This window comes from Botryllus schlosseri, chromosome 4 (assembly GCF_051294905.1).
Source record: "Botryllus schlosseri isolate E-star chromosome 4, Bs_hap1, whole genome shotgun sequence".
NCBI classification, from domain to species: Eukaryota; Metazoa; Chordata; class Ascidiacea; order Stolidobranchia; family Styelidae; genus Botryllus; species Botryllus schlosseri.
In genome coordinates, this window is record NC_137239.1 from 11,768,989 (window position 1) to 11,841,077 (window position 72,089).

Genomic DNA, 72,089 nt, shown 5'->3' on the forward strand with positions numbered 1-72,089 from the left:
GTAGCAACTGTTACTAAAAACATCAGCTATATTGTATCTTGTTAATGTTCATCCTTCATGGTCGGAAATTTTTGCTCGCAAAGACCTGAAAGTGTCTGTGGGCCGCTCAAAATCCCATCGTGGGACTGAACCAGCCCGTGGGCCAAATGTTGCCCGTCCCTGCGCTAGAACGTCCGTATTACCGATTTCACGTCATTTATGCCGATTTTCAGTTGACCCTGACCGTTACTCTAGCTGTAAAAGAGCACAAATTGCCAAAAAGCAGGACCTTTAGGCGTCCTCAGAGGACAAATCCTACCAAACGATGACGTATGGTAACCCCATGTTATAGGGAGTACGATTTTGCGATAAGGGACTCCATTGACGGACTAAATGGCATAAAATTATGCGTTTCACAATATGCAACCACAAAATTTGAGTGGCAGGATGTTTTCGCCTCTTGACTACTACACCGAATGTGCCCCTTTGCTACTAGCATTGTGTAAGTTGTATTCAAGACCTTCAACATACGATCGCACATTGTCAAATGTTAAGCTGAATGCAGGTGAATTTTCTCTTCAAGTGGCTTACGTCCGTATTTTCTGACTACACAATAGATGTCCTATCCAGCAAGGGCGGCATGGCGGTAGAATTCAGACTTTTCGGTCGTTCACTTCCGGAGCGAATGCGGTATATTGGACAGTGACAGCCTAATATCCTTGATGCAATCGCAACTCATAAAGCACAATTATGTAACATCTTTGTAAACTTTATTGTATAATTTCTACGAAGCACAGTCAGAAAATATGATTCAAATCAAGTAAATATTTGTCAAAGTTCAGTGGCCCATTAATGGCAGTCTTGCAGAAGTTGATTTACCTTCGATTTTATGATTCCCGAAATTTCTGCAACAACCCGTATTCCTGTGTAAAGTAGCGTCGGTAACACTTATATGATCAGTCTATGGTTCTAGAACATTACATCAAACGTACCTTTCATAAACATGTCCTTCAGAGCATCGAATTGATCCAGAGTGTCAACCCCGATTACAAAAACGAAGTCATGTTTTTGAGGAATTGCTTTGCGTATAGTGGCCGCCAAATTTGATTCATTGCACTGTATACGCATGACGCTTCCCAGGCTGCAATGCGGAGAAGCATCACAACCGGATAGCTGCAAATACACTAAATCGTTATGTATATGTATGCCTTAGTTACACTACAAAATTCGCATCGCTAAAACATATTAGAATGAAGTAATGACAGTGCCATTGTAATTCCTCAATCAAGTATGCTCTACAGTGCTCAGTGGTTCTCAACCAGGGATCCGCGAAAGTGGGAGTAGTTAAGTCAAGTGGGGTGACTTCGAAATGTTTGCAAAAATCCATTTTCTTCTGTGATGTAAATAACCACTAAACCTGAGTAGCTTCAAGTTGAGCTGCTAGATAGAAATGACTAGGCTGGACGTTATATGTTTATTAAAATATCTGTTTCTCAATTTTGGTGCCGTAATGTTGTGATCATACCAAAAGGTGTCGTCGGAAGGCGTTATTAATACATTCAAAATGGATTTTTGGCGCTCGTTCATATCAAATCAAAGGCGCGAATTTTTGAGACACGAAGGCGTATTTCAAGAAATGCTTTAAAATGATTAAAGTCAACCCCAATTTTAACATAAATAGTATGATGTGAATTTAAAGAAAAGACATTTTGTTGTTGCTTATAATATAACTAGCCAATAACGGTAGTTATATTTGCACCAGACAAATTACTGTTTAACAATAATTGAGATAAATTTCAACAAAAACTCTGGAGAGTCTGCGGGGCTCCGTGAAGGTGCAAAAAGGGGGCCGCAAAGACAAAAAGGTTGAGAACCACTGTTCTAGAGTCTACAATACACCTTCCATTGATTTCAACTAGTAGGCCTAGTTTAGGGTTACCATATTTTTGTGAAGCAAATTCCGGACACTCTTTAGCGCCCAATAGCGGATTTAAAAATGAGGTGACACATTGTCTGTCAATATGACGTCACACCAGCAAAGCATTGCCCATCGACTGTATACAGCAGTGGTAATGGTACGCGAAGGTCTTCCAGGTGGTACGCGAGTAGATTCTGTTTTTTCGACCGAAGGAAGTTATTAGTTCAGGAGGGGTTGATTTTAAGTTTTTGAAACCGCCGTCGTTGGAGGGGCTATCCCACCAGTGACGGCCTACGGGGAGGAGATCTAGTCGTAAAGCATTGGGATTCTTACCTAACCAAATTCCGTCTTAATATATTTGACCACAATAATTTTAAATGGATCCACTACAGAATCATATACTGCGCCTTAAAATGCACCTCAATATGGTGGAAACATCTTGACCGCATTCGGCGCGCTTATCTTATGTCGGTGATACGCGAGCACTGCATAAAACCTCAAAATGGTACTTGGGTGAAAAAAGGTTGAGAACCACGAACCACTGCTATACAAGAAGGGAGTGGAACATGGGTCATGAATTGGGCGATCTGTAATGTGGGCTCTGGTGATTGCTTTGCTAGGGTTTGCAATAGACTTCTTCACGGTCCGGATGAAATCGTCTGGCGGGCCGTGTCTGGCCTGTCGGGATTGTGTAGCCCTGCTATACTGTTTGGTCGGTGCGGGTGTATGGTTATGTGTTTTAATCAGGTCCGAAACAAAATTTTTTCTGCCCCCTTCCGCCGAAAAACACACTGATCTTGGGCCCACCATAGGGTAGTCGATGTAACTTCCTGGCACTTACAATATGCATTTAGCTTTTAAATTTTTTGAATGACTTCTGTCAATATTATTGATTCTTCCATATATTAGGCTACTATAAAATGCACCAGCAGGTAGCACATCCGGTGATTTCCAACTTTTTATGGTCGCGACCTCATTTCCAACTTCAAAATGTTTTGTGGCCCAGCTCCAAACTTGATAAGCTGATTACTAAAAAATTCCAGCTTGCCCGCACCTATGGCATAGGAAGCTGATTATACGTCCAACATCATCGCGATCCCCAGATAAAGGAAAACGACCTCAAGATTCGGAACCACTGTCTGTGACAGAAGCATCCAATCGGCCTTAACCAACTCTAATAATATACCGTTAGCTTATAATTGCGATTACAATCAGACTTATTTCAGTATATGATGGTTATTTATATTTATTTTCATAGCTAATTTGGCGAGGGTGGTACCTGCTGTCCATAGTAATATCAATATACGTTGCATTAACTCGCGCATCGAATTTTGAGTAGCATAAATCTGCTTAAAAATAATATTGTTTGTTTATTTACGAAATAATTTTAAGCCTACTTCAAGCTTTCAAAATTCCGGACATTTCGGCATATTTTTGAAATTCCTCCCGGACGCAGATTTTTCAGTGAAATTCCGGACATGTCCGGGAAATTCCGGACGTATGGCAACCCTAGCCTAGTTAGTTAGTTCAACCAATAGATCTAAATACTTGAGTGTCACCCAAAGCATTCATTCGTACAAATTATTCATTCGCCTCGGGGCCCGTCCAATGATATATATTTTATTCGGTAAATCTGATTGACCATTCAAGGATCCCTAGAAAGAGTGGAATGGCATGGCCACTGTATGTTTTTTTTCTAACTTAGCATTATAAATCACATGTGCTTATATTGTGTGCATTTAAACTGCAGTTCAGCTAGTACTGCAAGAATGAACCACGCTCACATGTATTGGGAATTACTAGACACCTCATTCGAAGCTAGTTATATGTTGACCTAGGTTTACAAATGCGTAAAATGACCTGACTCGAGTCAATTTTTGAATTGACTCTACTTCTACTCGAGTCATTGTGCACGACTCGAACCAAGACACATGACTCGAGACTAGGACGGCCAAGACAGACATTTCATTATAACTTTGAAGAATGGTGGAGTCACCACATTATTAGTATTTCGTCTATCAGTCCTGATACTTGGAAAACAGGGCCAGAAACTGTTAGGACTGAGGAAAATTACGATATTAGGAATACAAGTCATTCTATGTCACTCGAGCAGAGTTGAAAAAAGTGGGTTGAACCGGATTGAACTCAAAATCAAACAGTAAACGCAATGACTTGGACTCGACCCTCTACTCACTGACTTTGACTTGACTCGATGATGAATCAAAAATGAATCGACTTGACACGAGTCAAACTATAAAAGTGGGATTACCTTGTGACTCAGAACCTTGCGACTTGGTCACAGCCCTGATGTGAGCATGTGACCTAATGAAGCTTGAACGCTTGGTGAAATTGGTACCAAGTAAAATATCGACTATATTTCAGCTAGCAGTCAGTGAGAGAAGTCTACCTTGCGCATATGCAACTAGTGAGATGGACTGGGAAAACATTGAATAACGGATGCATAACAAATTTAGGAGGTCGCAGAAAGTATATGAATTTAACACTAAGTATTGCACATTATACTATGGAACTATTGAACGTTCAATTTGACAACTCAACATATGAGCTTATCTGTGATAAGAAGATACAGGGCATTCAAGTGTGAACCATGGATCGTGTTGTGTGACACGGTAAATGAATATTGCTGTTTTAATGTACAAAAATATTTTTGACTCTCGATAGTCTTTTATTACCTAGTTTGTTAAAATTCATAACGATCATCCATTAGTAATGAATCATTAGCGCACAATGCCTAACATGCCAAATGACATTTTCGCGAAATGGTTTCCTTCCCTGGACAATGGTAGGGCAATTAGGGCATATATGGCGTTGAAAAAGTGCCTTAATATTGAAATTTGGGACAGCGCATATATGATGTACCTCATTATTGAAATTTTACTAAAATAAACTTGATCGTGAGTAAAAAAAGTTCAGGAAGAACCGATTCGCATAATATGCTACCCACCTTTCCTTTCAAGTCTAGGACAAGAATATCTTTGCCATTCGAGAGCTCCGCACATCTGCATCTCAAGTAGTTATAAATCAAACCGTCTGGGTAATCTCCAGCAAACACAAATTCATAGAAGCCTCCTTTCACAATGTTCAATTCCAGCCCGTCCGAATGTTCGTGTATTTGGAAGAACATGGTGACGTCACAAATTTCGTTAAGTTGTTCCATGACACTGCAATATCGTGACTCAAATTTCGGTAATGGTGAAATCAAAAGATATAATGAATGTTATACTTGATCGTGTGCAGTGTTCCTTTAATGCCATAATGACGCCCACGTTCAATTTCCTTAATATTCTCCGACCGCATCAGTCTGTTCAAGTCCAACATATCGATTGGTTTTGTCCCAAGTGTAATATTCTCATATTCTTTTGCGTCTTTGTTCCTGAGAATTGAACAGATTGTGAATTTCAGGAAACATAAAATAAATGAACACGTAGGATTTGTACAATATTGCAATTGCATAGCTGTTGCCACTGCGGAGTAAGCCTGTACCTACAGTTTTACAGAATCTCTGCGGAATAATTCTTTCCCTGAAATCTGGCTATCATCTTAAGGAATAGGCCAAGATTATTTTAATTCACCATCAAAATATGTAAGTAGATAGGCTATAGACAGCGCATACTCTAGATATCATTGATGTCTGATATTGCAAAAAGTGAACCTATAGATAGCCGGTGCTTCTTCGATATGCGCCCCACATCGAAACAGTGTTTCAAATCTCAATATGTGACTCAGCAAAATATCTCGGCGTCACCATTGATTCCAAATTGTCTTGGAAGCAGCATATTGAATGCACAATATCAAAACTAGCTCGGTGTGTGGGAATAATGACCCGACTCCAATCTTTAGTTTCCAGATCAGTACTACGAACCATCTACTTCTCTCTTTTTCACTCTCATCTGCAATATGGAATCGTAGTATGGGGAAATGCATGCACAACATTTTTGTGCAGAATTCGAACCCTGCAAAACCGTGCGATACGGCTGATCTCATCTGTACCTTTACGTACCAATTTGTCGCCTTACTACCGTAAGCATCGAATTTTGCGAGTTGATGAACTATATCGCTTCGAAGTATCAAAAGTTGTTCACAAATATTTTTCCAATGGTCTGCCACCTGTGTTTGATGACTTTTTCATACCTGCTAAACATGTCCATTCCCATTACACGAGATCCTCGTCTAAAGGAAACATCTACTTACCCCCACCCAATAGCAACCTAACTAAGAGATCTATCGACTACTCGGGACCTATCATCTGGAATGCATTACCACCACATATCCGTGAATTGCCTTATAATAGATTCAAAAAAGCCCTACTTGATCACCTCTTGTCGTTACACTAACACTGTTGCCCTACCTCGCCCAGACATTGCTTCATTGATCATTTGCCACCATTGTTTAATTTTTTTTCTATTTTCCTTCAACTAAACATTTCTTTACAGCCAGACTGTTCAGAGTCAAGTGTACCTGTTTGATGCTGGTGTGATCAGACTAGATGACCTTCACGGTCTTATCGATCATTCCTATCTAATACCGAATACTGTGCAGTGTGCACGCATATTTTCTGTACCACCATCACTGTCGTTTGTTATGTATTTTGGTTCGATGAAAATAAAGACTCTCTCTCTCTCTCACATGACACCAGCAAGTGTTTCGCATGAACACGATAAAATTTTATAAACGTCAAAATAAATTGTTTGTTTTTTGCCTTTGGAGAGACGGATATTAGGGTTGGATGTGGGTTAGGGTATCTCAAGATTTACGGTTGGGGAGGGGGGTATTAGGGTTGGAGGAGAGGGGTATATTAGGGTTGGGGGAGGGGGATATTAGGGTTGCAGGCTGGTTAGGATCAAAGTTGGGGTTAGTGTATCCCAAGATTAGGGTTGGAGGATATTATGGTCGGGAGAGTGTGGGATATTAGGGTTGGGTATATATTGGGGTTGGATATCGTGTCCCTCACCATAAACGGAATCTTGGGAGACCCTAACCCACATCCAACCCTAATACCCCCATTCCCCAAGCCCTAATATCCGTCTCTCCATGGCAATAAACAATTTATTTTGACGTTTATAAAATTTTATCGTGTTCACGGCAAACATTTTCTGGTGTCATGGGGAACACTATTTCAATCTGGGGCGTATATCAAAGAAGCGCCAGATAGCCGACATCCAAAATATGAAGTTTATTTGAAAAAAATGTTAAAAACAATGTAGTGTCAATGGATGATATCACACTGTGGAATTTCATCGGGAAGGGGGCAGTCAAACCACCTGACTGAGACATGAAACATAACTGTAATATATAGCGCTTCAATAAAACAATCACAACTTCATAAACAGTGAGAAAACCATGCAAATTGTAAAAGAAAGGAATACTTCACCAGAATCTTGCTCTTAATGGCTGTCCTAGGTGTAGTCTCAATAGTACAAGAATATTCCTGTCGTTTCGCTGGGAAAGTTGGTACTCCAATACGCAGCACATATCTTCCCCAAGTACCGTTCTGAGCACCTCATAGGGCCCTGCATAAAATATGCTGTAATTATGCTATAGCCTATTGAAGAGAGCATTATATTTCTACCTAAACCAGTTCCATCAAGCGGTTCTGTTCTGTCATCTCCAGCACAATGTGATATGTGTGAAGAAGGAGGCTCTTGATTATCTTCCATAAATGCACGCGATTCTTGAATAGAATATAGTGGCTCTGCTTCATTGTCATGTGCAGGTGGTCCGCCGTTTAGTTCCGCGATTGTGGTAATGGTAACATCATTCAAATCATTACCAGATTGATCATTTTTGCTAGATTCTTGTTCAGAAATTACAGTTTGAGGTTTTGGGTCTATCCAATGGTAGCTGATTGATTTTATGCAGCGGTTATGATTTTTTGTGATTACAACACTCTCTTCAGTGACGTCGAAGAAAAAGTCGTTCTGGACTAGAAATTGAGTGAAGTCTTCAGATCGTGAATGTACCACACTTCTTATTTCTGCAGACGCTTGGGCATAATGCCCACGTACCGACACAATTGCAGTTGGCGAGTTGACTTTCATGAACTGCGCATAGTATTGAATCGCTTTCATTTCACTCTGAAAAAGTCGCAGTTTGGTGGAGTCTTCGAATAGCTTATCCCGTACAAAAATTTCGTGTTTCCAAAAGATTAACGATTCCGAATTTCTAGACACAAAATCGTATATCCCATCTTTTATCGGTCTGCGTGCCGATAGATACGTCTTTATACCACAATCATCCTCTATTTTCAATGCCAGTGCCGTTGCGGTCATGGGAGATGTCTGAAGTAAGAAGAGCATTTTCTGTAGGCACAAATTTTCCAACTCATTCAAGCACAAAAACTGACATTTCAATTTGAATGTGGAAGGGAATGTCTCAGTTAGTCGTTCAAAATCTTCATCACGGAGTACTTTCAGATAATCTGGCCAAAGTTCATCATTATTGGTGGCAATATCAGTACCTTCACGTAATTCCAGACAATCCAGAGCGCCGTGTTCCTTTATATATTGTTGTAACTGATTACAAATGTCTGTGTCATCTGTGAAGACTTTATGTGTTTTGGCTGGATTTATTGCTTTATTATCTGATAAGACATCATCGTTAAAGCAAGATGCATTTTCTTTGAAGCCATTGGTGGAAGCAAGTTGATGTGGAAAATATGCGTCCAGAGCACGCAACATATTTTGACGGCATAAGATATTGTCGTCTTGGTCGAGCTGAAAGAATAATGGATTTCTCTTGAGAAATGAACGAAACTCAGAATCTTTCGGTTTAACGGCTTGTTTTACTAATTCGTTTGCCTGAGAAAAATGACCACGCAGCATATTCACTGTGAGTTTGGAATTTCCAGCGAAGAATTGGGAGTAATATTGCACGGCAAGCATGTCGTTTTGAAATTGCAAACCATCTTCTGCATCCGACAACATTGATTTCGTCATCCATATGTAATCGTTCCAGTACACAAATGAAGAAGGATGCCTTGAAACAAACTCCTTCACATTGCCCGGACTCAAGTAATCCTTCATGTTTTTATTTTCGGACTTGATAGTTTCAATATCATCACACCCAATCTTCATCATGGTTTTCAGTATAGAGAGTAACTTAAGACGCACAGTTTCTTCAACAAGTACCAGACACAAGACACGTCCGTCATATATGTTGAACCAGTCAGGTCTTGAAAGAACGACGTTTTTAATATTGCTCATTTCATTTGACTTGAAAAATTTCGGACAGTTGTCCGACTGCTCCATCAAAACAGATGGTAGCAGATTGATATCTTGCGGTCCATTTTGTTCTAAAAATTTCTTCAAATATTGGTCCCCGCCTCGTATCAGCGAATTATCCTTCTCTACTAACATGACACAAATTGCTTTAATTTTATCATCTGTTGCGATGCTGTTAGCTTCTCTAAGCTTAGATTTTACTTTTTGTCCTTTTTCAAAGTATGAAGTAAGGTCATCCAGTGCATTTCCCACTGATTCAAGATCAAAGTATGCATTTTGATATGGTTGATCTTCTTCAAAGGATATCCTTCCGTAGGCGGATTCAACAGTCTCTATTATTCCAAAATGGAATGCAGAGCTATTCATACTCATTATGTGCTAATCTGGGAGAGAAATAAACATCATCGTAGATCAAACAGAAATGGTGCGCGAAACTCCGTATTTAACAGTCAATTTTTGCTATTCACAACAGCATTTCAACTACTTCTATAGCGTACAGTCCGCTGACCGTGGACAGCTTTTAAGGTACAACTGAACACCAAATTACCATGTTAAATTGACTATGGGGGACTTCGCGTCGCTGACATACCTTGTGGTGTTCTGTGCAATCACTGTTTTCTTATGAAATTAAAATACCTTGAGCATAAAAGTTTATAATTGTAAAAGCATACCGCCCATCTCACAAACAGGGCAGCACCTTTCTCTAAGGTTTCGGCCAACATGCGGTTTTACAGCGTCGTTCTTTCAAGTTTGGGTTCTTTTAACAGCACACTTAATGGCGTATAGTGTGTTGGTACTTAACTCGTCCTTGCGAAATCTCTGTGATCATGTGAAACCCCATTGCTGCGAACTCGGAATATTAACCCTCAACTCGTCGCAGGACAATATTCCACTATTCAATAATCACTCAATCAACGTGTCATCGGAAAGGTCGCAGTACTTGAAGTACTCAAAGTACTTGAAGAAAACTCACATTTCAGAGTGATTATCGTCCTTGTTTGCTGTTAAAACGACTAGCAGCTTTAGGTGACATTGCGCTATCCTACATACGCCGCAATTCCAAATGTACGACATTTTCCAAGGTATGCCAAATTCCAAGCCAAATTCAAGAATGTTTCGCCAATATATTTCACACAATCAACGTATTGTCGGAAATGTCTTTCAAAGTACTTTATTATTAGACTACTTTCGGAGTGATTATCGTCCCAGTTTGTTTTTAACACGACTAGCAACTTTAGGTGATATTGCGCTATAGGGTGTTGGCTGTTGGGATGGCGTCATATGTTCATGTCCCTTCATATGCAGCACTGCCCCTCTTGGATCAAAAATGAAGCTTTACCAACAACGCACATGTATACGAGTCCTGTTTGAGTTCTAAGGCAGGCTTAAATAGAGGTCAGCCTCTGTCTTGACTGTGCTTTGGCCAGAGTCTGAAGTAGACAACCCGATATCTCGATATCTCTTTCGCCCTCATTAATTATTTATTGTTGAATTGAATGGGATATTTGAGTTCAAACAGTGCCGAATTCACTGACAACTTCACCATACTACTCAACACGTCATTAGGTCAACATACTTGAATGCTTCGCTCCACGGACCAGACATGGGGTAATCGTGATTAGTAATCGTAATCGATTACGACGATTACAGCATTTCCAAGTAATCGTAATCGCAATCGATTACATTCGAAAAAAATCCGAAGTAATCGTAATCGTAATCGACTACTTCACATATCTAATCGATTTATTTGTGAAAGAACGATTACTTTTCATTTGTTCAATGCCCATGGCATAAACTGAACTATGAACATTCATGAGCAACGACAAGTGTGATTTAAAACAGGATTTGGATAGCAGAAATGTCGGGTTTTCAAACGCCTCTATACTCATTATTGCGTCACAAGTATTAGCTTGGTTCTTGATTGCGTAAGGAATTATCCGCACGTAGTAAATAGATATTCGATGTAAATAATGTAGTACTGTGATTGTAAGAACACCCGCTGTGGATTATGTCACTGCACTGATCATTACACTGCACACGCCACTACCTCGCAGCAGGATAATAATCACCACACAGCCTAGTTTCGAATAGTAACGTATATGTACAATTGTACATTGTACAATGTATAGATGTTTTGTTATGCTTAGGTAAACGCAATCTGACCGTAGCTGATTGGCAAGCGGTAGGCCTATTTACGTATACAATGGACAACGATTAGAAATTCTGTACCCGTCAAATTAAACATGACGATTTCTACATCGAAGCATTAAAAACCAGGCTGCTGATAAAAAAATCATAACCGTGCCGTTATTTTCCGTTACTCGTATAACGGCAAATCGAAATATATGTATTAAGTGGATTGCAGTCAGAAGTTGATGTTTACCTTATCATATTCTCATACGGCCCTACTTAAAACGGGCAACAATTGTTCTTTCGCAATTTTATACTCATCATTCGGATATGCCACTACTAGCCATCCGCTTACACACCATGTTAGCGTGGATTTCAGCTAGAATCAGTACCGAAACAGCACTTCGCCACCGCCATTCTCACAAATGGTGATCTTGTGCTCCCCATAAGGCGATCAATAAAGCTTGTGGCGGGCGAAGTCCCCCAGAACCCCTTTAAAGGCCGGGCTTTTCACAAGAACTGGAAACATGATTTGATGCGATGGATCCGCTGTGAATTTGCTGTCAAGTCGCGCCAGGCGCGAATATTTAGGCACATAATTTACGACTATAACTTTATTGTATGTTGTTAACTCGTGACCTCCTGTCTGCTGTATAGTCAGCAGATATTGGAGTCGCCCAAACGTAGCGGACGAAAAGAAAACTAAACGAAAAACTTTTGTGAGACGCACCAAAAATTGTCATTTATGCACGTGGTTCATCATTTTCCTCAGTGAGTCCCCCGGTGGCATTTGTATTGTGGGGCTGAGATTGAGCAGACTATTCTTCGCGACCATCCAGCGCGGCTATGGACAATGGACAAATACACAATGTTTCGGCCAATGTAGCATGTCTTGTTGTGTTGCGGCGCGGTATTGGCTGGCATCGAAATGCCTATTTCTGTGTGAATCATGTCATGGTATATTATGTCATACACAGGAAATGACGTCATTATATCTCATTTAAAAATAAAGACCTTCTCTCATGAGGCCTTTTCATCGCATTGTTGTCTTCCAAAGATAACTTCTCAGAAGCAAAATGAATGTAATCGTGAGTAATCGTGATTACTTTTCCAAAGTAATCGTAATCGTAATCGACTACTCGCGGATTTTGCTGTAATCGTAATCGTAATCGCGTGATTCATAAGTAATCGTAATCGCAATCGATTACATTCATGAAGTAATCACCCCATGTCTGCCACGGACTGGCACGGAGAACACACACATTCAGATTTCAATTCATATACCAGATACCGATATCTCCCAAACGGGAGTTCCCCGGAGACGTTTGGTCAACTGTATAATTATTTTTTGGCAATAATTTTTTTCATTCATTTCAATACAGAAAATTTTACAATTTGAAAAAATAAAATAAATACATCAAAGAAAGCATAACGGCATGAAATGAAAAAGCACAATTCACACAGAAAAGACGTCACCGATGATCAAACTTTCTCCACCCCTCCGTCACCGTCTTTACCGGGTTCTTTGTCATCTTCATCTCGTTCGCCTCCGTTTTTATTTCCTTTGTCGGTCTATAGATAACCAAGCTACGGTTAGTTATCTATAGTCGGTCGTCAGTTTTGTTTTCTTCGTTTATTACATCAGGCATGAATTCTTGTATTCTTTTTTCCATTAATCAATTTGTCATTTGTTGATTCTTCACTGATCGCGATTTATCTTATATGCATATTTTTTCGAGTAAAATCTTTTTATTATACTCATCTCTATCCATTTTTTCTCGAGACCTATCAATTTGTTGTTAATGTCTGCATGATGTTTGTGTCTCAATCACCCTTCTATAATTTAAGTCATCGTCGTTCGATTTGTTGTAACATAACATAACAACGTTGGGTTATATTTTTCGTCCGAACAAGTCACACACAATGTACAATGCGATGTCATGAACAGATAGGAGGATGTCGAGCGACACGCATCAGTAGCGATCCTTTACTCTAACATCCACCTCGGCCTAGAGTGCCCGATATCACAGTTCTTTCCGTTCCTTGTGATTGCTTTCTTCATCGGGTCTTTTTCTGGACTTTTTGTCGCCGTAACAACAGCAACGGCGGGGGAAGAGGAGCCCAGATAAACCTCCGACGGGAATCAAACCGGGTCCGTCATAGTGGTGGGCGCTTATTGTTAACACTACGCTATCTCCCCCCGTCATGTGTTGTTTAATATGCGAGTTATTCGTCGTCAATGTATTTTATTTTCAATAACTTGCTTACTCTATCTAATACACTTCTCGTAGTGTTACATGTAGAGAAAACGTGTTCTACAGTGTAATCCTTCACTTTGCAGTATTTAAACTTGCAGATTCCACGCACTCTCTTGACAGTTTAGCGATTCTCTTTTAAACTTCTTCCAACCAAACATGTATCCAGCATCCTTTGATAACAGGCCTAAATAATCACCTTTTCTCTGTTTTGTTATATCGCATTAATTTTTGTTTTGCTTGTTCTGTTTAAGTCACACCTGCAGCTTGCGTTTGACATCGTGTTGTCGTACACCGCTCTACAAGCTATGTTAGGTCGAGATATAGCATTCAAGGCTTTCTAATGGCCAATATTTTTGAACAGGGTATCGCCATTCCTCCTTTGTTTTCTTTTCTTTTTCATCAGTATTTTTATGTTATTCGTCTCGCCTTTTTGTAGATATTAAAGAGATCCGAAGTACAGTTTTTCGATTTCTTTGGTATGATTTCCTTCTTGAGGATTGTCGCAGTATGTATGTATAATATGTATATCAATTGTGAAGCGGCAATAAGACTCTTCAAGAATATTATTTTTCCCCACCCATGTTAGTTTTCTACACTTATTCATGTTGAAAATCGTTATTATTTTTCAATTTTTCTAACCCACATTTGTCTTACATTTTTCCCTAGTAAGTGTCCTGCTGTGATTTAAATTTAATCTTTAATATAAACTTTGTATTCTGTATCGCAATGCTCTAGTGTTTTGATTGGATAGAAAATAATAATAAAAAACTGAACATGAGCACCACGACGAATGTAAAGTAGCATAATATAGTATAAAATAAGGACAGGCGCTGAAAATAAAGTGGATTCGTGCTGACGATATACACGATAAGCGATGTCTACGATGTGTCAGATCGTCTAGGAAAGCAGATTGAGGCAAAGTGTCCGATAGTAATGTGACTGACGGTCTGGCCAACGTGTGACGTGTAAGTCCTCAATCAGTCATTTATTCCGTATAGCGAGGCGACCCAGCACAAATCAATTTTTTCTTGATCTAAAATAAGCGTTTGACTGCGTCGATCACATTATTATTCCCTCGAAATTGGCGCGCTACGTGTTCCGGGGTCCACAACTAGAGCTCATGAAAAGCTACCTGACTGGGAGACATCAAATGGTTTCGATATTCAACACCCTGCACCCCCCCCCCGTGTTACCCGCGGTGTTCCGCAAGGCCCAGTTCTTGGACCGGTCCTTTATACTTTATATGTCAATGATATCTTTGAAACCTCATCATTGAATACCACACTGTTCGCAGACGATACTCACCTCCTATCTGTCGCACCTACTACCGCAAGCTTGAATTCCGTCACCCGTGATCAAATGCCCGAAGTGCATGAGTGGACGTCCCATAATAGTAGGGTTACCATATTTTGGAAATCTGAAAAGAGGACACTTTTCAGAATTTTCAGACTTGTAAAACCGGAGGAGAATTCTCAAAAAACGGTAAATTTTTTCCACTTTGCGGTCGGTTGACTAAAAAAAAATAAGAAATAAAAAAAGATCAACTTACCGCCCAGCTCCCGAAATACCCGCCGGAGCTTCACTCCGGTGCTGATTTAGGGCATATCAGTCCAATTTTCAGTAAATATGACTTAAATTCTCAAAAAAGAGGACAAAATCTCAAAAACGTCAAAAAAGAGGACAAATCCTCTTAAAAGAGAACAAATCCTCTTAAAAGAGGACGTATGGTAACCCTATATAATAGCCTCCGGGTTAACGCTGCGAAATCCCAATTATTGTTCGTGAACTCCTGCAATAACCTTACCGTTGACATCGCTGATGACTAATCAATTTCCAACCCTAAAAATGCCAAATGCCTTGGCGATTTACTATATTCGGACATGTCGAGGAAGATGAGTCACATACAATCACGCAAACCATAACTATCGAAGGTATGTGGTGTGTTTCGCCGCCTTAGCTACACTCTGCCAATTAGGGTTCTGTTGATACTCTTCAACACTCCATTCCTATCAAACTTACCATACGGAATTCTTTGTTGGGGTGCTGCCTGCAAGAATGCGATTGACTCACTGCAAAAACTACAACATCGGATCATCCATATCATTGCCGAAGCCCCACGGGGTCCTGGATGTGCAACTGATAAATCGCTACTCAAAGTATTTGGTGTTCTAAACATGGAAGATATGAGGAAGCTGGAAATTGCCAAGTTTATGTATCAGTTCCATTGCGGTCAATGTCCCTCAAACTCAAACGACTACTTAACCTTGGAGTCAAAAGCGCACAAGTACGGCACGCGCGCGTCAACGAAGAACAACTACCATATGATCAGGACGGGCTACAAGAAAACGCATTGGTCTATCAAGTATACCGGACCCCAATTGCAGAACAGCATCTATCCGACAGTCGTCGAGCATGTCCGCATTCAAGTCGAAATACAAGCAATTTCAGCATGCCACCTCATTTTGTCGCTTGCCTTTTATATTCTCTGCTTTACTTTTCATTGAATGTCCATTAGGGCTGTTCAAAAATAACTTTTTTCTTCGGATTCCAGCCATTCACTGATTAAATTGTCAGGTTACCCTAAAAAACGCTGCACACCAAATTTGGTTCGATTCTAACAAGTATAGGACTCCGCAGATCCAATTAAAAATTTTAATTTATTATGGAAAATTAAAAAAAAAAATTCCCAATTTTCCTGCCAACCCCATGAAATTGTTGAGCTGTCTTCAAAGACGTTGCAAAACAAATTTGAGTCAATTCCGACCAACAGAAGCGGAGTTATGTGAGTTTTTCGTTGATAAATCGCGGATTATCCACCAATCAAGGATAATCCGAGAAATTTCAACGAAAAACTCCAATAACTCCGCTTCTACTGGTCGGAATTGACTCAAATTTGTTTTGCAACGTCTTTGAAGACAGCTCAACAATTTCATGGGGTTGGCAGAAAAATTTGGAATTTTTTTTTTTAATTTTCCATAATAAATTAAAAATTTTAATTGGATCTGCGGAGGCCTTTACTGCTTGGAATCGAGTGAAATTTGGTGAGCAAGGTTTTCTACTGCAACCTGACGATTTAATAGGTGACCGGCTTGAATCGGGAAAAAAAAGTTATTTTTGAACAGCCCTAATGTCCATGCCTCTTCTTCACTTCGCCTCGGCCAAGGTGGATGTCTGATCTCAAAGACTACTCCAAGTTGTTTCGACACCTTCCTATCTTTTCATTGCATCGCAGTTTTGTGGTGTTTTGAAACGATGAAAATATTAATAAAACTGATTGATTGATTGATTATCTTCTTTTACTTTTCTTTCAGTGTAGCCTACATGACTCCGTTTTACATCGCCTAGGCCAGGCGGGTGTCTGATTTAGAAGACTACTTCAAGTCGTTTCGACACATTCCTATCTTTCATTGTATCGCAGTCTTGTTGTGTATTGAAATGATGAAATTTTTAGCAATAAATTGAATTGAATTGAAATCACATGCGATATCCCCAGGTGTTGGTGGCGCCATAGAGCTACAACTACATGTCCATTTTCGGTAGAAGTGTGCACTTACAACCAACAGCAACATCATCACAGACCACAGCATGCATGGCATGAACACTATGAACAAAAAACGGAAATAAAGCAGTTAGCAGTAACACATAAAGCTGTGCTACAAAATTGCATTAGGCAATTGTCATGTCAGGTAAGCATAACTAATGCAATTGCAGAATTGCAGAATTGCAATACCGGAGGAAAATCCTGACAAATGGTGAATTTTTCCCACTTCGTGGTCGGTTGACTAAAAAAAGGGTCAACTTTACTACTCAACTCCACTTCCCGAAATACAGTTTTTCTTCCACATTATCCGTTGGTTGACTAAAAATAAAAAAGGTCAGCTTTCCGACTCAGCTACCGAAACAGTCGCCGGAGCGTTATTCCAGTGCTGATTTACTGTATCTCAGTCGTCATTTGCCGTATATTTAACCAAAATTCTCCAACAAGAGGACAAAATCTCAAAAAAGAGGACGTTTGGGCGTCCTTCGAGGACACTTTCGAAAACGTCAAAAAAGAGAACAAATCCTCTTTAACGAGAACGTATGGTAACCCTAATCTAGGGGGCTACGAGGTCATTTTTCGAGTACTGCAATTATACGTTCCTTGCCACTAAAGTTGACGTATTAACGAGAATCAGAGAGAGAAGGCTGCAAACCTCGATTAGTCGTATCGAAATTCGCATCATATTATATATATGTATACACGAAACATGCAGTAGAAAGATACACACGCTGGTGGATAATACGTATCTGTTAATTCGTAATCAATCCACTTTCTTACCGGTGTGAATTCATCAGGAGTTGTAGTCGAATGTACTAGACTAGACGCGAAGCGTCACACTCCATTCAGAATCAGATCACTCAGATATTTGGTATTGAAAGGCCCACTCACGGGATGACAATTCTGACAGAGTTGACATGCAATCTCCCCAATCGTTGTTTTCAGTAGGGCCGCGGAGTCTTTCTGCTTTACGACAGTGGTTTGCAACCTGGAGGAGTCGAAGATGCCGACCTTTATGGGAGAAGGTGCTAGCTCTTTTTATAATCAGATTAATTTAATGGTTGGTCGTTGAACATTTTCAAATTGCTTCAAAAAGGCTGGGATCCTATGGGATAATATGATACTGTACTATTAGTTATGTAGTGAAAACTGGCTGTGAGCAACGCATCTACCTTCGCGAGCCCCACAAAAACAACTCATGACATTGATCGAATGTTATTATTCGTTCGTATGGTAGGGCGCCACAAGTCCAAAAGGTTTAGGAACTAGTGGTCTGGGTAGCAGATAGAGATGGAACTGAACAAAAAGGGCTGCTAACCGCCCATCCGGTGTTTATACTTTTCAATATGACTTAATTCTCGGAAATTGACGTCTACCTGGCATACGATAGCAATATCCGACAACGACAGTAATCAAGTGCCTTTATCGAAACCCCGCAGTAAGGTGATATTACCTATCGAATTGAAAACACCCTCCTCGTACCTCCGTAATATAGACCACATACGGTATGCCTGTAATTATTAACAGTAGTCGTACACTTTTAGCGAAAAGAATGATGTATTCACAGTATACCCGAATAGGTACACCAAACAGGACCTAACTCAGAATTATATTGCGGTAATAATTCCTACGGGTCCACGTACACATGGTCCCTACTCAGAAGCATCATTTGGATAAAAAGGTTGTGTTAGATTTATACCATGGTGTCAAAATGAGGTATAGGGTCTGGTTTCATTTACTGCATGGGTGTATTTGTGTATTCACACCCGAATGTCACGGGTCGCACACTCAGGTTGTAGAATGAAGCGGCAGGCTGGTGATAAAAGATACTGCTATTGTAACAGGCAGAATTATCATCAACGCGAAATGAAAGTCGTGTCCAATCAGCACGGTATAGCGATGCATATTGAATATTGATCAGATACATTGCTCTGTAATGTTGTGTGCCTAATTCGTTGGTTGTCCGATTGTTGAGTGAAGCCATTACTTATGCGACAATCGTCATGATCATTATCGGAGATATTTTAGCGTAGGAATTTTACGCAGTGTCAAGTTGGTCCAGGTTTGCTAAATTAAAAATGTAACTCGATCAACTTGATGCGCTGCGACCAACCGGTTTCATTAATTCTGGGTTGGTAAATCCCGAAGAAGGAGATAATCCACTGTTTTAATCCAGTGGTTCTCAACCGGGGGTCCGCGAAACCTAGAAATTTGTTAATTGATTGATAACCTAATTTGTATTTTTTCAATTAGGGAAAGCATGAGATAGTTTCGCTTCACAATTGTTAAAACTTCAGGACTCACATCATTAAAATAGTCGTCCGAGATAAAACGTCCTACGGTGCAAACTCATTCTAATTACCAAATTGCAAAAATAGGCTACTGTAATTTCTGAATTTGTTTACTAATCTGTCCCAATTGAAACCTCGCCACGAAATCCATTTTCTCCCGGGATACGGCCTAAGCCTAGGCCTACTATACATATCACTATTTCAGAATAACTTCAAGATGAGATGCTGTACGTTATATGTTCATTAAATACTCTGTTTCTTAATTTCGGTGTCATATATGTTGCAATCATAGCCAAAACTGTCGTCGGGAGCGTTACGCGGTAATATTGCATTCGTCAGCACCTATCTTGGTGAAACTATTTTCGGCAGTCGTTCATATCAAATCGAAGACTGGGATTTTCAAGACAATAAATACAGCTGCAAAATTCGCCTCGAAATAATAAAAGACTACCCAATTTCAACATATAGTATGAAGTCATTTTGTAGAAAAGTCATTTTGTGACTGTTTCTCACGAGACTACAGTTAATATTTGCACTCGACAGAAGACGGTTGGACGATAATTTGGCTAATTTTGAACGAAAACTTGAGGTGATCCGCCGCGGTCCGTGAAGGTCCAAAAGGGGCCCGCTAAGACAAAAAAGGTTGAGAACCACTGCTTTAATCAATCCAGCTATATTACTAGAGTTTTTGGTGCATATATAGTAAGCCTGCGGAGATGTTCTGCTTCTACAATTAGAACTTCATGCGCAAGGCATATCTTAAAGATATTAGTGATGGCACAGAATAGGCTACCGCACGGGCTCTCTGCGGTGTAAATTTCCCAGTTTCCAATTTAACACGAGTATTAGTCTTCCAGATGGGCCATGACGACTAGCCGCTGGAATAGGAACGTATGCTACATATGTAACCGAAATGCGGCCGGGTATATCAAAAGGTGTTTTTGTGTGGTATTCATTGTGTTTGCCGATTGCTATGGTAATTTACATCATGACGATCTTCTTTATTTTTATTCCGTAACTGCCGACTTGTAGCACGGCCCATTTCTAGGCTTTTTGTAAGACACCACTTACGCGGATGAGATGGCGAGGAAAAGCCTAGATAAACCACCAACACTCAGGTATAGGAATTCTGAAGTGAACCTCGGTCGGAGTCGAACCCGCAACCCATTGGTGTTGCAGCCGCGTATTATACCACTGTGCTATCTGGCCACTGGCATGACAACAAAGTTGAACATCCCTGGATTAGGCATACTATGGAATCTGTTTATAGGCTAATATGTGGTCTGGGGTGTAAGAGTATTGAGAAAACGTTAAAATGGGTACCTAGGGTTGCATTTAAAACAAAATTCAACTTAAAAAAGCATGGTTAAAACAAGACCCTTGTTTAAAACATGTTTTTACTGTTTTTATGTTTTGATTTTAAGTCATGACGTCACCAATATTCACTTGTTACGTCATAGTGGTGACATTGACAATTGAAAATATACATTAACCATTAATAGTTATAATTTGAAAACGACAGAAGCGATGTGTGTCAAATCCAGCATGGGGACCACACAGCTGTTGGTGTCGATCATGGCGCAGTGTGGTCTCAATTGCTTCAGTACAACTAATGTGAGATATTTCACACGTACCGGATATAAATTACAGAGGCACTTAGGAGGCGTTGTCAATTCGATAGGTAATATCGCTTTACTGCGAAGTTCCGATAGTGGGTCATGATTATTATCGTCTTCGGATATTGCTATCGTATGAAACACAGTAATTTCCGATGTCAGATTGAAATGTAAACAATATATGGGCGCCTGGACGGCTTGCAGTAACTTCGCTGCACCCCACCATAGGGACGAATAGCTTGCGGCACCATGACATTACATCAATCACCTCAGTTTTATTTTGTGAGACCCAGGACGGTTATTTGCACGCCGATGTCGCCAGTTTCGTTCCTGATCTAGTGTGCCTGCCTCCTTTTTACATTGCCTAGGTCAGGTGGGTATCTGATTTCGAAGGCTACTTCAAGTCGTTTCGACACCTTCTTATCTTCCATTGTATGGAAGTCTTGTGGTGTATTGAAATACTCAAATTGTTGACAGTAAATTGAATTGAATTGAAACTAGTAGATCATTGTGTCAGCTGTGTTTACCACTCCGCAGTATATCAGTGACGTGACGTTATTATTGAAAGAATTTCCTCCTATACATCGGGTACGCTGAATACTCTTCATGTTCTCTATCTGGTCCCCCTCTCTTCATTCACATCTGCAATACTGTGCTAGTGTATGGGGGCACACCCACACAATTTGTTTGAGACCCATTATCATCCTCCAAAATAGTGCCATACGAGAAATGGATGGAGAATGGTGTCGGTTTTCGTCATAGACTTCAGCCAGAATACCCAAAACTTGCTATTCTGAGAGTGACAGACGTCATGAAATACGAAACTGCAAAAATTCTACATAATATATTTCAACTTAAACAACTATTTAACAGACATTTCACTACTTTTGCCTCGGTAAACTCACACCACACTCGTACGCTTCCAAAAAAGGGTTATGTCTGCCGCTTGTATCCAAATCATTCTCTCAAAAAAGTTTTTAGCGCTGTGACCTCGAACACGCTACCAATGGAATTCCGAAACTTACCTGACCATTTATTAAAATAACGTTATCGGAAGTATATCTTAGATAAATATTTAATCTTGATCCATATGTGTACCTTCATCAGCTGCATATATCTTGTGTTAGTATCCTGGTTGAATACCTTTTCGCTCATTGTTTGTAGTTTTTTATTTATTTACTTATTTATTTATCCTGATTGTAATCTGCAACTGACTCTAATGTGTATACACCTACAGGTGGTGGCTGTGTACTAAAGCCTCACTACGCCTCGTCGTCATTCTGGTCCGTACCGGGTCTTCACTCGTGGGACAAATAAATTAATCAATCTACCTTTACTATATGTATCCCTAAGACTCTAAAACCCAAGCAACTGTAATATACCGTGAGCAGGACTGGTATTCGAGTATCGATCATTATGATGTCATAATAGTATGAGAGATTTGCAAAGTTCAAATAAGAAGCCATTCGGGTACAGAACTGTAGAATAACACGAGAAGATATGTTGATATTGGTAATTTATTCACTTAACGCTTTTCGACTGTCTCTCATCACTAGCGGACATCGGGCGAGATGGTGTAATGGTTATGCGTCCGGCTTCTCGAGCGGTAGGTCGTGGGTTCGATCCCCGGCCGGGTCATACCAAAGACTCGAAAAATGGTATCCGCAGCTATCCTGCTAGGCGCTCAGCAATCAAGGATAGCATGGAGGAGAAAAAAAAAAACGGGGGCGCAGACTAGATGACCTCATGGGGCCGTATCGCAACATGGTGCAGGCGAGAAAGAATATCATATCTCTCTCTATCTCTCTCTCTCTCTCGGTAATATGGTGAATCCAATTCGAAATTTAGAAAATAGTACGCCTGTGTGACGTCATTTATGATAAATCAGTATTTTCGACCATGCCTATTTCATTGCACTTCGTGACAATGCTGTGGGTCTATCCCGACTTCGCAAAAATGTCCCTTCCATTAATGTCTAACGTCCATAGCGTTGTACTATATGTTTTGCAGATTGATAAACCTTGGTAGCAAGGAGAGGGTATGATTTCAGTACTCGAAAAATCATCTCTTACTACTCGACATTAGGATTAATGCTCGATTCAGATTCTGTTACAGGAATCATTGTGCCCATCCCTAATCGCAAGAAGCATTCTGTATCAGTACTTAATATACGAATTACGATACGGCATCGTTTCCACAGACCAATGTCTTTAACCACCCCAATGATATCTCTGCAAATGAGGCTATGGCGACCTATGGTAGACCTACCTATAATTGCCATGATGACGCAACGAATTTTGCTGATGGAACATAAATACAGGGTTAGATGCATAGTAATTTGCAGACCCGAGTAAGTAAGTGGAAGCATAGTTGTTAATGTAGCTAGCAATGAAACGGTTGATAGTACCGAGCCCATGTTAATGGAATACGGAAATGGGATTATTATCTCAGTTACACCCAGAGGTGGTCAGCAACGAAGTACTTCTACTTTTTGGAGGTACTCAAGTAGTTTCCCTCTACTTCTGGTACTTACTTAAGTAGATCTGATTTTCTCTACTTCGCACTATTTTGTGATCTACTTACTTACTTTTCGCTATTTTCAGTTTGTCCAGTAGAAGTAGTTTAATCCCCCAATACGAAAGATAGCCTGAGGAATTTCGGGGCTGTTTCCACGGAGTACCAACATTTTATATTCATAAAAGTCCAGTAAAGCCCAGAAATTTTGTTGCGCTTCGCGCACAGTAGTTATGGAGTCACAAATATTTTTTCACGAAAGTATCAGTGAATATAGTTCAGGTACCGGATTGCTTAGTGCCGCTCACACCGCATTGTCGCCCTTATCAAATACTTCATCACAGTAAATATGACCCACCATAACGTTTCAAGCTACCGTTTCGCAATCTAGCAATTACCTATCATATCGTAATCTAGCAGCCAATTACGTGTCTTGCTAATCTGGGAAACCCAGCTTTTTTAACGCTACACCTGTTTTAGCAGATCACCTTTGAAGCTTTATGGATAAAAGACATGAAATATATTTTCCGCTTTTTACAACTGGTATTTGTATTTCACTTTAAATTGCGAGTGCTATACTTTTAGTTCTAATTACTTTCAGTTCTTTTGTATGCAGAACATATGTGTTGAAGCATAAAAGCAAGTGTAGTAATGCCTCTGTCTTCCGAAAGTAAAGCTACACTAAATATAACTTTTACGATCCACAATATTTGTTATTAACGTATACTAATCGCGCAAAGTGATGAAACCGTATTCCATAGAAATTTTACGTATTGCGCTTCGCCTAAACTTGGGGCCTTATCATATGGGATAGAGCGCGATGCCATTATATTCCCGAAAACGGGGTCTTCTAGTAAACAAAGGATTAGTATCGCATTTTCATATCAATACTATAATTTGAATCCCATGATGCGAAAGAATGCTTAGTCTGTCGAAAATTGATACCTCCAGGGATGCATCAATGCGAATCAAGCTCTCCGCACCTTCCGCATAGCTCAATCCGCAGCTTTTGACAGTCCATGCGAACGAATTAAGATTGGTTTCAAAACTACTTACTTACTTGAGTAGATTTAAAGTCGGTCAATTCTACTTCTACTTCAAGTAGTTTTAGGTGGCTTATTGAAGAAGTACTTCTACTCGTACTTGAGTAGATTTTTTCGTCGCTACTTCTACTTCTACTTGAGTAGCTTTCCTGACTACTTTGACCACCTCTCGCTTACACATCAACCCCCCTTGACCCATAAATACTGCGAGATTCATCATTGTTGGCAATCATATAAAAAGCAGCGAAACATGGGTCTATGGATTGTGTCACTATCATGCGTCTAGTTGGGTTTGAGTGGTACTTCACCTTCACCATTCTTCAAAATGTACTACTGAACATGAAAATAATTCCTTATAGATTTCGGATATCTTCATTGAGAATATGGCAAAATTTTGTTCCATCTGTCCTTCGAAAGACTACATTCAGTTGGATGTTTGGAGTTTCATTTTGACCGAAAAACGTGAATTCATTTTGATAAATACCCTCATACACCGGAAATGCATGATTTGCAGTGAAGGCAATCGGATTCCTCAATAAATACAATCAAATCAATTACCAATGACATTGCAGAACCACATTCTCAAAGAAATTCTTGAAAGTGCCCAGATTATTTGAATCATACGCGGAATGACATAGTTTGTAACAGGCTAAAAAAAGCAAACCAAAACATCTTGTTATATTTTCTACAATATATGTGATATGCATTTATGGACAAGTTCCTTGAAATTATGAGGGTTTGAGATACTCGAACCGATATGTATCCAAGGCACTGTAGCAAAACTCAGTGTTGGCTACTTCAACAAACTCAATTACTTGAAAAATCGAAAAAGTTGCAAATAGTTTTATGAAAAAATGGACAAAATTTGCAGATATTGGCACTATATGATTCCTCCGAACAGTTTAAAACACTATAGGCCTACTACATAACTTCTGAGTATTTAGGAAGCTGTAAAAAAGTTGCAAAAGTTAAAAAACTTCTCCCAATGATGAAACTTCTACAAGATACGGTTATTTTGTTGTCGGGATCATTCGATGGATAAGACGGCAATCCAGCCATTGCCAGCAATGCCAGGTGCTGTATGCTTACACTCAACCAGCAAAAAATATTTCATTCAACTTTTGTTTCAACAGGAAGGTTGCAATACGGCGGCTAATTACGGTATTCATGCATCATGTCCAAATCGTTATTACCCTGAGTCAATGCCACAGGAACCGGGCCTTGTGGTCCCTATTTACCATGCACGTGATCTCTATATATTCGACAGTTTTGAACAATTTAGCACAGGTATTTCGAAAGATAGCCTACAGCAACAACTCAAGTAAGGACTGCATTTATACGTTTCAGCAACTGTATAATTTATAAAACCGGTCCTTTTTTACCTGAGAAGAATGCAGATCAGAACTCTGATGCTTTTACTCGTTGTGTTCGGACTCATCATGCAGTCCGAGGCAAGTTTCGACCACCGTCGGAGGCGCAATAACCACAGGCGCCGCAGCCATGTAGTCAGACGTCGCCGCACACCCGCCCGTCGCCGCCGTCGCTTGCATCGTTTTGATGAAGAAAACGAAGACGAAACCCCAGACTTTGAGGTACGCCATGGTCCCAGGTTATAATTAGCCCTAGCCTATGCTATTCGTTGAGCGAAAACGGGTAATTGAGTCATTCGAATTGAGTTTTTTCTTCTACCAAATTGCACGATCGATTACAAATGAACATAATCCATAACCATAAGTCTTTCAATACTCCGCACATCCAAGTGTATTATGTATTCTTTTTTTGTCAGGACATCGAAGAAATCCTGGAAGAGTAAGGTAAATATATTTGATGATGTCGTCATAAATGCACATGAAATCCCTATAGTTAGTTCACTCTACAATACAAGGGTTTCTCATGATCTATGTACGCAAACGTAATGTCTTTACGAATCGAATGGGACAGACATGACCCATTTGTATTGCATATCAGTAGGTATTGACAATTATAATCTTGAGAATGATGATAATAAACGCTTTAAAGAGGCCATCTACAGCAGTTTGAAATCTATGTTATAAATCTCCTCTATAGAGCTGCCTTTATTCGCACAAAGTGAAAGAAAATAAGTTTTTTATTAAGCGCCATTATCATTTCAGTCACGGACGAACAATATAAAGCTGCATCTCAAGTGCACCACGAACGCACTTAATATATCGAAAATAAATTACCTGATTCAAGTTGGCATTTGCGTTATATTCATTTAGTGGAGCTAGCAATGTTTTGCTTCAGTGGTTGGCCATCTAAGACCACAATGACAGGAATAGAAAAATTTCCCATTGAGTTATCGACTATAGAAGAGTGTGAATCAGGGCTTTGGCGCCGGCGGAAATGTTGCATTGCTCCAGCTCCGGAGCTCTCTAATATCATAAATGAGCTCCAGCTCCATCTCCGAAAGAACGTGTATTTTTTACGGCTCCGGCTCCAATCACGAAGGAACGTGTATTTACTCGTCTAATCCATAGAGGAGACGGTGCGCGCGTCCAAATCAACGAGTGCAACGAGGTCACTTTTTTATCCTTAGACGTTGCCTAGTATGTTTACCGACTAGTTTATTTTCTCACATAAACATCATCCCGTTTCGCGAAATATATAGTAATCAGTATTTTTCACACCACACAATTCGCCACCAAGGTTGTGCTGATGAATAATTTGCGGGTATGCCGATGCCGAATACCAACAATAAATTCAGAGCATGCACTTTAAAAGGCATATATTGCGTACCCAGGTTCGGTGCCTATGTATGAACGTATAACTTCACTACTGTAGAATTTCCATGAACATGGTTAGTTAGAAGAGGTGGCGAGAATTCTTGATTTTGTGAACGTTTGCCGTAAAATTATGTGAATTCAGCCAATAGTGGTACGATATCATCTTATGATATACAAAAAGCCGGAGCTACTTTACAAGCAACTCGCTCCATCCCCGGCTCCATTTGAATTTCAAGTAGAGCTCCGGCTACAGCTCCGTTGAAAATCCACGGCTCCTGGCTTCAAAGCCCTGGTTAGAATTCTGTCTAGAGTGTGAGTACAAAGACACCACCTGAGAGAATACACCGGTTAACGTATATTGAGGTGATAACAATATATTCAAATGACCGCTTTGTAGTCATGTTCTAAGCTAGGGTAGATCAATGAAGCAGTTTTGCTTTATAGCTGCTAAAGCTTGCGGATGCACATCAGTTAATGGACATTCAATATAAATATAAAAAATATAAATTAGAATGATAAAGTCAATCAAGATAACTACGCAATGTTAGCACAACATTTGAAATTTGAAGCTGTCAACCGAAGGAAATTCACAGTGGCCGAAGAAGAATTTCTGTGGCATTTTCCCCACTTGTCCCACGAGGTTGAAGTCTCTCCACGATGTACGATTCTTCTGTGATAAACATAATCATTATTTTAGCTAAAGGAACAGCAAACTGAAGTGGTTGATTGGCATGACAAGGATGGACTTGATATGCTCATTGAAAAATCCGTTTCTTAATTGTGGTGCCTCCGCGTCTTCATCGAGCTCAAAGGTGTCGTCGGAAATGTTACGCGTTATCATTTCATTACACTGGTCAACACGACTTTTGCGCCAGGATTCCACCGGGTCATTTTTACATAATTCGGGGGCGCTGAATCCGAATATGCCGTTATTTTAGTTCTATCACGTAACGCTTTGAAGATACTATGTATGGCGATTTTTACTAATTTTTGGGGGTACTCAAGATTTGACCTACTTGCAGTACTTACTGAAGTTGATATGTTTTCAGACTAATTCCAATCCTATTACTTTTGCAATCAGGATTTTGAAAAGTAGAAAGTAGTTTAAGGAAAATATTGCACCACTATCATGAGTTAATTATCATTCGAACTAGGCAACATAGACCCTGAAGCATGGTAACTGAATTTGTTTCCGAATAGATGCATTTTGCGAATTCGTATGTAGCCACCTCCAACTAACTGCTGAAAGTATGCCATCACCATCCCCCGACCAGATATACTTAGATTTACTGACTTTTAGTACTTCGGATACCGTTCGTTTCGACTTCCACTTGAAGTACTTTTGACGGGTCTTGGAAATTAGTACTTCTACTTGTGATTGAGTAGAAATGTAAGGCGTTACTTGTTATACTTGAGTAGCAACGCCGATCAACTGCTATATTCTGGTTCATAGAAATATAATACGGCAAATCAGAAACCGCTAAAATTAAATAAGCTTTTTACACTTAGAACTGGCGTTTATTCATGCAAAACAGAAACACAAAGCTTCGAAACCATTCAAAAATATCACTAGAAATTAACCAACGCTCATCTCTGGCTCTGTTCCAGAATATAAAGCATTCTATTTGGTGTAGGCCACAGTATGTCCGATGCAGGAACGTCACAGCACTTCTTCAGGCCCCTCCAAAAGTTTGAGAAACTCTCGGATTATGCGCTTTCTACCGCTGCTTTTGATCACTGGACTCTAGTTCACCGAAAATTCTTTCATCCTGTACTACAACCATTCAGGTTACATGATGGATAATTCCAATGACAGTATTTGATCTGTTTCTGCTGTACGCTAACCTAGGGGTACCATATTTCTGTTAACCAAATTCTGGACACTCTTTAGCGCACACTGGTGGATTTCAAAATGAGGTATGACGTCACACTAGCAAAGCTTTGCTCATACTCCAAGGGTGGTCACGATCCGGTTCAAGAGTATGTGTGTGTATGTGTGTGTTGTGTAACCGGGACCAAAACAACATTTTTCCAGCCCCTTCCCGCCCAAATAAAGACTGATTTTGAGTCCACCATGGGGTAATCGATGCATTTTCCGGGAGGCGGGCTTGCTATATACATCTGGTCGTTAAATGTTTCGAATGAATTGTGTCAATAATATTGGTTGTTCCATATATTACTATATAGTTACTACTCTACGCCCACATGATGAGAGTTAGCGGTATAGAGCTGGTGGAGGATGATGAGTTCGAAAATACAAGAAGCGTAATTGTACATCGTTAAGTCATATTCATGTCCCACCGATAAGATTGTTTATCATCCTTATGCCGGTGCGCGCCAGAGAGCTTCATAAACACCCCACATCCAGTGGTTTCTAACCTTCAATGGTCGTGACTCCATTTCCAATTTGAAAATGTGCCGTGGCCCAGATCAAAATTTGACGAGCTGATTGCTAGAAGTCAGCACCTTTGCCCACACTTACTAACGGGCTATTTTGAAAGCTGATTACGTTAAACATATTCGCGAACCCCAGAGTAAAGGCAAACGACCCGCACGTTTGGAACCACTATCTTTGAATAAAGCACATTTAAACGGCCTTAACGGTCTCTAGGAATATACCGTTCTCCTATAATTGCGATTACAATTAGGCTCATTCCAGTAAATTAAATTTTTTTTTATATATATTTTATTGCAGGTTTGCGAGGGTGGTAGTCCCCATATTAAAATCAAGAAATGTGATAGTAAATCGCGCGCAGCGCGAAGAAAAATATCATGCATCAGCATAAATATTCCCCAAAATAATGTTGTTATGTTGATTTACGAAATCATTATGAGCCTACGTCAGGTCTTCAAAATTCCGGACATTTGGCATATTTTAGAAATTCCTCCCGGACGCTAGTTTGAACAGTGAAATTCCGGACATGTCCGGGAATTCCGGACGTATGGCAACCCTACGCTAACCGTAATGTCACTGACGAAAACCGAAATTTGATTAATTTTTTGAAATGAAAAAATTCATGCCGATAAAATCTGACGTGATAGAGAAATTCTGAGCACAGAATTGGATTCAGCAACCTAAAATTAGCCTAATTCAATCATTAAAACTTTCCGCCGAATTTTTGTTCGAAATTTGTAGACCAATGACCGACCTTTGTGAAAGTGGATTTTCTACTCTAGGTCATATAAAATCATAGGCGCAGATTTCCAAAACACCATCGCGTATTCAGAGACTTGTTTCTCAAATGTAGCCGGAAATTCCATTATGTAAATTTGCTTTGATGCGAAAGTCGCATCACACATTCATGAAATCGTCGCTTTCGAATCAAAGTAGCATATGCCCATTTTTTCAAATTTAGAGATTCAATAACAGCAAGAAAAGAACATATAAGTCGAAGACAGGGATATATCCTGTAAATTACATTTTTGCCGGCACACAGCAAGAAAACTATTCAATGCGGGAATAATTTCCCCCGAATAGTCAAACCGCATCATGCTTGGCAGGGGAGTTAAACTTCATGCTTGCAAGCCATTGTGTCATTGATAACAGTGTGATGCAGCTAACCCACCATATAGCTCTTTAAGCAAATCAAGAGAATAGAAACATACTAAAATAGTTTACAGCATGATTTTAAATCACTCTTCTACATTTTCACGCAATATTTGATAAATGTTGCTGTAAAACAGTAAGAATTAGCATGAAAAATAGAGAAATGTTGCAAAAAGTTGCAATATAAAATCCCGCCAAACAGCTTAAAACGTCATGGTACAGGAGCGGGCAACATACGGCCCGCGACGAGATTTTGTGCGACCCGCAGAGAGTTTCTACCCTGAAAGTGAAATTGTAATCTGAAAGTATTGACAAAAGGTTGCCAACCTGAGAAATACGGTCATGAAACTATTTGTTCAGTTCAAATCTACATACATGATCGAGCAAACATTTTCGATCATGAACGTTAACAAGACAAGGCTGCGTTCCACTATAATTAACAGTTTCTACATCCGTCATTCCGCTAGGGTTCAAAGACCTTGTTGATAGCTTTGATCGACCCTAGATTTCTGATTGACCTCACCAACTATTGAAGTACATTAGGTCGAAAAATTCATGAAATACTGTTTTTGGTCACTATGCTTTAAACCTGAAGCTTACATTAAATACGATTATTCCTTGTATAGCTGGATAAATGCTACGCGATTAATGTATCGATTTTGTAATCCGGCCCGCCAAGTACTTTATTGTTCAATATCTGGCCCACCGCCCGGAGAGGTTGCCCGCCCCTAAAGTACGTAGATTCTGACTATCTAGGAAGCTGTCGGAAGCTGTGAAAAAAGTTGGAAAAGCTGCAAAAACTTGCCCCAGTGATAACACTTCTACAAGAAACAGTTATTGTTTGTTATTTTGCCGTGAATCATCCGTGACGCATTGATTCCAACGTGAAATTGTTGCACAGCTGAAGTAATTGTCAGATCGTACATTTGTAATAGATATAGCCACTGCAAAGGAGAGCCAATTGTGGACGAAACGCATTTGAAAACAACCTGAACACTTCGTTTACCTCTCGGAGAGCTTTGCCGTAGCACAAGTTAGGAACCACTACGTTAAGAAATGAAGGACCGCGTAACAGTTCGGATTGTTCGATAGGTAAGACGGTGCGATAATCCAGCCATGGCCAGCTGCTGTATTATTACACTCAAAGAAAAAAAAAATCATGCAACTTTCTTTTCAACAGGAAACTTGCAATACGGTGGCTTATTATGACATTCATACATCATGTCATAATCGTTATTACACTGAGTCAATGCAACAGGAACCGGGGCTTATGGTTCCTGTTTGCCATGCACTGGATCTCTATATATTCGACAGTTTTGAACGATTTAGCACAGGTATTTCGAAAGATAGCCTACAGCAACCACTCAAGTAAGGACTATACATTCACACAGTTCAGCAACTGTATAAGTTATACAACCGAGCTTCTTTTATTTGAGAAGAATGCAGATCAGAACTCTGATGCTCTTGCTCGTTGTGCTCGGACTCATCATGCAGTCCGAGGCACGTTGCCATCACCGTCGCAGGCGCCATCACCACAGGCGCCGCAGGCATGTTCACCGTCGTCGTCGCAGAGCCGCCCGCCGTCGCCGTCGCGCCCGCCGTTACGATGAAGAAAACGAAGACGAAACCCCAGACTTTGAGGTACAGTTATCTCCATTACGCAGCTGCTATTTATTCATGGCCCATTTGGTGTTCACAATAGTCAAGGTCTCACTCGGATATCAAGTAAAACGCGTTGGTCAGCTTTAGATTGGGTGTACGGTGATACGAAACACACTACCGTTTCATGGATAGCGGAAGTGGTTGATGGGGGATTCGAATAACTGAACAATAAACATTCATCCGTGTGATATCATGAAAGTCGTGATTCAAGAGAGAGAGATATAAAATAGAAAATGCATAAGCATTGTAACTAATGGAGTCATTTTTGATCCCCAACTCATCGTTCGTGTAATGATACCTCGTCTTTGAGATGGCGGGTAAATAGTTTTGCCAGTGTGCACCCCAGCATTGGATATCATGGTTGACTTAGATCTAGGCTTCCGACGCCTAATGGGTTGATGGCCCCAGGTTATAATAACCCTTACCTTATGCTATTCGTCGAGCGAAAACGCGAAATGAGTTTTTGCTTTTACCAAATTGCTCGATCGATTACAAATGAACATAATCCATATCAATAAGTCCTTCATTACTCCACACATCCAAGTGTAATATGTATTCTTTTTTTGTCAGGACATCGAAGAAATCCTGGAAGAATAAGGTAAATATATTTGATGATGTCGTCATAAATGCACATGAAATCCCTGTAGTTAGTTCACTCAACAATACTACGGTTTCTCATGATCTATATACCGAAACGTAATGACTTCGCGAATCACATGGGAAATATATAAGTCACCTGGATAGCTGGATTGCATATCAGTTGGTATTGGCAATTATATTCTTGATAATAATGACAATAAATGCTTTAAGGAACCTATCTACGGCAGTTTGAAATAATTGTTATAAATCTCCACAAGAGATGCCCTTTTCGCATAAAGTGAAAGAAAATCCGTTTTTAACAAACGCTATTGTCATTTCAGTCATGGACGAACAATATAAAGCTGCATTTTATGTGCACCACGATCGGACTTAATATATCGAAAATAAATTACTTGATTCAAGTTGACATCTGCGTTATTTTCATTTATTGGAGATAACAATGTATTGCTCTAGTGGAGAGCCATCTGAGACCACAATGACAGGAACAGAAAAATTTCGCATTGAGTTATCGACTAGAAGAGCTAGAATCAGGGCTCTGGAGCAGGAATAAATGTCAAATTGCTATAGCTCCGGAGCTCTCCACTATCATAAATGAGCTCCGGCTCCAGCTCATTTATACCACTGTTCCGGCTCCAGCTCCGGCTCCTATTTTTGCTCCGAAATATATCGAATGGGTCCGTCAGGTAGTCAGTAGCATCGGTTGCAGCAATCAGAACAAAGGTATCGTCGCGGGGAACTGTCATTTTGCGAGAGTATGCGAAGTCGTGTGACGTCATAATCACTCAGTGCCAACTTACGATGATATCATATTGGCGTACGCCCGCACTGTTTCGCATTGAGTTACCGACTGAAAGAGTTTGAATCGGGGCTTTGGAGCACGCATAAAAGTTGAAATGCTCAGCTCCGAAACTCTCTACCATCATAAATGAGTTCCGGCTCCAGCTCATTGATACCATTGTTCCGAAAGCTATCGAGTGGTTAGTCATGTAGTCAGTAGCATCGGGTGCAGCAATTAGCACAAAGGTGCCGTCACGGGAAACTGTCATTTTGCGAAGGTATGCAAAGTTATGTGGCATCATAATCACTCAGTGTCAACTTTCGATGACTTCATATTCGCGTAAGCCGACATTGTATTCCATGTCATTGCTTTGCACTCGGTGATATCAAGCTATAGCTGGACATAATCTTGAAAAGGTGTGAATATTCAAGTGTAGCGCATGTCGAGACCTTATCAGAAAACATCTGCTGTTTACCAATTACCCAATGTTTTGAAATTTGATATTGGTGCACCCGTTCGTTACCAGTCCATCTGTTGTTGATCATGTTTGTTGGAATATGGAAAGGTCTTGTACAAACGAATCGAATAAAATCAGCATTAGTGCCACTAAAAATCTGGAGGTACCTCAATATTTGTCAAGTTATAATGCAACGCCGCGCACTGTACAATGCAACGTATCAGTATCACACATGAAACTGTACGCTTGGAAATAACATTGCGCGACAATTCAGGAAGCGAGTGTATCAGGGGAGAGGAATGATTAGTTGATTACACGAAACAGATGATCACAAACTGGAAAGTGCGCATTCAAGAGCGAACGGTGTTTTTCTTGCGCGCGTCCAAATCGACAAGTGCAACGAGGTCACGTTTTTATAGTTGAGGCCGATGGACACCGGTTTACACTGAAGGCGAAAGCTCTGTTTGTTGATTATAATTTTGACCGCCCCATTACGCTTCATTACGCTTCTCCTCGCTACGCTCGAAAACGCTAAACTATAAGGCATTTTTGAGATCCGCCATATTTTTTTATTAACGTATACTATTCGCGAAAATGTTAACACGTCATCCGATACAACTTCTCGGTATTGCTCTTCGACTAAATCAAGGGCCTTATAATACGGCGGAGAGCGCCATGCCATGATATTTTCGGGGTGTTCGAGTAAGCAAAGGATTAGTATCGCCTTTCCATATCATTTCTATCATTTGCACCCCATACTGCGGACGAATGGGTATTCTGTCGAAAATCGATACCTCCTGGGATGCATCAATATGAATCAATTTCTCTGCGCCTTCTGCAGAGCTCAATTTGCAGGTTTTGACACTCCACGCAAACGAATTATGACCGTACCTACTTAATTATTAACTTAAGAAGATTTAAAGTCAGTCAGTTCTACTTCTACATCAAGCAATTTTAGGTTACTTTTCAAATTACTACTTCTACTTCTGCTTGAGTAGCATTCTTGACTACTTTGACCACATTTGGGATTAGGTGGGACTGTTTATTGTAAAGTCCGTTTCTCAATTGTGGTGCCCGAATGCTGCGATCGAACCCAACGGTGTCGTCGCGTTTTCATTCCATTATCGTCCACACACCGTTATTAAAGTTGATGTTCGGCTGTTGATCATATCGAATCAAAGACGCAGATTTCCGAAACATCATACATTCCTAATGGCGTTCGAATCAATATAGTTCATTTCCATTGTCCAATTTTTCAAATTTTGAGATTCGAATTTCAAATTTATGAAAACATCAATTTTTTGGACGTATTCATGTTTGTCACATTGTTTCAAAGGTAACAATCGCCAAGATATGGCCGAAAGAAAATGAAAAAAAAACGCAAAGTTGATTTTCTCGATGTGTGAAATTGACATAAGCTACATTGATTCCACTGCAGGCGTGGGCAACTAATTTTTTTCGCGGGCCAAATGAGAAGTAGAAAATACGTTGGCGGTCAAGTGAAAAATTTGAGCTATATTCTCCAGCGTATTTTAATTTTATTTCCTAATTACATTGGTAATAAACAATAAATGTTGCTCAGTGAATGTGTTGATTTTAAGTAATGAGAAAGTTACGGTTAATTAAAAAATATCTTTTTGCCGCCATGATTCGAAATGATGTTAAACATAATACATTTTCAACTTTCGGTAAAGCCATATTCACGTTCTTCTATTAACACTCCAAAGCAGTGGTTTTCAAACTTTTCTAGGCACTCCTCCCTTTATGATAGGAACGACTTCGTGCCTCCCTTATCATGATATCACAAAAAAATAAAAAGTGCGACCAGAATGCTAGCGATTCCCAACGGATAGTATGACATGGAAGATCATTGCTGTTGATGAGAGAATTCTGAAATATCAAAGTCGGAGCAATACACGGAGCAATAAATATAAGCTTGGAGTATATCGCGCCGAGCGCGAAAAATTTTTACAATAAACTTTGGCTTCGTGCCACCCTTCTGATGCTTTCACGCCCCTCACTTCGCAGTTCCGAAACCACTGCGCTGAAATGTATATGCAGTAGTACAAAACTTATTTTCTTGGTCGCTGCCTACCGAGCAGTGTGCAGCTTTAATAGCCTTTACGTTGAGCGACGCTTGCATTTTTCTGAACCTTGCCCTCCCTTGTGTCGTGTTTTTTGTCATAATACCGACTTTAATTAAAATCTTTAATCCCGGCGACATGCACGGCTAAAACTGAAATGACGGGTATACCCCTTACTCAAGTTTATAAATATTTAGTGCTCTAAATTCTAAACCTAAACCTTCTTTGAATTTCAGTTTTCGGCTTTCTTGTTTTGGATTGACCATTAATCCTTTATGGGTGATAGATATGATAGATATGATGAGTCATATAGTAATCGCGAGCACTGATCGACTTGTATTACGAATTAGGGCTTTTGAAACGTATCACGTACCGATTTGAAACACATACCGTATAAGCGTAATGTGAAAATGGCAACAAGGAAGGTTCGTACTAAACTATATGGAAAGAGTGATTTCTTGTGACTACTCATACTTTGTCGCATTGCCTTTATTTTGAATCTTGATTACACATGCCAGGTAAGTAGACAGCGTAATCGTGACATGTTAATGAACAGGCTTCAAAGTAAACGAATGTCCTGTTGATTTGATACAGCCTATGATTTTAGTCATTCAAAAAGCAAGTTTTATGTTTTGAATTCCAAGCAACCTTTGGCGGGCCGCACAGAATAGCTTCTCGGGCCGCACTTTGCCCAGGTCTGTTCCACTGCGACGGCATGATAGGCGGTGTTGGGATCAAGTCACTACCTTCGAGTCACGAGTCACTTCGAGTCATTGCACATTTTGACTCGAGTCAAGTCAAATCAATCGATTTTCGAAGGTGACTCGAGTCAAGTCAAGTCACTCGATTTTCGGGGGTGACTCGAGTCAAGTCGAGTCAAGTCAAGTCACGAGTCAAGTCACAATTCAAGTCATGTTGCTTTTTCGACGTAAAAGGCATGATTACGTCATTGCATTTTGCTAGCTGTCTGAAATACAGAATGAGTGGTCATTGATTCTGAACCGATGAATGAATATATAGTTAAATATACTAGCAACAAGCCGTTATATCGCTCACATGTAGGCCTACGTAGAACTGGTAAACTGCGTAAGTAATTGCATAGCCTCATTTTATAGTTACCAGCCAAAATAAAGAATTCAAAAACGAATTAATAAGATGCAATAAATTACGCATTTACAAATTGATATGATACAATTCGAGTCTGTGCCGATAGTTGAGAACTATATAAACTCTATCCAATTTCAATTTCAATAAAACAATAGGTTTGGGTAAAGTAAGAACAGATTACAAAAATATATAATTTGCTATCAAATTACTTTACTACTAGTTTACGACAACATAAGCTGTAAACTACGATCATTTCGTTTGATGTCAATTTATTTGGAAGATAACAATGGAGGCTCAGTAAAACGTACGGTCATTGAATGATTGGTCGTTGTCACGGGTTACACCAGCGTTTCGCGAACAATCCGGAAATATGCAAGATACAGTGAATTTTATCGACACCGATTACTTGATGACTTGAAATTGACTCGTGAATTTTGCTCCGAGTCACGAGTTCATTCGCATTTCTGATACGCCGAGTCAAGTCAAGTCAATTTATTTTAGCAAAGTGACTCGAGTCAAGTCAAGTCATACGAAAAAGATGACTCGAGTCTGACTCGAGTCAAGTCATGACTCGAGACATCCCAACACTGATGATAGGTAGCCGCTCAGCCGTAGCTCGATCTAACTGTCAGAAGAGGATGGCTGGTATCCTTCTGATGGAACTCAATCGCTAGACTTGTAGATTCGACGGATATACTGCAAGAAATGTTGGCGCAATTATTTTTGTTTGTTCTTATTCGCACACACAGTGGCGCTTATCGCCAATACGGTCATTTTAGCCACGACATTAATTTCAGTAACTTCAACCCATCAGGCTTTTGTATTGTTTCGCACGACTCCCATGCTCACTCTCTTTCATCATTGGTCTCTCTCGTTTTTCATGCGCGCAGAGCTTCAACTTTGCTGCCGACTTTTGACTATAGGCTCACCTGCACGCTGGGCTTTGGAAACACTGACACGGCAGTGAAGTTGGCGATGAGGCGCCCAGAGAAACCTCCTCAGCGACCAACTCAAGCCAGAGCGGAACAATACTCCTCTGCTTCCAGCTAACCCAAGACAAAAACAAACCAATCCACTCCTCCCTTCCCCTTAGCATGTCACACAGTAGTAGACAACACATGATTCATCTCGGCATCGGAGTTCACACCAGAGCGGTTACAAATGTAGTTTTCGAGAAAGCGCAATATTCGCAATATACCCTAACTTACACACAGTTTATATTTACACTCAAAAGATGACGATTGCAAAATAATTGAGCGAAATCTGGGCTAAACTAAAACTCGTGGGGTTCTGCGGAGGTCCTTGACGGATCCAAAGGGGTCCGTGAAATCCAAAAGGCTGAGAACGACTGGTATAGTGTATCATTTAAAATTTCATTTTGACAATAGGTTATGTCGGCACTCTTCAAATAAAATGCATTAATTATTAGTAAACAGTACATTCACACTAAACAATAACAGCACGAAAAGAACATATAAGTCGAAAATGGGGACAAGTATCTTATAAAGTTGGACAGTGTAGGTTTATTAAGTATTTGCGCGTCTCCTCGCACTACTATTGGGTAGTCTTTGGCCTTAGAGTACTTCACTCTTTACCTAACCAGTGTTGGGATGACTCGATTCATCTTTTTCGTATGACTTAACTTGACTCGAGTCACTTTGGAAAAATGACTTGACTTGACTTGACTCGGAGCTTCAAAAATGTGGATTGACTCGTGAATAGGAGCAAAATTTAGGATTCAATTGCAAGTCATCAAGTAAACGGTGTCGAATAAACACTGTATCTTGTGCAGTGGCGGCTCGTGACAATATCGGGTGGTGGGGCAAGGGCTGCAAGCGACTTTTTATCAAGATGACGTCACAATCGCGTTTTCCAACGTAAACAAGTAACTTAATGATGGTACGGTAACATGAATTTCCCGGCGACAGTGATTTTAACGTATGTGTGCCACGAGACTCGAGAGGTCCGCCGGTGAGCTGTGACTTGAAGTATGGTAACTGCGTAAACGGCGTACGGAAAAAAGATTCAACACGGTTCATGTTCGCACTAGGCCTGACTAATTATCTGCAGAAATGGAAATGACTATAACTCGAGAGATAGCGTAAGCCTAATTGGAAAGGTCAACGAGTTCGGACAGATACGCAATTGTTATCTCATAGATTGGGCCTGTCATATTGAATCCAAAACATCATTCTGAAGAACTAAGAATAGCAGCCTCGGAAATTCGGTCTCGGTACAGCATAGAAGATTTTGGCCTTCAAACTGGAGACTGTAACACGACACATACGGCTTTATCACTGTCTATAGGTCTGCTGCGAAATCGCCTTTGGAATATATATATTACCGAATAAATACGTGGATGAAAGCCTTAAACTTAGTACACTGTTACATGACATCATCGAGAAGTGTCCTCATGGCCCTTTTCGGTATGGCACACTGTCAAAATTAATGCGAACAGACCAACACCGAATTTTGCGTAAAATTTACTGAGGAATAGGCTGATCAAGTGATCAGCTGTTAGCCGCCATCGAAAACTAAATAGCTATCGCGCTTGAGGGGGTTGTAAGCAAATGGCTTGACGGCCACAATTTCACGGTGAAATTGACATTGGAGGATATAATATCAAAGCATATATTTGAATGGTATCTGAGAATGATATCATCATCTCAGTTAACGTTACCGCAGATACAACGGCTTTTGCGTGATATCCGCAATGCGTTGAAGGCTAAAGTGTCAGATCGGAGCGCATCTCTACCATGCTCGACCTTGATAACGAAATTACTGCCCTAATCATTGAGTGTCAACCTTGAGACTTGGCATAGCGTTCGATATAAAAATCAAGACATACTGTTCAAAAGCTTATGACGGATCTAGGTAAGGAGCATCGTTAAAATCAATAGAGACCAATACCGGCTTTGCGTATAATCTGTTAGCGATAAATGAGAGTCAGCTCTCACTCGAATTAGGAAACGAAATTACTACTAACACAGTTCAGTGACAAACTTTACACTTGGTACAGCGTTCGATACTAATGTTAAGACTTACCGTGCCAAATGTCATAACCGATCTCAGTATTGAACATCGTCAAGGTCAATGGATTGGATACCAATACCAGCTTTTGAGTAAAATCTGTTTGCGATACATGAAGGATCAGCACACACTCAACTTCGGAAACGGAATTACTACCCTAAACTTTAAGTAAAAACCCTGAAACTTGGGGCAGTGTTAAATACCACCATCACGACATGACATACCAAGTTTCAAGAGTTTTCATGGTGTGAAACACCATCAAAATCGACCTATACCACCAAAGGTCGACTAAACGCATATGACGGTAACCGAGTTCAGCTATAGATACGATTGTTACATCCAGTGTTGCCACTCTAGGTTCCCGAAAAAACACAAGATTATGTCGTGAAAAAACACTAGATTGGCGAAAAAAACACTAGATTAGTAAATTGCAGGAAACATTTGTCCTTGCCAAGTAATCATGATGACCAAGGTACATATCTACAGATAAGAAGTGTTCCGCACATGAATTCGATACATATGAATGATATACTGCATGATTATTCAACGAAAATTAGTGAAACGAATTCAACAGCGCAAAAAAATCAAATTTGTTTCTTTCGAATTGTGCGGCATCATAAAAATTATCTTTCGATTGTACACCATCTATCAAACATAAGTATCTTTTGTGGGGCATCTCGCTCACTACCGCACATCTTCAACCAAACAATGGGGAGGTTTCCATGTGCAGCATACTTCAATTCCGCGAATGCAGTGGAATGTGGCAATGCCAACAGATTCGTCATGAGCTTCCCCAGTAAATGGAATTTTGATTCACCGAATCCATTGTACACAGATTTCAATTTTTGCAAAAATTCTGTTGGAGGGCTTTGACTGATAAACTGCAGCTCATTTTGCGATCTTGCCAAAGTTCAAGTTCATCATATAATATCACAGAGGGAAATTGGACAGCTAGAGGAATGATTGATTTTACTATTCTTCTTCTTACTATTCTTGGACCTGCTTACATTTTTCAACATTTATTATTATTGATGACGCGAGACTCGAATTGAACAATGCTTAATTAGCACTCCATCAATGCAGCTGGCGGGAGGATCCGCGGGAATCCTGAAGGATCGTATAGCTGCAGCATGAATTATATTTTTATTGCAATTTTGTTCAGTAAAACTGTATGTCTGTCTGTCTGTCTCGGCAAATGTAAATCTTGCCCGAATCTGCAGACTGAGTTCAACAAGAAACGACAGAGCATCAGAGCGAAATCGCTCTACATTTTTTCAGAGACTTTCGCTCATAAGTACTGATTCACAGAGCACCCTGTTACGTAATAATTGCGTGTTACTGCACCACCACATAGAATTGTTGAAAACAAACACAGCTAGAGGCTCCAAATCGCCTCATTAGCGATAAATTTAGCGTATAATTAAGTCGTCCAACGTTAGAATATTCATCATTCGCATAATTGCAGAAAAACACTAGATTAGCAAAATTTGGCGAAAAAAAACACTAGAACACTAGGACGACCGAAAAAACACTAGATCTAGTGTTAAAACACTAGGAGTGGCACCACTGGTTACATCACACCTTGAGGGCACAGAGCTAATTTGCCCCGGTTGCTCGGTCATTTTATGAATAGGAGAGAGTAAATTACCGTTTCTTTATTGTGCGCGGCTTTGAGAGAATAGACAGTGAAAGCTTGTTATGAGCGCTACCGGGGCATGCCCCGGCTAGGCATTCGCAAAGCAAAAGCACAGAAGAGAATTCGATTTTCGTAGAGACTTCGCTATATATGGGCATTTACAAGCGAAAGGACAAGAAGAATACGATTTTCGCTGTGGTTTCGGTATATATAGATTGGTGTGCGTCTATAAATGGTAAAGAATTGTTATTGAAGAGAATTTTAGGTGGGGCAATGCCCCAGTTGCCCTATAGGACGAGCCGCCACTGATCTTGTGTATGTTTGCGATACGACGGTGTCCTTTGTGAGAGCAACCAGTCATTGACTGATTGTACGTTACACTGATCCTCCATTGTTAGATCACAAATAAATTGACTGCAATCTAAACGGTCACAGCCTACGCTGCCGTAGTAGTAGTAGTAGTAGTAGTAGAATATTAAACTAAATATGTGTCCCTGGTTCTTAGACGGCTCAATGCATAGGCCTAGCTTTCGCAGTGCTCACATTTACCAACCCTGTTGTATGATTTAAGTCGAACAAATATAGTTTGAGAGTTTATATTCTTACGGATGTGTAGATGAGTAGTGTAGGCTATTGCACCATATGAAATTGTTTCAATTTCTCGAAGCTTCGTATTAGGTCCTACATCTTGGCTGTAGCATGGAGCTGTACAGTTACCCACATATTTTATTAGCAGTTCTATGTGTACGAGAGGGATACAACGTCTTTTGGCATGTATATTTAACTAGATATTCGTTATTTGATTCAAGATAAATGATCAATTCCTACGTCTTTCACACAGCTAGCAAAATTTAATGACTTTGAATCATCACTCATACTTCGAAAATTCAATTTGATTTGAATTATGACTTGACTAGACTAGATTTGACTCGAGTCACCTCTAAAAAATGAGTGACTTGAATTGACTCGAGTCACCTATGAAAATCGACTGACTTGACTTGACTCGAGTCAAAATCTGCTATGATACGAGATGACTCGTGACTCGAAGGTAGTGACTTGATCCCAACACTGTACCTAACAAATCCGGTCTGGTACAAAATAGGTTTGTGATAGATTGTTATGTATAGAAGATTGGAATTGTAATTGGAATTGTAGTGACATCAACTCTCATGTAACATGCAAACACAATACACTCCGAAAACTTCACCTGTTCCACCGTTCCATTTGTCATACTATTAGTCCAATCTTGAAACTTCGATTGCTGTTGCCTGCAACCAGCCGATTGAACTCTGGGCACGACGTATCAATGCACATTTTCAATCCTTAGATTGATAGTTCTATTAGTTAGGTATGACAAGCGCAGTGGTTCTTAGCCTTTATTAACCCGCGGAACTCTAAAGTGAATCTTCAGGACTTCGCGGAACCCCAAAGTTTCCCTCAGCCATCAAAGCAAAAATCTACAACAATTCACATCTAACGAAACATCTAATACATTGTTATAGATTACTGGTGCACAGAATGACTTGGGAATCAGCAGAGTGTCAAAGTACAAAGCCAATAAAATATTTGTCACACCCAACGAAAATAATATACCTAATATATTATGCAAAACAGCGTGACTTCCGTTTTTCACTATTAATTACCAGTTCAGAAGTTCGGGGTTTCACCTTGAACTGTCACCGTATTGCTCGGTTGTAACGCATCATCGTGAGGCCAATTGCCTAATTGTAAATGGACTTATAAATATTGGTGATCTAATGGGCCTCTCCGAAGAACTGGGTTTCGATTTTGAACCCCATAACCTTATCCGCGCACGCTACTGCACACGACGTACAACAACAGCAGTAATTGAGTTGAGCGTGTCTCTTGAGCTCCGCGGAACCCTTGACAGCGGGTCACGGAACTCCTAGCGTTCCAGCGAACACTTGTCAAGAACCACTGGTCTAGAGAAGGCTATACGAACATATATATTTGTCGTGGTACTTCTGCTTTAGTAGAAGCGAGGGTGGTTTTTTAAATGTCAAAATAAGTCAAAATCGTAGCGTTAGGTCAAAAAATTGTCAAAATAGTTCACAAAGTCAAAATAGTTTTGACCCCTGCATTTCGTTTGTATCGCAGTTTTTGTACTGTCGGTGAAATTATCATTTGATATTTTACAGCTTGTAGCCTACTTTATAGGCCTACCGTTGTAGACGGCCCATTGTCTGCCCATTTAGAATCACGGTCAAATGAAACAAATAGGTTTACATGGTGGTATGGTCAACGTAACGCAATTGCCTAACTGCAGCAAAACTGCTCGGACATTGCATGGTTCTCACATCAAGAAGCGCATGATGAAAAATTGTGATGTAGATAACATTATCAGAATGAAGCAACACGATGTGTCACCAGCAGTGTACGTACAACTTCAGTGTTGTCAGCCAGCGACTGCTGCTGTTTAACCTTCTTTCTCCTTGGCAAGCTACTTAGTAAGGACAGAAAATGTACCCGAGAATGAAGGAAAGTATATTTCGTTGTAGTACAACAAATTCTAATTATTTCTATCATAATACGTGATGTAAGTAGCAGTGTTGGGATGACTCGAGTCATGACTTGACTCGAGTCAGACTCGAGTCACCTTTTTCGCATGACTTGACTTGACTCGAGTCACTTCGCTAAAATGACTTGACTTGACTTGACTCGGCGTATCAGAAATGTGGATTGACTCGTGACTCGGAGCAAAATTCACGAGTCAATTTCAAGTCATCAAGTAGAATCGGTGTCGATTTTAAAAATCACTGTATCTTGCATATGTTCGGATTGTTCGCGAAACCCTTGTGTAACCCGTGAGAGCGACCAATCATTCAATGACCGTGCGTTTCACTGAGCCTCGATTTATCTCTCACAAATAAGTTGACCGCAAACGAAGTGATCGAAGCTTACTCTAGTAGTAAAGTAATAGAATAGCAAAATCTCTATTTCTGTTCCTACCTTAACCAAACCTCTTGTTTTATTGAAATTGAAGTCGAATATAGTTTATACAGTCCTCAACCATTGGCGCAGGCTCGACTGGCATCATATCTATTTGTAAATGGGTAATGCATTGCATCTTATCAATTCGATTCTCGATTCTCTATTTTGGCTTGTATCTATAAACTAAGGCTATGCAATTAGTTTACCAGTTCTACGTATATGGGAGCGATGCAGCACCATCTTGCGTGTTGTATATTTAACTCTATATTCGTTCATCGGTTCGGAATCAATGACCATTGACCACTGAAACTGTATTTCAGACGGCTAGCAAATTGGAATGACGTAATCATGCCTCATAGTACTTCGAAAAGGCAACTTGACTTGAATTGTGACTTGACTCTTGACTTGACTCGAGTCACCTCCAAAAATCGAGTGACTTGACTTGACTCGAGTCACCTTTGAAAATCGATTGACTTGACTTGACTCGAGTCAAAATGTGCAATGACTCGAAATGACTCGTGACTCGAAGGTAGTGACTTGATCCCAACACTGGTAAGTAGTGGAATTCTTCATAGAACCAGATTTCGTTGAAATACGAGTTTATTCATGTAAAAATTTGTCAGTTTTTACGTCAAAAACGTAAGGACAGACTGGTTCAGACAGAAATGAAGATAAGTAGGACAATTTTAACATTATGTGAGAAAACACCTAATTTTCATACGCTAGGTCAATATTTGGTCAATATTAAGTTTTTTTAGATCAAAATCCTTGCGTTTTTCAGGTCAAAAAATACATAGTCCTACTGATAATACAACCGGTTGAAGTCGTGGTAGATATTACACATTCAGGTATGGAATACGTTTGCTTTTGATTCGGCTACATGTACTTACAATTTATCGAGCAGCACCTTTTCAGCTCGCGCCTTCAGGATGAACGCCATGTAACTCTTAGCAATAAGCGCGGTTATAGTTTCGGATCTATAGCATATGCTAGCATGATTAATTACAATCAATCACTTTCAACATCCTTGCCGGAAACAGGATATCGTTCCATACTGAAATGATACTTGGTGTTTGTCTTGCCTAAACTTCCATCCTTATATGACAATTTGCCAAGTCGCACTATATATTAACAGCTGTTTCGACAACACGTATACAGAAGTTTGACACATGTGAATTTTCCTCCTTCAATTCCTAACGGGACCCTCAATAGCCGCACGCCACCCGCTTTCAAGCAACCAGGTATAACAGTTATAAGTTGATATATCGACTGTGTTCGCAGCTGGTTATCGAAAGGCTACATTCAGTGGCCAATACCTTTCGTGGGATTCTCTTTATCCCGTCAAACATCGAATCAATTTGATAAGAACTCTCGTACACGGGGTATTCATAATTTGCTGTGAACGTAAATCGGATTCTGAAAGAAATACCATCAAACACTTTTTCTTGCCAATGCCTATACGGAGCACGTTATCAAAGTGACTAACTAACGTAAACTTAGAGATTGCGACGATGATTCCTTTTAAAAATACCTTTAGACAGAATGAATGCCGGGTTTATTTGCATATTCGGTGGATTGGCATATAGTTTGTACCAGGTTTAAAAAGGTAATAAAATCCTACATGTCTTATTTCTTGCCAATTTTGGAACCTCATGTAATATTTACTACGAAATCGTTGATGCCTGCAACGGAATTGGATGTGTTACCGGCAATTAATAAGAGTGACATAATTTACCAATATAGTGCAGACCTGACAGTCGGTATGTGGGTCGCACAGCTCCACATCTCAGTGCTTGCAACAAAGTTAAATCAAATTGGAAAACCCCAAGTTGATGAAAGTTCTATCCGTCATCACATTCTCTAAACCCCATTCGTGACGATGTGATAACATATAACGGCTTGCAATTTTTACATCGGATATCACCGTCTAAAACACATCTATTGTGCAGAATATTATACACTCTTTACACTCTTTAAACTATATTTGTGTCAAACTGATCTAGGCGCTGGTAACTTGTTCACTAAGTTCTCGCGTACCACGAGTCGTACCCGTACAACATAACCACGGAACCAGGTTAACAATGCGATCATACGATTTTTAAGACGGTGCTGTATGATTACCATAAAGTAGAAACATATTACTTTATAAAACCGTCGCTTTCACAGTATGGTTATGAGATTCTGCCGTTGCGAGATAACCGTAATTACAATGAGTCAGTGCAATAGGAACCGGGGCTTCTGGTTCCTGTTTACCAAGAGATCTCTATAAGTTCGTAACTTTTGAGCGATTTGTCAGAGGTATTTCGAAAGATAGCCAACAACAACCATACAAGTAAGAACTGCATTTAAACGGTTCTGCAACTGTATAATTTACTAAACCGTTCCTCTTGTACTTGGGAAGAATGCAGATCAGAACTCTGATGCTCTTGCTCGTTGTGCTCGGACTCATCATGCAGTCCGAAGCACGGTGCCATCACCGTCGCAGGCGCCATCTCCACAGGCGCCGCAGGCATGTACACAGACGTCGCCGCAGAGCCGCCCGTCGTCGCCGTCGCGCCCGCCGCCGTTACGATGAAGAAAACGAAGACGAAACCCCAGACTTTGAGGTACAGCCATATATATATTGCGCATACCTATTATTTATTCATACCCCCATTTGTCTTAGTGGTAATGTTGTGACTCGGATAGCAACTAGAACGCGTAAGTCAGCTTTAGATTGGGTGTACGGTGATAAGAAACACCCTATCGATTCCTGGATAGTCGAAGGGGTCAATGAAAAATTTTGATAGATTAACACTGAACAGTGAACATTCATCCGTATACCGTCAAGAAAGTGAAGATTTCTAAGAGAATTTTATCAAAAATAGAAAAAGAATAAGAAATGTAACTGATGGAGTCATTTTGGATCCCCAAATCATCTTTCCTGTAATGACAACTTCTTGATCGCGGGTAAATATTTCTGCCAGTGTGCACCCCAGCATTGGGTTTTATGAACCCCTTAAATCTAGTCTCCCGACGCCCAATGTGTCCATGGCCCCAGGTTATATTAACCCCTAGCTTATGGTATTCGCTGAGCGAGAACGCATAGTTGAGTCATTCGAAACGAGTTTTTCTTTTACCTAATTGGTCGATCGGTTACGTACGAACATAATCCATAACCGTACATCTTTCAACACACTACACATCAAAGTGTAATTTGCATTATTTTTTTTTTGTCAGGACATCGAAGAAATCCTGGAAGAGTAAGGTAAATATATTTGATGTCGTCATAAATGCACATGAAATCCCAATAGTTTGTTCACTCAACAATACTAGGGTTTCTCATGATCTAAGTACCGAAACGTAATGACTTCGCGAATCGCATGGGACAGACTTGACCCATGTTTATTGCATATCAGTTGGTATCGGCAATTATATTCTTGATAATAATGATAATAAATGCTTCAAGGAACCTATCTACGGCAGTTCGAAATAATTGTTATAAAATCTCCACAAGAGATGCCCTTTTCGCATAAAGTGAAAGAAAATCCGTTTTTAACAAACGCTATTATCATTTCAGTCATGGACGAACAATATAAAGCTGCATTTTATGTGCACCACGATTGGACTTGATATATCGAAAATAAATTACTTGATTCAAGTTGACGTCTGCGTTATTTTCATTTACTGGAGATAACAATGTATTGCTCTGCTGGAGAGCCATCTAAGACCACAATGACACGAACAAAAAATTTCGCATTGAGTTATCGACTAGAAGAGCTAGAATCAGGGCTTTGGAGCAGGAATAAATGTCAAATTGCTAGAGCTCCGGAGCTCTCCACTATCATAAATGAGCTCAGGCTCCAGCTCATTGATACCACTGTTCCGGCTCCAGCTCCGGCTCCTATTTTTGCTCCGAATTCTATCGAATGGGTCCGTCAGGTAGTCAGTAGCATCGGGTGCAGCAATGAGCACAAAGGTGCCGTCACGAGAAACTGTCATTTTGCGAAGGTATGCAAAGTTATGTGGCGTCATAATCACTCAGTGTCAACTTTCGATGATTTCATATTCGCGTAAGCCGGCATTGTATTCCACGTCATTGCTTTACAGAGCATTGAGCACTGATGTGACGTAATACCGGCACAGCACTCGGTGATATCATGCTATAGTTGGATATAATATTGAAATAGTGCGAATATTCAAGTGTAGCGCATGTCGAGACCTTACCAGAAGACATCTTCTGTTTACCAAATACCCAATGTTTTGAAATACGGCAATACCTACAGCAATTTAAAATTAATGTTATAAATCTCCACTAGAGCTTCCTTTTTTCCGCAAAACGTAAAAGAAAACACGTTTTTAATAAACGCTATTATCGTTTCAGTCATGGACGAACAATATAAAGCTGCATTTCAAGTGCACCACGAACGGACTCAATATTTTGAAAATAAATTACGTGATTCAAGTTTACGTTTTCATGATTTTCATTTCGTGGAGATAGCAATGTATTGCTTTGGTGGAGATGCCATCTAAGACCACAATGAAAGGAACAGAAAAATTTCGCATTGAGTTATCGACTAGAAGAGCTAGAACCAGGGCTTTGGAGGAGGAATAAATGTCAAATTGCTAGAGCTCCGGAGCTCTCCACTATCATAAATGAGCTCCAGCTCCAGCTCATTGACACTACTGTCCCGGCTCCAGCTCCGGCTCCTATTTTTGTTCCGAAATCTATCTAATGGGTCCGTCAGGTAGTCAGTAGCATCGGTTGCAGCAATCAGAACAAAGGTGCCGTCGCGGGGAACTGTCATTTTGCGAGGGTATGCGAAGTCATGTGACGTCATAATCACTCAGTGTCAACTTTCGATGACATCATATTCGCGTACGCCCGCAATGTTTCGCATTAAGTTATCGACTGAAAGAGTTTGAATCGGGGCTTTGGAGCACGCATAAAAGTTAAAATGCTCAGCTCCGAAACTCTCTACTATCATAAATGAGTTCCGGCTCCAGCTCATTGATACCACTGTTCCGGCTCCAGCTCCGGCTCCTATTTTGAGACGGACTTTCAGCATTCCCGTGGCCACTTACTGGCCACGGATAATTTCGTGGCCGGCCACAGATATTCCGTGGCCGGCCATGAAAAGTGCTATTCTGTGGCCGGCCATGGTGATTTTCATGGCCGGCCATGAAATTTCAGTATGGCCGGCCATGAAATTTCCATGGCCGGCCTTGTCAAACTCTTTCTCATGGCCGGCCATGACTAAATTTCATGGCCGGCCACAGCCAAATTTCATGGCCGGCTGCAATATATCAAGTTAGTATCGATGATAAGTACTGTATGTGGCCCAATCGTGGTCAAATGCATGATCAATTATGTTCTATTATGGGCATACAGTAAATAGAACTAGGTGAGAGCGAGAGTTTAGCTCAGTTCATATGCATTTTCACCCGAAATACCAGAAGAATAGCGATACAATGAAACGATAGGAAGAAGATTTAACGATCTGGAATAGTCTCTATATATCAATTAAAAACACAAAAAATGATGTAAAGAATGCATTAAAAAGGGGAATATCCGCTAAATGAAACAGGAAATAATGGTATAGAAAGCTAGAAGCGATGACGACTTTATCAAAACTGGTAACGGGTAAGTGTTGATTTGTATCTTTTTTATAGAAATAGACCTAAATATTGGGCTGACACTCGTCACAATTAATCGTATGCAACTGCATAGAATTGGAAAAAACAATGTATACCAGATATCTCTCAGAAAATCTCTATAAGTTCCCCAAAAGCTGTGAGATTCACGTGACATTCTGTGGCCGGCCACAGAACAGATCAGAGCTCGCTGTGGCCGGTGCTTCCCCCGTACTGATATTGATTTTCAACCGTAAGATTTGCAATGTGCATTGTGCAGTTGCAATCGATTGTATAGTTAGTTTTATTTTGTAAATATGCAAACCTACGATTAAACAATATGATGATGATAATGTCCTTCATTTTTCAACCATGTTTATCGTTAATGATGAGTCTGCGATGCGAATAAGTAATACATATATATTTGATCATGCAGTTTAAGGATGTTTGTAGGGGCAGTTTAAAATCTTTCGTGGATTGCCCTGATGCATTTATGAATAATACAATACTGTACTGGGAATTTGTCTTAATTCACTGCCGATTTTCGATTTACGCTTAAGTAGACTCGACTATATACCTCCTTGAATGCATAATCTGTTCCATCGAGATACTGGATCGGTCAATATGCGGTCATTTTACCTGCTTTCTTGTTTTCAATACTAAATACCGCAATCAAAGTACCCGAACGAAACAATTAGGGAATCAAAGAACCAAGAATATGTGGGAAATACTGTTTCAAGTTCCAGAAAAGCTGTGAAATCCACATAACATTCTGTGGCCGGCCACAGAGCAGCTCGCTGTGGCCGGTGCTTCCCCCGATCTGATATGTCTTTCCAACGCTATAGGACATGTAGTTGCAAACAATTCCATAGTTTGTTATCTTTCGTATAGCTGAATAGCTGTGAATTGGATAATGCCAGACTGATACAATCCTTCCTTTCTGTATCAGGTCTATGATGAGTCCGCGATATACGGTTATATACATATTTGATTATCGTACTGCTATACAATACATACGACGTTCGAGATCCTCAACATCAATGGAGCTTGCACTCATTTGCACGATGAGAATTGTGTCGATGAATCTAAGAATATTTCTATGCTGTAGCAGCACGTGAACTTGACACACTGCAGATGTGCTGTAGATGTAGAATAAAGGCAACGATGTACCTAACCTACCGGTAATATTGGTAAAATGTGCGGCTTTGTTCCCAGAAATTGGATTTTGGTCATGTTTCCGATCCTAGATAATTTCCATGTATAATGTATATTGTATATCAGTAGTAGGGTTTGGTCAAATATACGCAGTCCAATCCCAGAAGGCCACGTCGCCTTAATTGCCACGCCTACATTGTCACATCATCCGCCCATTGCCGCACCTATAGCACACCCATTGCCACATCATCAGCTGCCTCCATTGCAACATCATCTGCTACGTCATCAGCCACGCCCATTGTCGTACCATCAATATTATGCGTACTGAGCTGTTTTTGAGAGTATGAATTCTCGCGTAATACACTAAACGTTGAACTAGACTTCATAACGTCCTCACAGTGGAATCAACCAACTATATTGATCTAGGTTGTAGGTTCGAACGCTATAGTCGCCGCATTTCATACGATTCTGCGCTTTTCATATCTCCTATCACTTTACTCAGTCTCATTGAAATAGCATTGTATAGTGTACGAGTTCATTTTATTTCGAAAAAAGAGCATATCAATGATATCGTTGATCGTTATTGCGTCGATTCGCGTGCTGAAATCCTCCAGATCGGTTGATGTTTCGAGGTACACCGCTTTGCTGCCATCCAACGCTGCGATCCGAGTTCTTGCGTTCGATCTGACCGTTTTGTTTGATGTAGCGATCACTGGCTTGTAGTATATACGATACGAGCGGAAGGTCGGGATTAGGAACAACTACGCTGGGCGAATAGATGACGAATTCGTCAGCCGGATTCAGAGGTTGATAATGCTCGACTCCGTCGCGAGTATATGTAACGACCAAACCTCCTTCATGCTTCAGAGTGGCTCGATATTTCTGAATGCTCCCGCTTGTGGAATGTACAAAGAGTTGATCCGAGGTCAATTCTGCTCCATTCGAGGCTTCGATACGTAATTTTGTGATGTCATTAAAAAGATACAAGTCTTTTCTATAGGGCCCCTGAGCCAGAATAGTATCTCCACGGATTGCTAGACTCATTCTTTGAAAAGAAATATCAAACATAAGTACAACAGTCATCACGCAATTCCACCTCGCCATCAAATTTAGTCGAGCCTCTTCTTATATTTGGTGTCGCATAACAGACATTACGAATATATTGCAGCCCCTTGCGCTTTATAAGAAAAGGACACGTAGGATAAAACTTTGCATGCTCGAGCCAGGGATCATCGCACGGCAACCAATTTTGAAACAGCCCTCCACATGAGAAACACTTTAAATGATCCTTATAGCCCAAATAGAACAATCCGCAGTCCGCGAGCTCGGCTCCGGAGGTATTGATATTATCCGGCCACCGCATAAATGTGCTTAGTCTACGAGCATAGCGTACCATGTTATAGAAAACGGGATCATTCAATGGGGAGACCGTTACATCTCTATGCTTCGCATAGCATTCATAAATCTTTTCCCCTCTGTTATTTATCATAGCTTGGTACTGCTCAATGGGAGCCATCTGAGTTTCATCTTCGCTTATTTCTATGCTACTCGTGGTACCGATGCAAGCGCAGTTGAATGTAGCGTAATTTGTAGGATCCACACTACGCTTAGGTAGAGAATCGCTTTGATCAATGTTCGACATTGCTATCCGAATTGATATACTCTCATGATCAGTATGCGTTATATAGCTATTGTGCTATGCACCATCACAAAATGTGCTTGGTACCGATCGAATGATAGGCCCTGAGGTCGTATCACGCAAATTAGAACGTCGACTGCTCACAGAAAAAGACACGTAGCTCATATCCGTTCCTGGTACGTATTATCATTAATTAGAATGCTAGTAAGAACGCCACGAGTACAATCACGCGCTCTCTGCGTGTCAAGCGCATGTACTTCACTATATAAGAGAGGCTCGAATCCGAACTAAACTATACCGCAAAAAGGATGTCGACAATGGAGAAAGCAAGTGACGTAGTTAGCGAATCAACTACTATGATTCCTGATAATCAAGCAGATACATTACCGATTGGTGATTTCGATTCCGATGTTGATGTAGAATTGATCGAAGTTACGATTGCAGCTGAAAAGAGTAAAGAGGTGGAAGCTAGTGATGATGACGCAACAATTATTGATGAGGCAGTGGCGCAATCTGATGAGGCTCCCTCAGCTGACGTGATGACTCCGATCAATATGACGTACGAGAGATGCTACGACATCTAACTTTGAAGGTTTTGTTGACGATGATATCAAGAGAGTTGCTACTTGGTGAAAAATGGTCTCATTGGAAGGATATGGGGAATGGCAAAAAGATTTTCTCGTTATAGCAAAAAAATGTGCTTAAAGATATCGATAAATTTGCTCCCAACGCTGATGAACTGCGTAACCTAGAAAACATCAAATTCCTGTTCCTTTATGAAGCTTTCAAGTGTAAATTACGTTTGAAATATGGAATAAATTTGTGAATGTGTATTTTTGCAGAATATAGTTAAAAATATATGGCTCGTCGAAGACGCTACGAGGAAGATGCTAGCTTCATCATCGATGATTCGCTCGGTTTTAATACCGACGCAACAGAGGTTTTGCAATCGCACTCCAACTCGATTATCGATTCCGAATGGGTTAACGGCAGGAGGGTTGCGAGAGCTGCGAGAGAGGCGATCAATGTACGCCTGATCGGGAGAGGTATGAATGATATTCATGCGCGCATGTCATCGATATACCCGAGAAGATTGCGCCAATTCAAATTGAACTATGCATATGGCTTCCTGCTGTATAATCGAGAGACAGAAAGACACAGCTATTTTCATCCGCAATCGACCCATGCTGTTTTGAATATACCGAGAGTTATACTTTCACGTGAGGACTTTGATCGTTTCATCAACGAAATCGATTTATCAGCTGCTTACGAACAAGCGAGACAAGCGAGACCAGACACTAAGTTTTACTGCGTTGCAATATTACATATCCAATTTTTCTTGTACGAAATGTCCCGTGTTTTATTAGGCTGTCCTAGCGCATCGGTATCTAAGGAGATAACAAAATGTCGTCATATTAGAACGTTTGTGCGAAATAGACAAGGACAACTGATCAACGATTCGCTATGCCTGTTCCGTTGCTTATCCCATTTCTTTGGGAAAAAACAAGACGAGAAGCACGTCGCACAATTGGCCTCTCAATTTCGTGACCGTTACCGTATCCCTATTGATGATGGTGTACCGCTCGATGAATTAAGCAAAGTCGAGGAATGTTTTCGCGTAAAGATACTTGTTTATGAAAAACGTGATCATCAAGCATTTATATTGCGTCAATCGGAAGCGGATGGGCCCGTGGTTCATATACACATGGAAAGTGCTCATTCTTGCCTGATCACTAATATCGAGACTTATTCCGAGACATTCTTTTGTGAATCGTGCAACTTTTTCTTTAAAACCAAAAAGAATTTGACGACACATGTAAAACGTGAATGCAAAACGTCCCAGACACGAAAATATGCTAGCGGTGTATATCGTCCTAAACCCACCGTATTCGAGCAATTGGAATCCGAAGGCATTTTCGTTGAGAACCAAAAAAGATTCTTCCCGTACCGTATGTGTTTTGACTTTGAATCCATGCTCGTGAAGGATGAGCTCAGAGCTAATTCCGCAAAAGTAGAATACGTTAATAGGCACGTCCCCGTCTCCGTGTCCTTATCGAATAACGTAACGAATGAAACTAAAACTTTCATATCCGACGGTTGCCCGCAGACGTTAATCGATGAAATGATCGGGGAAATTTATCGCGTACAGGAACTCGCCTCAACCGAAATGCGAGAATCTTTCGCTAATGAAATAATCGAACTTGAGAATTTGATTGAAGAACGGAAATTGATCGATCCTACTAATAGAAGATCCTATTTGGATAATATCTCGCTTCGACTCCATACGTGGCTCGATCAGATACCCATAATCGGTTTCAATTCTTCGCGCTACGATCTGAATTTATGCAAAAAATATCTAATCAAATCCTTGCACAAGGAAAGCGGATTCTTCGTTTTGAAAAGAAACAGCGCTTATTTGACAATCACAACGCACAGATTAAAATTTCTGGATATTTCGCTATTCCTGAGTCCGGGTTATAGTTTGGATGCGTACATGAAGCTATACGGGGATGGGGTGAACGCAAAATTTTATTTCCCCTACGAATATCTCGATAGCATCGAGCGTCTTGATGAAACGTCGCTACCGAGTCATGAATCGTTTTACAACGCGTTCCGAAATTCGAATATAACGGAAGAGCAATACGCAGAATGTGTCGCTGTGTGGGAACGCGAGGGTATGACCACATTCCGTGATTTTCTCCGATATTACAACGAAGGTGACGTCATTGGCTTCTTAACCGCGCTGAATAACAATTTCGAATTTTACAAAACGCTTGGCATCGATATGTTCAAGGGTAACGTGAGCCTTCCGAATATAGCAAGTAGACTGATGTTTCGTGATTGCTATGATATCACTCTTCTGAATAAGGCCAATGCTGACCTTCACGAAACGATTCTGAACAACTTGGTAGGAGGTTTATCACAGATTACGTCACGGTACGCTATGGCGGGTGAAACGAAAATACGCAGTCTTCGCTACGGTGACAGTGCTAAAACCGTCAAGAAAGTAGTAGGATATGACGCAAATGCCCTCTATTTGCAATGCATAAATCAAAATATGCCAACGGGTTACCCTATAAGGTGGATTTATGACGAGGAAAAGCAAAAATTCCATAAACAGCGCGTTTGGCCTACTCATGCGGAGCGCGAATGGTTGGAATACGAAAGTCACGTTCGTGATATCAAAATTCAGCACGCGTGGAACGGTAGTCAAGTGAGAATCGGAAATAAACGCCTATTTGTCGACGGGAACGCCGGTAAACTCATCTTTCAGTACGATGGGTGCTATTACCACGCTTGTAGGAGCTGTTTCCCTGATAAAGAGAACACCGAGAGGCGTGAACTCACCAAACAAAACACGGAATATTTGGAAAAATTGGGATATACCGTTATCCGTATGAAGGAGTGCGTTTGGATGAATATGAAACGAGACCCTGAAATTGCGCAATTTGTCTCAAAGTTCGAGCGTAAAGTCACGAAAGCTTATTATCTCACCGAGGCGCAGTTGCTCAAGCGCACGCTAGACGGATCATTTTTCGGTGCAATCGAGTGTGACATTCATTGTCCCGACCATTTAAAATCGAAATTCGAAGAGTTACCTCCTTTTTTCAAACATATGGAAGTAAACGAGTGCGATATCGGTGAACATATGCGTGAATACGCCAAGGAAAACAATATTAAGTTTCCAAAAAAATTTCTGGGCTCTAGTTATTTCACGAAAAAACAGTTGTTTAATACGGATTTGCTTCAATGGTACTTGAAAAGCGGCATGATCGTGACTCGCGTATTCCAAGCTGTCGAATATGAACCAAAACAAGTTTTCACACCCTTCGTTGAGCGGGTATCCTCTGAGCGTCGCAAAGGCGATGTCCTCCCGAAAGATCCGGCCCGTGAAATGGAGGCGTTGACCTGGAAGACGATTGGAAATAGTGCTTTTGGCCGCACTATTCAAAACCCTAATAAATATAGGGAACACGAATACGTTACGTTGGAAGAATTACCGTCGCGCGTTGAAAAAAAATTTTTTGTCGATGCTGTTGAAATTGATAAGAGCGACGAGGGCTTGCTCGAAGTGTCTACGCGTCCGCTAAACATTTGCCACGAAAACCCAATCATTGTGGGCTTCTTTATATTCTGCTGTGCCAAGCTGAGAATGCTCCAGTTCCTATATGACTGTCTGCATGTGTATTTGGACGATAGCGATTGGGCTTTCCTCGAAACAGATACTGATTCGGCGTATATAAGCTTAAGCTCCGATACGATCTATTCTCTCATCAAGCCTTCCATGAAAAAACAATTTTTTGAAAATCACGACAAATGGTTCGTGTCTCGCGCATGTGCAGAGCATAAATGTGATTTTGAACGAGATCCCGTTGGTTTTAAAACTGATAAAGCTTGCTGCATTGAGGTTCGCAATTACTCGAAACGTATACCTGGTTTATTCAAAGAAGAATGGGTCGGTGACGGGTTTATAGGCTTAAATTCCAAGACCTATTATTGCAAAGGCGACACCGATAAGTACAGCTCGAAAGGGCTTCAAAAAACGGCCAACAAAACCTTCAAAGATTTCAAAGGCATTCTTCAAAATAGATCGATCACGGGTGGCGTCAATAGTGGTTTTCGTTGCTATGGAAGCGATATGTTTACGTATAAGCAATATCGAAGTGCTTTGAGTTATGGTTATTATAAAAGGATTGTGCTTAATGATGGAATTCATACATTGCCTTTATCTTTGTAATAAATGGATCGAATACGTACATTGCATGCTCCGTTTCGGATGATCGTGGCTGGTCCGAGCAGTAGCGGGAAGAGTTATTTTACTTATGAGTTGGTGAAGAACGCAGAGAAGATGATTAGACCGGCTCCTGAAAAAATTGTATGGCTGTATAATAATTATCAGGCGTTGTACGATAAAATGAAAGGGGTAGAATTTTCGCAAGGGCTCTCCGAGCTCAAAAAGTTACAGAAAGGAAATAGGCACGTTCTCTTGGTGATCGACGACATGATGACGGAAGCGAAAGAGGCCAAAGATCTATTCACTCGATACAGCCATCACGCAAAGATTAGTGTCGTGTTCATCTGTCAAAACTTATTCTATAGGGGTCAAGGCTTTCGGGATATGACCTTGAGCGCGAGCTATATCGTGATATTTAAAAATCCCCGTGATGCGAGTCAAATCAGTTTTCTTTCACGTCAAATGTTCCCGGATAAAGCCGGATTCCTTACGGAGGCTTATAAAAAGGCAACTCGAAAACCGTTCTCGTACATACTGGTCGACGTGACGCAAGAGACAGACGAAAATTATCGTCTTCGCAGCAAAATATTCCCACATCAAAAGTTGACGGTATATCAACAATAAATACAGCTCGCGCTACAGATTTTAGGGCATTCAACATGTCGAAGAGGGGAAGTAACATATCTCGAAAACGATTGAGCGACTATCACGTTAAATTAAAACTTTTGAAAAACGCTAAAGGGAAACAACGAAAAGAACTTTTATCGAACAATCAATTTTTAAGTTGCGTTTGCCAGTGCGTTCATAACTTGGCTTCGGGGACAGTACGTATCTCCCCGTCTAGAAAGTTGAGGCTTGGAAAACACAAATCCGATATCAGACAATTGCTGGCGCAACAAACTCGCAGAGGTCAACGGAGGGTGCTGCAAAAGGGTGGATTCCTCTCAGGTATAAAAATTATGATAAAATAGCAACTTTTTTCTAACTAGTCTGTTTTAGCTATATTAGGCGCTGCAATCCCCGTCATCGGGAGTCTGTTGGGTAAACTTTTCGGAAAGAATGCGTGAACTACAATTCCCCGCATTTCGAAGCAAGGACGAATGGGAAAAGAAATTTGATAAACATATATCGAAAATTAAAAGCTCTCCATTGAATGCTTCCGAGAAACTTGCTCTGTATAGGCATGGTATTGCTCAACTGAGAAACTTGAGAAAAGACGTAGACGCAGCGACCGCCCGCCCTCCCGCCGCACACACGGGGCTCGCGAGCCCCGTAGCGAAAGAAAAGCGCCCGCAAAAGAAACGCCCGCGCCGGATTCCACAACCTTCGTTTCCCTGGCTTTATAAGAGACAGCGTAAGCCTAATCCCCGTATATACGGGAAAGAATGGGAGACGTAGACTATTTTGATCCGAAACAGCCCAAATCGTATAGGGGCGCTTATTTGCAAAAGGAAAAAGAATGGCTTAAAGGACAAGATACTTATACTTTTCATTTTCCGTTACGTAAGAAATTTAGGCGTGAACGTGTAGTGGTCTCCGGTATCAATGCTCAGTTTCAGAGCGATTTGATGGATCTGCAATCTATTTCAAAGTACAATAGCGGTTTTCGTTTTGTGGTGGTGGTGATTGATATTTTTAGCAAATACCTTTGCATGATAGCGATTAAAAATAAAACTGCTTCAAGTATGATTTCTGCTTTCAAACGTGTGTTTCGTGAACGCGTACCGTTAGTGTTACAAACCGATCAAGGTAGCGAATATACCAATCGCGCTTTCCAGAACTATCTAAAGGAGAACAAAGTTAGATATTTCTATACGAGGAGCGAATTAAAATCCTCTGTCGTCGAAAGAGTGATTCGTACTATGAAGGCGATTATGTATCGATTTTTCACAAAAAATAACACGAGGAATTACGTGAGCGCTCTCGATGACTTTACTTACTCCTACAACAGGACGTACCATCGTAGCATTGCCATGGCCCCAAACCAAGTGAATTCGTCTAATCAGGAATCGGTTTGGAGAAGACTTTACGGGTTTCAAGAAGCTAAACAACCCGACCTCGTTGTAGGAGTACCCGTCCGTATATCGAAAATTCGAAATCTTTTTGAGAAAAGCAGCCTACCCAACTGGCAACGGGAAATTTTCTATATCGCAGACGCCCAAAAGGGAGATCCCCCAATGTATCGCTTACGTGATTACGGTGGTGAAGTCATACAGGGTAGATTTTATAGAGAGGAGCTCCAACGCGTAAAAGAACCGCAAACTTGGCGTGTCGAGAAGATTATAAGAAGGCGTAAACGCGCGGGACGAGAACAGTATTTAGTGCGCTGGTTGGGATATGGAAGTGGATTCGACAGCTGGGTCGATAAGAAGGATATCGTCTAGTCGGAACCTTTATCAGTTTTTGGCGCAACTAGTAATCATACTGGTCATCGTATCGTTCTCTCTCTATAATCTTACCATTTCGAATGGGAACAAAGAGCTTTGGATATCACTGCTCTCCTCTTGCGTTGGTTATATGCTTCCGAATCCCAAGCTCAAAATATGAGCTACGTCACGCTATTTTCGAACGCTTCCATGGATAAATTTCCTGATAATACAACAGCGAGTTATTGCGTTGAATTGGACGTCCCGAAAAACGTGGAAGATACAGAAGTTTCTCTGGCTGAGATCTCCTTCCCTACGGATTATCAAAAACAGTATAGGATCACGAAGAATAGGTATGGGATCAGATCGCAAAAGAGAACAAGAAAATTTCATTTTAAATTGGGAGAATACGACTCGTTATATGACATGTATAGATCGTTGGAAAGAGACAATCCTGATGCAAAAGTAACATGTTTCCCTGAAAATCATAGTATGTCTATCTCTATACCTCATAACGAGGTAACCGACAAATTGCGACCAGAGACGGACATAGGGCATAGTAGCTTGCTACGCCTCGGAGAATTGTACGGTGCTCTTATGTATAAGGAAACGAAGGAGGAGTTATTGGTGTTTCATTTCCCGAATACTAATTGTACATTGTGGAATTATTTTTTCACCGAGGGTATCATTCATTTGAACTTTCGCATGCGACATGATCCGACTATCGATTTCGTTTATGTTCATTGTAATATCATTGAGCCACAAGAAGATAGCGGTAGGCTCTTACCGTTGTTACGCGTCGTACAGGTAAACGATCGTAAATCATTTTCGAAATATTACACGAAGCCTTTTTATTTCCCTGTTAATATAAATAGGCTAGAACGCGTCGAAATATCGCTACTTGATGAGAAGGGACAGAAAATACCCTTTCGAAGTTCTCCTTCGAGTGTTGTATTGCATTTTCGTAGACGGGGAGTTGCATTATGAAATATATTCATATTACGTCACACGAGTCTGATTTTACTATCGATCTCGCGAAACCGATAGATTCTGGTGAATGGGAGATAGGGCTTGCCGAGTTGTCTTTTAAAAATAATTTTCAGCCCACGTTCGAGCCTTACGACGGCTTATTATGGTACGTGAATGATGCGGAAGGCGATAATAATTTTTATTATTTCCCGGCTGGTGATTATCATGATAAAATTAGTTTGATGAAGCGTATCAATCACGATCAGAAAAAAGCACGATTTATTTGGGTAGATGGTTCTGGTCCGGTCTTGATAGCGGGACCCTACAAGAGTTCCAGCGGTCCGACACTTTTCATGGATAATAGAAACCCCGTTCTCAGAGGAGGCGCTCGTTCGGAGGTAGAGCTAGATGGCGGATTACATAGACGAAGAACGATTCACTTTCAAGGGGAACCTGTGTCCGTGACCAACGTTTTAGTTTATACGGATGTCATCACACCTCAAATTGTAGGTGATACGAGTGCGCCTCTACTACGCAATATCCGCGTTACGACAGGAATAGATGAATATCAGCATATGCTATTCAAAAAAATATATTTCTTTCCTCTGAATACGGAGCGAGTAAGCCAGATTCGCGTTATGCTTCGTGATGATAAAGGCGAAGCTATAAAGTTTGGGAACGCGCCTCTTCATCTCACACTTGCTTTGAGACATCATGAGGAGTCATTATTGCTGTGATCGGGAGGCGTTCAGAAACTATTATCACCAACAGAGCGGTGGTGATATCAATTTTTTTCGGGGTAAAGTGCAGAGAGGTCATGGACTTGGAAACTTATTTCGTTCGTTCGGAAGAAGCGTTATGCCCTTAATTTCGAAAGGTGCAAAATCACTCGGGAAGCGTCTACTACATACCGGTGCGCAAGTAGCCTCTGATGTTCTTAATGGAGAGAATGTCGGTGATAGTCTTAAAATACGCGGCAAAGAAGCCGCTGGGAACGCTCTCGATTCTTTACTGAGAAAAAGAAAAATACCAAGACGGGGCCGTAAGATCACAAAAAAGAGACGTCGCAAAGATATTTTCGATTAAATATATATTACACGACGATAAGCATCATTTGTTACTTGAGACTTGATAGATGGCGGAGTTAATTCATGTACAGTCCCCAGAGGGGGTACATCCCTCATTGGATTTATTTCACATTCCCGCGACACAGACTAGCGTTGAAAAGAAAAGAATCATCAAGATAGCGCCGATTTCGAATAACTCTAGTGTGATAACATTCCGCTTTGAGGGCTCAGAAGACTTTATCGATTTGAGCGAGAGCTATTTCTTATTTCATTTACAATTAAAGAAAGGTGGCGAAGCAATTGGCGCCGATGATGATGTTGGAGTTGTAAATAATATCTTGGATTCCTTGATTTCTCAACTACAAATTAAAGTCGCTAACGAAACTTTGAAACAAGATATAAAAGTACAGTGTTATTCGTCCTATCTGCACAATTTATTCGCTCCGCTTGACGTGCAAAGTACCACACTGAGGGCCTCAGGATGGAGAAAAGATACTTTAGGAGAAATGGATACGATCGGTGGAACTAACGCCTCGGCTAACAAAGGATATTACAACAGGAGTAAAGCCTATAAGGATGATAACGTGGTGGAAATACGTGCAAAAATCCATCACGGACTATGTCTGCAAGACCGCTACATCCTACATGACGTGCCTCTCGAGTTTGAGCTTACCTTGAATCCGAAAAGCTTTTTCATGATGGGAGATGCTACCGGTCAATTCACCTTAACGAAAAAGGAATTACAGTTATGTAGCGTACGAGTCAGCGACGATGTGAAGACAGCGATGATGGTGAATGCCCAGGCGAAATATCCGTATATCGACATGAAATTGATCACCCGAACATTTGCGGCTGCTACGACGCAGATAGATATCGGGAATCTATATAGCGGGACTCTACCTTCTCGCCTAATCATCGGAATGGTAGCTACGAAAGCCTTTCAAGGAGATGTTACGAAAAATCCTTATAATTTCATACACAATAATATGCAACGACTCGAACTGAAACTGAACGGATTTCTGATTCCGGAGGGAGGTTATGAGCTAGATTTCGATAAGGGTCATTACACGGAGCTTTACCATAACCTGATTGAGGGTACGGGTGCAATGGAGAGAAACACAGGACTCCTAACACCTGAAGAGTTCGCTAGTGGTTTCTGTCTACTGGTTTATAATTTGCGCCCTGATGATTTGGATGATTGCTTTGACTTACAAAAGAGTGGTACCTTAAGTTTACGGATCACATTTCCTGTTGGCGGGCTAACAGCGGAAACTACTTTGCTCTGTTTCATGGAATTCCAGAAGCTATTGCAAATCAGTAGCAGTCGTAAAGTGACCGTGCTATGAACGGGGATGAAATAGACCAAATATTGTGGTGCTGCGAGTCAACAAAACATATTTTCCTTGGCACATTTCCTATCGATCGACTGCCGAGGCGACCCCCTCCTCCTTATGCTATCGTGATCAATTATGACGAAGCTCGAAAAATCGGAAGTCACTGGATATGCATTTACGCGGATGAGGATGAGACACATTTTCACGATAGTTTTGGCTTAATGCCACTGAAATACGAGATTGCCTGCTTTATAGAACCAGAAAATTATACCTGCTCTATAAAGCGTCTGCAGCACAAACGTTCCAGAGCGTGCGGTCATCATTGTCTAAGCTTTATCGTCCATAAGGCGCGCGGATGGAGTACGGAACGTTATTTAAATTTCTTTGGCGAAGATCACCGCAAGAATGATTCGATCGTGCGACGCTTCGTCAAGGAGCTGAAGCAAGAATATGAAATTGTGTAAATGTATATGCGAATAAAATCAATAGTTTCAAAGTTTGCTTAGTACGTTTAAGGGCGATATTCGCTACGTTCATTATAGCAATCATCTCAATCAGCAGTAGCGACTTGCTTTCGGTTAGGTGATAGTGGCTACATAATACCATTATCTAGCAAGAACCAGGAATTTGTATTGAGTGACTTCGCTCCTACAGTAAACGCAGCTTACATTACGGCGGTACTGAACATCGAGTAATAAGCGGGAGTAGGCAGGCTACCCTTAATACGAATTTGCATTTTGCTGGTACAATCTATGCTATAGTTGAGCGACTTTGATACGACCTCTGCACACTTCTTTGATATAGCTGCGCACCGATGAAGGCTTGAACGCTGGCTTGCCTTGTCATTATATGCTTGTAACTAGTTCCAGGCTTGCGGTGCTAGTCTTCTTGGCTGCATGAAATAGGATGTTTCAGCTTAAAACTCAACGCATTAGCATGCCGAATTTGTAACCACGGCGAGATTCGAGTATTAAGCGAGGCTAGATAGTCTACCCTTGACAGAGAACTTGCATATACATTCGAATTTATGCGACTTCGGCTATATTGCCGGTTAACATTATAGCCGTGCACAGAACTCATTATTACGTTATTAGGTATTTAAATGATGCGATATAGGGGAAATCTCGGAGTAATTCAATCTGCGCTCATTATCCATGTATGCTCCAATGCGTTTTGCGGCTTTAGTATAGGTATTGGATCTAATATATTCTATAAAACATGTACGTTGCTATATATTTATCTTAATCCGAAGTGCATTGCTGCATCGAAAAATTATAGCTATATGCGGTACGCTGTCGATTTTTCAATATTAGTCAAGAAATGAAATAGCCCACCTTCAGTGTTGCGTAATCTGCCTTGTCACTAAATGCTTGTTCCGGGCTTGCTTGCGGTACTAGTCTTCTTGGCTGCATGAAATAGGATGTTTCAGCTTAAAACTCAACGCATTAGCATGGCTAATTTATAACCACAGCGAGATTCGAGTAATAACCGAGCCTAGATAGTCTACCTTTAACAGAAAACTTGCATATACATTCGAATTTGTGCGACTTCGGCTATATTGTCGGTTAACATTATAGCCGTGCACAGAACTCATTATTACGTTATTAGGTATTTAAATGATGCGATATAGGGAAAATCTCGGTGTAATTCAATCTGTGCCCATTATCCATGTATGCTCCAATGCGTTTTGCGGCTTTAGTATAGGTATTGGATCTAATATATTCTATAAAACATCTACGTTGCTATATATTATATATCTTAATCCTAAGTGCATTGCTGCATTGAAAAATTATAGCTATATGCGGTACGCTGTCGATTTTTCAGTATACTCAAGAAATGAAATAGCCCACCTTCAGTGTTGCGTAATCTGCCTTGTCACTATATGCTTGTTCCGGGCTTGCTTGCGGTACTAGTCTTCTTGGCTGCGCGAAATAGGATGTTTCAGCTTAAAACTCAACGCATTAGCATGCCTAATTTATAACCACAGCGAGATTCGAGTAATAACCGAGCCTAGATAGTCTACCTTTAACAGAAAACTTGCATATACATTCGAATTTTGAACGTCGGCGTCTGGGACAGATGTGATGTTATAGCCCGCAGTTGCATAGCGTTTTAGGAGGTAAATTATAGCATAGGTTATAGATTTAATTCACTGTCGGAAAAGCATCAGTGCACTAGCTATTAAAATCACATATCTAAAAGCAGCAGCTTATGGACTTGTAAAATCGACATAATGCAAATCACATATCTAAAAGCAGCAGCTTATGGACTAGTGGCTTCATATTATCATCATCTAGCAAGAGTCAGGAATTTGTATTGAGTGACTTCGTTCCTATAGCCCCGATTGAGTGACTTCGCTCCTACAGCAAACGCAGCTTACATTACGGCGGTACTGAACATCGAGTAATAAGCGGGACTAGGCAGGCTACCCTTAATACGAATTTGCATTTTGCTGCTACAATCTATGCTATAGTTGAGCGACTTTGATACGACCTCGGCACACTTCTTTGATATAGCTGCGCAGAGATGTAGCCTTGAACGCTAGCGTCTGGGACAGATGTGATGTCAATGATCTGAAATGTTATAGCCCGCAGTGGCATAGCGTTTAGGAGACAAATTATAGCATAGACATAGGTTTAGCTATAGATTTAATTCACTGTCGGAAAAGCATCAGTGCACTAGCTATTAAAATCACATATCTAAAAGCAGCAGCTTATGGACTTGTAAAATCGGCATAATGCAAATCACATATCTAAAAGCAGCAGCTTATGGACTAGTGGCTTCATATTATCATCATCTAGCAAGAGCCAGGAATTTGTATTGAGTGACTTCGTTCCTATAGCCCCGATTGAGTGACTTCGCTCCTACAGCAAACGCAGCTTACATTACGGCGGTACTGAACATCGAGTAATAAGCGGGACTAGGCAGGCTACCCTTAATACGAATTTGCATTTTGCTGCTACAATCTATGCTATAGTTGAGCGACTTTGATACGACCTCGGCACACTTCTTTGATATAGCTGCGCAGAGATGTAGCCTTGAACGCTAGCGTCTGGGACAAATGTGATGTCAGTGATCTGAAATGTTATAGCCCGCAGTGGCATAGCGTTTTAGGAGATAAATTATAGCATAGACATAGGTTTAGCTATAGATTTAATTCACTGTCGGAAAAGCATCAGTGCACTAGCTATTAAATCACATATCTAAAAGCAGCAGCTTATGGACTTGTAAAATCGGCATAATGCAAATCACATATCTAAAAGCAGCAGCTTATGGGCTAGTGGCTTCATATTATCATCATCTAGCAAGAAACAGGAATTTGTATTGAGTGACTTCGCTCCTACAGCAAACGCAACTTACATTACGGCGTTACTATACATCGAGTAATAAGCGGGACTAGGCAGGCTACCCTTAATACGAATTTGCATTTTGCTGGTACAATCTATGCTATAGTTGAGCGACTTTGATACGACCTCGGCACACTTCTTTGATATAGCTGCGCAAAGATGTAGCCTTGAACGCTAGCGTCTGGAACAGATGTGATGTCAGTGATCTGAAATGCTATAGCCCGCAGTGGCATAGCGTTTTAGGAGATAAATTATAGTATAGACATAGGTTTAGCTATAGATTTAATTCACTGTCGGAAAAGCATCAGTGCACTAACTATTAAAATCACATATCTAAAAGCAGCAGCTTATGGACTTGTAAAATCGGCATAATGCAAATCACATATCTAAAAGCAGCAGCTTATGGAGTAGTGGCTTCATATTATCATCATCTAGCAAGAGCCAGGAATTTGTATTGAGTGACTTCGTTCCTATAGCCCCGGCAAACGCAGCTTACATTAATACGGCGTTACTGAACATTGAGTAATAAGCGAAGCTAGCCAGGCTACACTTAATACGAATTTGCATTTTGCGGGCACAATCTATGCTATAGTTGAGCGACTTTGATACGACCTCGGCACACTTCTTTGATATAGCTGCGCAAAGATGTAGCCTTGAACGCTACCGTCTGGAACAGATGTGATGTCAGTGATCTGAAATGTTATAGCCCGCAGTGGCATAGCGTTTTAGGAGATAAATTATAGCATAGACATAGGTTATAGATTTAATTCACTATCGGAAAAGCATCAGTGCACTAGCTATTAAAATCACATATCTAAAAGCAGCAGCTTATGGACTTGTAAAATCGGCATAATCTCAGTAGTTAGATGCTTGCTACAACTCGCAATTTATCAACTTTAGGTCGCGAGTAAAGCAAGAATTCATAGACTAACATCCATCTCAAATCCGAAGTGCATACCCGCGTAATTATAACCAAATTTAGTGCGAATCTATACGGAAATGTAGCCTAAATCACCTGCGTCATTAGCTGAAGTGCATAGCGCGATAGTTGTGATAAATGCGAAATTTTCCGAGCGTAAATTGCGTATATGTGATGTCGGCGTTTTGATCTGAAATGAAATGAGCGAATTTAAATATAGGTGATAAACTATTGCTCTAGCTAATTATTATAACCACACCGAGATTCGAGTAATAAGCGAGCCTAGATAGTCTACCTTTAACAGAAAACTTGCGTATACATTCGAATTTGTGCGACTTCGGCTATATTGCCGGTTAACATTATAGCCACGCGCAGGACTCACCATTACGTTAGCTATTGGAGAAATCTCAACGTAAATCAATCTGCGTTCACAATTCGCGTAAGCTAATGCTGCATCGAGAAATTATAGCTAAATTGAGTTTAAATTGACACGAAAATACATTGGTCTTACCTCAGCTGCGATACCTGCGTGCCTGCGCACATGGCAATACTTGTAATAGAAATGTGAAGTTTTCAGAATGCGAATTGCTTTACGTCGGAACTAAACATTCTAATTCGTAACGCCAGCGCGGCGTTTTCTTGGAAACGCAACTATATTTAGAATGTTCTAATTCCCATTATCGATGTGATCCGACTTTTTGGAATCGCAACTATATTTAGAATGTTCTAATTCATATTGTCGATGTGATCCGACTTCTTGGAATCGTAAGCAACTATATTCGTGCCGCATTTACACGCGTCAATTTCTTGGAATAGTATTCGGCAATATGCGCGGTGCATGAGCTTTGCGTGATCGTAGGCCTTTATGGTTGCGATATCTGTATTATTAAGTTGCATTTGCAGAATTCCCCGAAATCATTGACTAATTAATGATGACACAGCTGTTATAGTCTTACATTTATGTGTAATAACTCGAAAAAGGTGTTGTCTCGGAATTTAAGAGAGAATCGGCGGTTATATTCTCAAAACAGCTCAATACGGGTAGTTTGCTCAATAGCCTGGTGGTGAGCGACGTGACATTATACCCATCCAAGCCAGGTTCGATTCTAGCTAAGGTAAGTTTTGGCGTGGTAATGAGTGTTATAGGTGCAGCAATCGACATCGCGCTGGTTGATGCGGCGCTGTGCACAATATAGATGCGGCAATCAATGCGGTGATGATGTGGCAATGGATGATGTGGCACTATAGGTGTGGCGCTTGATGATGTGACACAGATGAATGTGGTATGTGATGTGCCAATGGGTGGATGATGTGGCAATAGGTGTGCTATAGGTGCGGCAATGGGCGTGCTATAGGTGCGGCAATGGGCGGATGATGTGGCAATAGGCGTCCCATAGGTGCGGCAATGGGCGGATGATGTGGCAATGTAGGCGTGGCAATTAAGGCGACGTGGCCTTCTGGGATTGGCGGGCGTATAAAGTCGATACCCCTACTACTTATATCCACCTAGGTGCCGTTCTTCCAGATTGAAGCAAATAATGTACGAATGAGATGCATGTCGCAGTCACTAACGATGCCGTGTATGCCAGAGGATACTTGATTACTTGGGTGCAAGGATAGTTTTGTATCGCATGTCGTTGTTAGATCAAGCTGCTAACCGATGTGGTGGACTTAGGACGTAAATGTGCCTGCTATATAATTAAATTACTGTTATAATAATAGATAACTTCAGATACTTTGCGTCATCTAAGGCAGCATCATCGATCGAGGCGACATCAATGCAACGCCATCGATCGATGAAAAAATGCCCATGCCAAGCCTGCGAATTGACCAATAGGCATGATACATTTGTGGTTGATGCAGGGAACAATGTGCAATTCAGCGAACAATCTTGATGAGACAGACAAGTCCCAATCGTTCATTAGAATTCGACAGTTGAATGCAGTGCAAATAGCCTACTTATCGCCGTGTAAAGTGCATCTGATCTCTCGTGCCCCTGGGTGTTTTCTGTGAAAAGCCATGTCCTGGACACATTGCATTCATGCAACTAGGCTACTTGTATGTGAATTGTGAATGATTGAAATCATATCTTCAATTGCTTCAGATTTTATGAAATTGGTAACAGAATAAACAAACTTTTTGTAGCAAAATATGACGGTTTCTTTATGTAAAAAACGAAAGAGGGGAAGGGAGTCAGATTATCTACGTTTGCATCACCAATGGGCTTGGGCGATGGAGATGCGAAGAAATTGCAAGGCTATAGAGTCTGCACCATGGTTTTATCTTTCCACGCAATCCCATTGCGTTGATCGCCTGGCGTGGAAGCTGTGTGGACATCAGTTTTAATGTAAAGACGTTTGTCTGACCGAGCAATAAGATGTACGCAGTACGCTCATACATTACTCTATCAAATTTTTATCGAGATTCTAGAAAGTTCAAGGAACGTATGTTTCGGTGTTAGTTTACAACGCACCGTCCCAGAGTACTTTTTCAATAGTCAGTGGGAATTAAATTCATTTCTACAGCGAACAGAGAAGGTAACACGTGTAAAGCCGTGCAAATTTTGAACCCATCCCTAAACTACTCAATAAAGTGGTAATGTAACTTAGGTACGTGCGATAATATAGTGGAAGTCGTCTATACAAACCTTGCCACCAGCAAGTTCGTATTGCAAATGAAGAAGATCTACTTGACTATTGCCAAATTGCATGCAAAGGGCGGATTTTGATCCAACTAGATGTTCCAAAATCACGAACTGGCCATGAACTCGTGGCCGGCCACGATGAATTCTTATGGCCGGCCATGAAATTCACTGTGGCCGGCCACGAGACAACGCATTTTCATGGCCGGCCACGAGATATTCGTGGCCGGCCACAAAAAACTCTGTGGCCAGTAAGTGGCCCCGGGAAAGCTGAGACCCCTACTGCCTATTTTTGCTCCGAAATCTATCGAATGGGTACGTCAGGTAGTCAGTAGCATCGGCTGCAGCCATGAGAACAAAGGTGTCCTCGCGGAAAACTGTCATTTTGCGAGGGTATGCGAAGGAATGTGACGTCATGATCACTCAGTGTAAACTTTCGATGACGTCATATTCGCATACGCCCGCACTGTGTTCCATGCCATTGCTGTGCACAGCATAAAACACTGATGTGACATAATACCAGTGTTGGGATGAAGTCACTACCTTCCACTCACGAGTCATTTCGAGTCATTGCACATTTTGACTCAAGTCAAGTCAAGTCAAACGATTTTCGAAGGTGACTCGAGCCAAGTCGAGTCACTTGATTTTTAAAGGGACTCGAGTAAAGTCGAGTCCAGTCAAGTCAAGTCACGAGTCAAGTCACAATTCAAGTCAAGTCGCCTTTTTGGAGGATGAGGCATGATATAGTCATTGCATTTTGCTAGCTGTGTAAAATACAGAGTGATTGGTCATTGATTCTGAACCAATGAACGAATATAGAGTTAAATATACACGCAATCAAACGCTATATCGCTCACATATACGTAAAACTGTTTATAGTTTATATTTTATAGTTACCAGTAGTTTTTAGTCTATAGTTACCATATAGTTTATAGTTACCAGTCAAAATATAGAACCGAATTGATAAGATGCAATACATTACCCATTTCCATATTGATATGATACAATTCGAGCCTGCGCCAATGGTTGAGGACTATATAAACTACATTCCAATTCAATTTCAATAAAACAAGATGTTTGGCTAAAGTAAATACAGAGAACAGAAATAGATATTTTTGCTATTAAATTACTTCACTACTAATAGTTTCCGAAAACATAAGCTGTAAGCTTCGATCACTT

The 72,089-nt window shown here is 40.6% G+C and overlaps 3 protein-coding genes and 1 long non-coding RNA gene across 5 annotated transcripts; 3 read left to right on the forward strand and 1 right to left on the reverse strand.

The window, feature by feature from the left end:
- Positions 1-727: 727 nt before the first annotated feature.
- Positions 728-10,031, reverse strand: LOC145437037 (uncharacterized). The gene is made up of 6 exons (XM_080314202.1): positions 7,488-10,031; positions 7,290-7,428; positions 5,142-5,291; positions 4,863-5,079; positions 972-1,152; positions 728-902 (listed from the first exon to the last, which is right to left on the reverse strand). Exons 1-6 carry the CDS (start codon positions 9,508-9,510, stop codon positions 829-831), a joined length of 2,784 nt encoding a protein of 927 aa, XP_080170328.1. The 5' UTR covers positions 9,511-10,031; the 3' UTR covers positions 728-828.
- A 15,684-nt stretch (positions 10,032-25,715) lies between these two features.
- LOC145438094 (uncharacterized) lies at positions 25,716-26,741 on the forward strand. Its single transcript, XM_080315493.1, has 4 exons — positions 25,716-25,849; positions 25,919-26,120; positions 26,315-26,342; positions 26,661-26,741. Exons 1-3 carry the CDS (start codon positions 25,731-25,733, stop codon positions 26,339-26,341), a joined length of 348 nt encoding a protein of 115 aa, XP_080171619.1. The 5' UTR covers positions 25,716-25,730; the 3' UTR covers position 26,342; positions 26,661-26,741.
- A 5,322-nt stretch (positions 26,742-32,063) lies between these two features.
- On the forward strand, positions 32,064-33,487 carry LOC145438100 (uncharacterized). Its single transcript, XM_080315499.1, has 4 exons — positions 32,064-32,187; positions 32,259-32,460; positions 33,052-33,079; positions 33,402-33,487. Exons 1-3 carry the CDS (start codon positions 32,069-32,071, stop codon positions 33,076-33,078), a joined length of 348 nt encoding a protein of 115 aa, XP_080171625.1. The 5' UTR covers positions 32,064-32,068; the 3' UTR covers position 33,079; positions 33,402-33,487.
- A 13,837-nt stretch (positions 33,488-47,324) lies between these two features.
- Positions 47,325-49,662, forward strand: LOC145438110 (uncharacterized). Of its 2 annotated transcripts, none has more exons than XR_013914818.1 (4): positions 47,325-47,457; positions 47,527-47,731; positions 48,345-48,372; positions 49,489-49,662. It is a non-coding gene; the product is annotated as an uncharacterized LOC145438110 (long non-coding RNA). The 2 variants fall into 2 exon arrangements; XR_013914819.1 differs by having other exon boundaries at positions 48,685-49,569.
- Positions 49,663-72,089: the final 22,427 nt, after the last annotated feature.

Coding starts and splice junctions, on each gene's coding strand:
- LOC145438094 (XM_080315493.1), top strand. CDS start 25,731: ATGCCACAGGAACCGGGCCTTGTGGTCCCTATTTACCATGCACGTGAT. Junction 25,850..25,918: donor AGCCTACAGCAACAACTCAA/GTAAGGACTGCA, acceptor TTACCTGAGAAG/AATGCAGATCAGAACTCTGA. Junction 26,121..26,314: donor ACGAAACCCCAGACTTTGAG/GTACGCCATGGT, acceptor TTTTTTTGTCAG/GACATCGAAGAAATCCTGGA.
- LOC145438100 (XM_080315499.1), top strand. CDS start 32,069: ATGCAACAGGAACCGGGGCTTATGGTTCCTGTTTGCCATGCACTGGAT. Junction 32,188..32,258: donor AGCCTACAGCAACCACTCAA/GTAAGGACTATA, acceptor TTATTTGAGAAG/AATGCAGATCAGAACTCTGA. Junction 32,461..33,051: donor ACGAAACCCCAGACTTTGAG/GTACAGTTATCT, acceptor TTTTTTTGTCAG/GACATCGAAGAAATCCTGGA.
- LOC145437037 (XM_080314202.1), bottom strand. CDS start 9,510: ATGAGTATGAATAGCTCTGCATTCCATTTTGGAATAATAGAGACTGTT. Junction 5,080..5,141: donor GGAACACTGCACACGATCAA/GTATAACATTCA, acceptor ACGATATTGCAG/TGTCATGGAACAACTTAACG. Junction 903..971: donor GAAGGACATGTTTATGAAAG/GTACGTTTGATG, acceptor TACTTTACACAG/GAATACGGGTTGTTGCAGAA.